Source organism: Camelina sativa, chromosome 17 (assembly GCF_030686135.1).
Source record: "Camelina sativa cultivar CO46 ecotype springtype chromosome 17, ASM3068613v1".
NCBI classification, from domain to species: Eukaryota; Viridiplantae; Streptophyta; class Magnoliopsida; order Brassicales; family Brassicaceae; genus Camelina; species Camelina sativa.
The window spans coordinates 32,457,946-32,530,034 of NC_141896.1; the positions used below are offsets into that span (position 1 = coordinate 32,457,946).

At 38.9% G+C, this 72,089-nt stretch overlaps 2 protein-coding genes, 1 long non-coding RNA gene, 1 other non-coding gene and 2 pseudogenes across 7 annotated transcripts; 3 read left to right on the top strand and 3 right to left on the bottom strand.

The window, feature by feature from the left end:
* The first annotated feature begins 11,811 nt into the window (after nucleotides 1-11,811).
* On the top strand, nucleotides 11,812-12,315 carry LOC147924610 (uncharacterized). Its single transcript, XM_087496855.1, has one exon. It carries the CDS (start codon nucleotides 11,812-11,814, stop codon nucleotides 12,313-12,315), a length of 504 nt encoding a protein of 167 aa, XP_087352981.1.
* A 1,094-nt stretch (nucleotides 12,316-13,409) lies between these two features.
* Nucleotides 13,410-18,599, top strand: LOC147924611 (putative F-box protein At1g47765 pseudogene; annotated as a pseudogene).
* LOC104758070 (uncharacterized) lies at nucleotides 14,293-16,027 on the bottom strand. Of its 4 annotated transcripts, none has more exons than XM_087493864.1 (5): nucleotides 15,808-16,027; nucleotides 15,473-15,688; nucleotides 15,246-15,369; nucleotides 14,973-15,059; nucleotides 14,293-14,720 (listed from the first exon to the last, which is right to left on the bottom strand). In XM_087493864.1, the coding sequence occupies exons 1-4, from the start codon at nucleotides 15,880-15,882 to the stop codon at nucleotides 15,049-15,051; spliced, it is 426 nt and encodes a 141-aa protein (XP_087349990.1). In that variant the 5' UTR covers nucleotides 15,883-16,027; the 3' UTR covers nucleotides 14,293-14,720; nucleotides 14,973-15,048. The 4 variants fall into 4 exon arrangements, with proteins under 4 accessions (XP_087349990.1, XP_087349991.1, XP_087349988.1 ...); XM_087493865.1 differs by having other exon boundaries at nucleotides 14,973-15,086; nucleotides 15,808-15,982; XM_087493862.1 differs by having other exon boundaries at nucleotides 15,473-16,009.
* Nucleotides 18,600-26,602: 8,003 nt separating the features above from the next.
* Nucleotides 26,603-26,708, bottom strand: LOC147924612 (small nucleolar RNA R71). The gene has a single exon (XR_015587916.1). It is a non-coding gene; the product is annotated as a small nucleolar RNA R71 (small nucleolar RNA).
* A 9,733-nt stretch (nucleotides 26,709-36,441) lies between these two features.
* LOC147924613 (uncharacterized) lies at nucleotides 36,442-36,949 on the top strand. Its single transcript, XR_015586291.1, has 2 exons — nucleotides 36,442-36,658; nucleotides 36,728-36,949. It is a non-coding gene; the product is annotated as an uncharacterized LOC147924613 (long non-coding RNA).
* A 698-nt stretch (nucleotides 36,950-37,647) lies between these two features.
* On the bottom strand, nucleotides 37,648-38,794 carry LOC104759812 (putative F-box protein At1g47790 pseudogene; annotated as a pseudogene).
* Between the last annotated feature and the right edge of the window lie 33,295 nt (nucleotides 38,795-72,089).

The window sequence follows — 72,089 nt, forward strand, 5'->3', positions numbered from 1 at the left end:
TTGTGGTTGGACGCTAAATCAAATCAAGCAAAGCAACAAAGGGTTGAAACACACACACGAAACAACCTAAAATTTGCAAACACAGAAACGAAACACACACATGCCTCAGACTTCGATTTTCAAATTCAATCAATCAAAAGCTACAATGATAACATCACACACATTCCTCAGACTTAGATTTAGAATTCAATCAATCAAAAGCTATAATGACTTCTGATATACACATGAAATACAAAACCCACAAAGCCAAATGAATCATAAACACAGAACAAGACAGAGAAACAAAAGATGGATTTTCAAATAGAATTGAGGGATAAGAGAGACCTCGGGATTAGAACGTGACGGTGGAGATGATTCGCCGGAATCAAAGAGCAAAAATTGATTTGTTGTGACGGGGGGGAGGATTCGCCAGAATCAAAGAGCAAAAATTGAATCGTTTCGGATAAAATAAATTATTGGGCCTGTGAAAACAATTTAAACAGATAAATAAAAGGGCATGTTAATCTCAATGTAAAAGTAAGTTAATAAACAATTTTAAAAACATAGAAATTAGTCTTTTGACTTTCCTAATCAATATCATCAAACGCTACCTTCTCACTTTTACCTTCTCTCCAGTTCTCACTTTTACCAACTCCATTTCAGAAGAAAAACGAAGCTTTTACCTTCTACCTCGACCACATGGATGAATATCACTTCTTATTTGGAATAAGCTTTTACCTTTGTTTTACATAGTCTTATTTCCATTCTACTAGTTTTACTAATTCCGCCTTCCCTTATTGGTTTTACTTCAGTTTACCTAGTTTTACCTAGTTTTACCTAGTTTTACTTCCGTTTTACCTAGTTTTACTTCCATTTTACCTAGTTTTCCTTCCGTTTTACTAATTCCACCTAGTTATATTACATTTAATTTACTGCTACGAATTTTACTTGAATCCCAAAACAGCAATTTAATTCCAAAGCATTGATGTCGTTTTCTCAACTGTAGACGAGATATTAAGAAACAATAGAATCATGGAAAATAATTCAAGCAATTTTTTACGAGACTAATATTTGTGCAATATTTTTACTTCAGTTTTATCAGTTTTACCGAGTTATACTAAGTTTTATATTCTATTACTAGTATTACGTTGTTTTACCTTGTTTTACTTCCTTTACCTAGTTATGTTTCCGTTTTACTAGTTTCACCTAGTTCTACTGCATTTGATTTAGTAGATGAGATATTGCAAACAATAGTTTTACTAGTTTTACAAAAGATAGAATCATGGAAAATAATCCGAGCAAATTTCTCACAAGACTGATAGTTGTATCTAGTTTTACTTCAGTTCTACCTTTTCTTACTAGTTTTACTTTTGTTATACTAGGTTTTCCAAATTTTACGTCCGTTATACTAGCTTTACTTAGTTTTACCTAGTTTTACTTCCGTTCTAGTAGCTTTACCTAGTTTTACTTTCGTTCTACTAGCTTTACTAATTCTACCTTCTTTTACTAGTTTTACTTCAGTTTATAGTTTTACCGAGTTTTACTTAAGTTTACCTAGTTTTACCTAGTTTTACTTAGTTTTACCAAGTTTTACTTCCGTTTTAGTAATTTTACTAATCCCACCTAGCTTATTACATTTAATTTAGTGCTATGAATTTTACTTAATTCCCAAAACAGCAATTTAATTCCAAAGCATTTTTGTCGTTTTCTAAACTGTAGATGAGATATTAACAAACAATAGAATCGTGGAAAATAATCCAAACAATTTGTCAAGAGACTAATATTTGTACATAGTTTTACTTCAGTTTTACCGAGTTAAACTTAGTTTTATCTTCTCTTACTAGTATTATCTTGTTTTACCTTATTTTACTTCCTTTACCTAGTTATATTTTCGTTTTACTAGTTTCACCTAGTTCTACTGCATTTGATTTAGTAAATGAGATATTGCAAACCATAGTTAGTTTTACAAAAGATAGAATCATGGAAAATAATCCGAGCAAATTTCTCACAAGACTGATAATTGTACTTTTTTGTATCTAGTTTTTCTTCAGTTCTACCTTTTCATACTAGTTTTACTTTCGTTATACTAGTTTTTCCAAGTTTACTTCCGTTATACTAGTTTTACCTAGTTTTACCTAGTTTTACTTCCGTTCTAGTAGCTTTACCTAGTTTTACTTCCGTTCTACTAGCTTTACTAATTCCACCTTCCCTTACTAGTTTTACCGAGTTTTACTTAAGTTTACCTAATTTTACCTAGTTTTACCTCCGTTCTACTAGCTTTACTAATTTCACCTTCCCTTACTAGTTTTACTTCAGTTTATAATTTTACCGGGTTTTACTTAGTTTTAACTAGTTTTACTTCCGTTTTACGTCCGTGTCACTAGTTTTACTTGTTTCACCTAGTTCTGTTTTAATTCCGGTTTACTAGTTTTACTTGTTTCACCTAGTTCTACTGCATTTGATTTAGTAGATGAGATATTGCAAACGATAGTTTTACTAGTTTCACCTAGTTTTACGAAAGATAAAATCATGAAAATAATCCTAGCAAATTTCTGACAAGGTTGATAGTTGTACCTTGTTTTTACTAGTTTTACTTCAGTTCTACCTTCCCTTACTAGTTTTACTTCAGTTCTACTAATTTTACTTCTGTTCTACTAGCGTTATGTAGTTTTCCTTCCGTTGGATCACAATGGGGAACACACTAAGATAGGAAAATAAGGGACTCAATAACACAGTGGCGTAGAGTATTTAGTAGATCGATATATATATATAATCAACTACTTACATAGGAGTAGATAATGAGATCTTGCAGTTTAGGAGAATCTCCAAGCAACCGGTAAATTAATTTCGGCCATTGATAACCGTCTATACGCAGCTTCAGATGTTCAAGCTGGTTGAAAACAATCCCAGCAGCATATGAATGCTGCAACCATAACAAAAAATGACAAATAATTTATTCTCAGAGAAAAACAAAAAACTATTGTACGATTAAGAACTTGAAGTTAAGAAAACGGATAGGAAGCAAGTTACCTCTTCTCTACTGTTGAACCATGCGGATAAAGAAAGACGGTTGACAGAAGAAATAGTTTCGAAAAGCTTCTCGACAGTTTGCCTAACTTTGATATCTGCCTCTTCAAGATTTGACATATGCTCGATCAAATAGGATAATCGATATCTGCTATCGTGGACTTTGAAATACTTTAAAGAAGGTGCATCTATCTATTACCCACCAGGAGAGCATCACCCACTTATATCGAAGGTTAAACGCTGCAATGATAGCAGCTATCATTTGTATGACCTCAGGTACTCCCAATGAATCAGATATCATTGTCGCATTGCTCCAATTAACCTCACACAAGACGGTAGAAACACATAGATTGCATTGATCAGCCCAACAAACTGATTGATGCTTTAAAAGAACAGAACACAAGCATTGATCAATAACAGAACATAAACAAAAGCACATAACACAAGCCAATTCAAGCTTTAAAAGAACTGAACACAAACATTGATCAATAACATAAGACAAACCAGTTTTTATTATTTTCTCAAGCATTATTCATTTCTTGTAATTCTTTCTCAATTTTATTATTTTCAGTTGTACCAGTTTTGCCACTTTTTCCAGTTTTATCTCTGTTATTCCAGTTTTACTCTCTTCTATACGCATCTGTGAGCAATGTTACCATTAGTTAAAACTCCAAATAAAAAAGCTAATTTTGGCTACACGTTGGGCTCACCTTAGCTGCGGTAGCTTCTTATTTTGTGGTTGGACGCTAAATCAAATCAAGCAAAGCAACAAAGGGTTGAAACACACACACGAAACAACCTAAAATTTGCAAACACAGAAACGAAACACAAACATGCCTCAGACTTCGATTTTCAAATTCAATCAATCAAAAGCTACAATGATAACATCACACACATGCCTCAGACTTAGATTTAGAATTAAATCAATCAAAAGCTATAATGACTTCTGATATACACATGAAATACAAAACCCACAAAGCCAAATGAATCATAAACACAGAACAAGACAGAGAAACAAAAGATGGGTTTTCAAATAGAATTGAGGGATAAGAGAGACCTCGGGATTAGAACGCGACGGTGGAGATGATTCGCCGGAATCAAAGAGCAAAAATTGATTTGTTGTGACGGTGGGGAGGATTCGCCGGAATCAAAGAGCAAAAATTGAATCGTTTCGGATAAAATAAATTATTGGGCCTGTGAAAACAATTTAAACAGATAAATAAAAGGGCATGTTAATCTCAATGTAAAAGTAAGTTAATAAACAATTTTAAAAACATAGAAATTAGTCTTTTGACTTTCCTAATCAATATCATCAAACGCTACCTTCTCACTTTTACCTTCTCTCCAGTTCTCACTTTTACCAACTCCATTTCAGAAGAAAAACGAAGCTTTTACCTTCTACCTCGACCACATGGATGAATATCACTTCTTATTTGGAATAAGCTTTTACCTTTGTTTTACATAGTCTTATTTCCATTCTACTAGTTTTAATAATTCCACCTTCCCTTATTGGTTTTACTTCAGTTTACCTAGTTTTACCTAGTTTTACTTCCGTTTTACCTAGTTTTACTTCCATTTTACCTAGTTTTCCTTCCGTTTTACTAATTCCACCTAGTTATATTACATTTAATTTAGTGCTACGAATTTTACTTGAATCCCAAAACAGCAATTTAATTCCAAAGCATTGATGTCGTTTTCTCAACTGTAGACGAGATATTAAGAAACAATAGAATCATGGAAAATAATTCAAGCAATTTTTTACGAGACTAATATTTGTGCAATATTTTTACTTCAGTTTTATCAGTTTTACCGAGTTATACTAAGTTTTATATTCTATTACTAGTATTACGTTGTTTTACCTTGTTTTACTTCCTTTACCTAGTTATGTTTCCGTTTTACTAGTTTCACCTAGTTCTACTACATTTGATTTAGTAGATGAGATATTGAAAACCATAGTTTTACTAGTTTTACAAAAGATAGAATCATGGAAAATAATCCGAGCAAATTTCTCACAAGACTGATAGTTGTATCTAGTTTTACTTCAGTTCTACCTTTTCTTACTAGTTTTACTTTTGTTATACTAGTTTTTCCAAATTTTACGTCCGTTATACTAGCTTTACCTAGTTTTACCTAGTTTTACTTCCGTTCTAGTAGCTTTACCTAGTTTTACTTCCGTTCTACTAGCTTTACTAATTCTACCTTCTTTTACTAGTTTTACTTCAGTTTATAGTTTTACCGAGTTTTACTTAAGTTTACCTAGTTTTACCTAGTTTTACTTAGTTTTACCAAGTTTTACTTCCGTTTTACTAATTTTACTAATCCCACCTAGCTTATTACATTTAATTTAGTGCTATGAATTTTACTTAATTTTCAAAACAGCAATTTAATTCCAAAGCATTTTTGTCGTTTTCTCAACTGTAGATGAGATATTAGCAAACAATAGAATCGTGGAAAATAATCCAAGCAATTTGTCAAGAGATTAATATTTGTACATAGTTTTATTTCAGTTTTACCGATACTTAGTTTTATCTTCTCTTACTAGTATTACCTTGTTTTACCTTATTTTACTTCCTTTACCTAGTTATATTTTTGTTTTACTAGTTTCACCTAGTTCTACTGCATTTGATTTAGTAGATGAGATATTGCAAACCATAGTTAGTTTTACAAAAGATAGAACCATGGAAAATAATCCGAGCAAATTTCTCACAAGAATGATAGTTGTGCTTTTTTGTATGTATTTTACTTCAGTTCTTCCTTTTCTTATAGTTTTACTTTCGTTATACTAGTTTTTCCAAGTTTACTTCCGTTATACTAGTTTTACCTAGTTTTACCTAGTTTTACTTCCGTTCTAGTAGATTTACCTAGTTTTACTTTCGTTCTACTAGCTTTACTAATTCCACCTTCCCTTACTAGTTTTACTTCAGTTTATAGTTTTACTGAGTTTTACTTAAGTTTACCTAATTTTACCTAGTTTTACCTCCGTTCTACTAGCTTTACTAATTCCACATTCCCTTACTAGTTTTACTTCAGTTTATAATTTTACCGAGTTTTACTTAGTTTTACCTAGTTTTACTTCCGTTTTACGTCCGTGTCACTAGTTTTACTTGTTTCACCTAGTTCTGTTTTACTTCCGGTTTACTAGTTTTACTTGTTTCACCTAGTTCTACTGCATTTGATTTAGTAGATGAGATATTGCAAACGATAGTTTTACTAGTTTCACCTAGTTTTACGAAAGATAGAATCATGAAAATAATCCTAGCAAATTTCTCACAAGGCTGATAGTTGTACCTTGTTTTTACTAGTTTTACTTCAGTTCTACCTTCCCTTACTAGTTTTACTTCAGTTCTACTAGTTTTACTTCTGTTCTACTAGCGTTGTGTATTTTACCTTCCGATGGATCGCAATGGGGAACACACTGAGATAGGAAAATAAGGGACTCAATAACACTGTGGCGTAGAGTATTTGGTAGATCAAAATATATATAATCAACTACTTACATAGGAGTAGATAATGAGATCTTGCAGTTTAGGAAAATCTCCAAGCAACCAGTAATTTAATTTTGGCCATTGATAACCGTCTATACGCAGCTTCAGATGTTTAAGCTGGTTGAAAACAATCCCAGCAGCATATGAATGCTGCAAGCATAACAAAAAATGACAAATAATTTATTCTCAGAAAAAAACAAAAAACTATTGTACGATTAAGAACTTGAAGTTAAGAAAACGGATAGGAAGCAAGTTACCTCTTCTCCACTTTTGAACCATGCGGATAAAGAAAGACGTTTGACAGAAGAAATAGTTTCGAAAAGCTTTTCGACAGTTTGCCTAACTTTGATATCTGCCTCTTCAAGATTTGGCATATGCTCGATCAAATAGGAAAATCGATATCTGCTATCGTGGACTTTGAAATACTTTAAAGAAGGTCCATCTATCTAGTACCCACCAGGGGAGCATCACCCACTTATATCGAAGGTTAAACGCTGCAATGATAGCAGCTATCATTTGTATGACCTCAGGTACTCCCAATGAATCAGATATCATTGTCGTCATTGCTCCAATTAACCTCACACAAGAAGGTAGAAACACATAGATTGCATTGATCAGCCCAACAAACTGTTTCATGCTTTAATTGAACAGAACACAAGCATTGATCAATAACATAACACAAACAAAAGCACATAACACAAGCCAATTCAAGCTTTAAAAGAACCGAACACAAGCATTGATCAATAACATAAGACAAACCAGTTTTTATTATGTTTCTCAAGCATTATTCATTTCTTGTAATTCTTTCTCAATTTTATTATTTTCAGTTGTACCAGTTTTATCTTTGTTGTGCCAGTTTTACTCTCTTCTATACACATCTGTGAGCAATGTTACCTTTAGTTAAAACTCCAAATAAAAAAGCTAATTTTGGCTACACGTTGGGCTCACCTTAACTGCGGTAGCTTCTTATTTTGTGGTTGGACGCTGAATCAAATCAAGCAAAGCAACAAATGGTTGAAACACACACACGAAACAACCTAAAATTTGCAAACACAGAAACGAAACACACACATGCCTCAAACTTCGATTTTCAAATTCAATCAATCAAAAGCTACAATGATAACATCACACACATGCCTCAGACTTAGATTTAGAATTCAATCAATCAAAAGCTATAATGACTTCCGATATACACATGAAATACAAAACCCACAAAGCCAAATGAATCATAAACACTGAACAAGACAAAGAAACAAAAGATGGGTTTTCAAATAGAATTGAGGGATAAGAGAGACCTCAGGATTAGAACATGACGGTGGAGATGATTCGCCGGAATCAAAGAGCAAAAATTGATTCGTCGTGACAGTGGGGAGGATTCGTTGGAATCAAAGAGCAAAAATTGAGTCGTTTTAGAAAAAATAAATTATAGGGCCTGTGAAAACAATTTTAACAGATAAATAAAAGGGCCTGTTAATCACAATGTAAAAGTAAGTTAATAAACAATTTAAAAAACATAGAAATTAGTCTTTTGACTTTCCTAATCAATATCATCAAAACGCTACCTTCTCACTTTTACCTTCTCTCCAGTTCTCACTTTCACCATCTCCATTTCAGAAGAAAAAAGAAGCTTTTACCTTCTAGCTCGACCACACGGATGAATATCACGTCTTATTTGGAATAACCTTTTACCTTTTTTTTACATAGTCTTACTTCCGTTCTACTAGTTTTACTAATTCCACCTTCCCTTATTGGTTTTACTTCAGTTTACCTAGTTTTACCTAGTTTTACTTCCGTTTTACCTAGTTTTACTTGCATTTTACTTAGTTTTACTTCCGTTTTACTAATTCCACCTAGTTATATTACATTTAATTTAGTGCTACGAATTTTACTTGAATCCCAAAACAGCAATTTAATTCCAAAGCATTGATGTCGTTTTCTCAACTGTAGACGAGATATTAAAAAACAATAGAATCAGGGAAAATAATTCAAGCAATTTGTCACGAGACTAATATTTGTGGGATAGTTACTTCAGTTTTATCAGTTTTACCGAGTTATACTTAGTTTTATATTCTATTACTAGTATTACGTTGTTTTACCTTGTTTTACTTCCTTTACCTAGTTATGTTTTCGTTTTACTAGTTTCACCTAGTTCTACTGCATTTGATTTAGTAGATGATATATTGCAAACCATAATTTTACTAGTTTTACAAAAGATAGAATCATGGAAAATAATCCGAGCAAATTTCTCACAAGACTGATACAGTAAAACCTCTATAAATTAATAATGTTGGGACCAAGACATTTTATTAATTTATAGTGATATTAATTTATCTATAAATTAATAATTATTAATTTACACTATAAAATAATAATTATTAATTTATAGATATATTTTTAATTATTTAAAATTTTAAAAATTATGAATTGATACAATTTTAGCAAAAGAAGATTAGATTTTTGAATGTTGTAAATTTTATGGTTTAGGAATTGAACTTGTAATATTTAGAAAACATTATTGACAATTAATTACAAATATTATAGACAAATTGACGTATACATATGATATATATAAATTTAAATTAATGAATAGTATCAATTTTCCTATTTTAATAGTCTGTCAAATTATCAAATTGTAAATGATGCATATATAAAAATTGAAAAATTTTAAAAGTTTAACTATTTTTATGAAATGTTATAAAATATTTTAGAGATATAGTTATAGTTTGAAAATACAACATTACAATTTTTCTATAGAAATGACCTTTAGGAGAAAGATATGTTATTATATTACTATATATATATATATATATATATGTAAATTTAGATGATTATAAATTTATAATATTATTGGGACCATATTTTACATGGGGATTTCAAAAAAATTATTATCTTATTATCTTATCGAATTTTGTTACTTTTTACACTGGCCCGACTTGGGACCAGCAAAATTTATTAATTTATAGTGTTTATTAATTTATAGAGTATTAATTAATAGAGGTTTTACTGTAGTTGTATCTAGTTTTACTTCAGTTCTACCTTTTCTTACTAGTTTTACTTTCGTTATACTAGTTTTTCCAAGTTTTACGTCTGTTATACTAGTTTTACCTAGTTTTACCTACTTTTACTTCCGTTCTATTAGCTTTACCTAGTTTTACTTCCGTTCTACTAGCTTTATTAATTCCACCTTCCTTTACTAGTTTTACTTCAGTTTATAGTTTTACCGAGTTTTACTTAAGTTTACCTAGTTTTACCTAGTTTTACTTAGTTTTACCTAGTTTTACTTCCGTTTTACTAGTTTTACTAATCCCACCTAGTTTTATTACATTTAATTTAGTGCTATGAATTTTACTTAATTTCCAAAACAGCAATTTAATTCCAAAGCATTTCTGTCGTTTTCTCAATTGTAGATGAGATATTAACAAACAATAGAATCATGGAAAATAATCCAAGCAATTTGTCAAGAGACTAATATTTGTACATAGTTTTATTTCAGTTTTACCGAGTTATACTTAGTTTTATCTTCTCTTACTAGTATTACCTTGTTTTACCTGATTTTACTTCCTTTACCTAGTTATATTTCCGGTTTACTTGTTTCACCTAGTTCTACTGCATTTGATTTAGTAGATGAGATATTGCAAACCATAGTTAGTTTTACAAAAGATAGAATCATGGAAATAATCCGAGCAAATTTCTCACAAGACTGATAGTTGTATCTAGTTTCAGTTCTACCTTTTCTTATAGTTTTACTTTCGTTATACTAGTTTTCCAAGTTTTACGTCCGTTATACTAGTTTTACCTAGTTGTACTTCTGTTCTAGTAGGTTTACCTAGATTTACTTGCGTTCTACTAGCTTTACTAATTCCACCTTCCTTTACTAGTTTTACTTCAGTTTATAGTTTTACCGAGTTTTACTTAGGTTTACCTAGTTTACTTAGTTTTACCTAGTTTTACTTCCGTTTTACTAGTTTTACTAATTCCACCTAGTTTTATTACATTTAATTTAGTGCTATGAATTTTACTTAATTCCCAAAACAGCAATTTAATTCCAAAGCATTGCTGTCGTTTTCTCAACTGTAGATGAGATATTAACAAACAATAGAATCATAGAAAAAATTTTAAGCAATTTGTTACGAGACTAATATTTGTACAATAGTTTTACTTCAGTTTTACCAGTTTTACCGAGTTATACTTAGTTTTATCTACTCTTACTAGTATATTACGTTGTTTTACCTTGGTTTACTTACTTTACCTAGTTCTATTTCCGTTTTATTAGTTTCACCTAGTTCTACTGCATTTGATTTAGTAGATGAGATATTGCAAATGATAGTTTTACTAGTTTTACCAAAGTTGGAATCATGGAAAATAATCCGAGCAAATTTCTCACAAGACTGATAGTTGTACCTTGTTTTATCTAGTTTTACTTAAGTTCTACCTTTTCTTACTAGTTTTACTTTCGTTATACTAGTTTTTCAAAGTTTTGCTTCAGTTCTACCTTCCCTTACTAGTTTTACCTCAGTTCTACTAGCTTTACATAGTTTTTCTTACGTTCTACTAGCTTTACTAATTCCACCTTCCCTACTGGTTTTACTTCAGTTTACCTAGTTTTACCTAGTTTTACTTCCATTTTACCTAGTTTTCTTTCCGTTCTATTAGTTTTACTAATTCCACCTAGTTTTATTACATTTAATTTAATGATACGAATTTTACAGAAATCCCAAAACAGCTATTTAATTTCAAAGCATTGCTGTCATTTTCTCAAAGCATTGTTGTCGTTTTCTCAAAGCATTGCTATTGAATCTTAGGCAAAAATAATGATATAATTAGAATAACATATGTAAATACATAACCTTTTCCCACTATTACGAAACCATTCTCACAGGAAAACATAATAAATAAGTTACTAGATTAAGACCCGTGATAGAGCATGGTTTGAAATTCATTTGATTTATAATGTAATTTTTCTATAAAATATAATTTATGTGATTGTTTTTAAAAGTTTTTTAAGATAAAATATTATGCAATAAAACCATATGCTAAATATGATGACTTGAAAAAGACACTTATTTTGTAAGTTTTATATTGTTAATGATTCTAGATAAGTAGCCGTGCTATAGCACTGGTTAAATTTTATTTTATATAGAATCATGAAAAATAATCCAAGCAATTAAGTCGCCGGGGTATATCTTGTGATTTGGAGTGTGCTCGGTGTGGTTTTCCTCTTGAAACTGTCAACCACGCCCTTTTTAAGTTCCCACCTGCACGTAAGGTTTGGGCTCGGTCCAATGTTCCGACGGGCACACTTGGTTTTCCCACAGATTCCATGTTTGCAAATGTGGATCATTTTCTTGGGACACAAAACCCCGGGTCTCAGGCTGTAGATTTTCCTTGGCTACTATGGTACATTTGGAAAGCTAGGAATGCGAAGTTTTTCAAAAATGTAGTGGAAAGGTCGGACGAGATAGTATGGTTAGCGGCCAGTGAGGCGGCGGCATGGTTTGCGGCACAGGCTGAGGAGGAGGAGGGTTTTACGGCCCCAGCGCGTTTCGAACCTCGGTTGTTCCAGGAAGGGGTCCCTCTTTCTATTGCGTTTACTGGAATCCGTTGTTTTGTTGATTGTTCTTGGAAAGACACAGACAAGTTTGCAGGTGCAGGCTGGGTTTGTAGGTCGTCCCAAGATTCTTCTCCGCTCATGGGTGCCTCAAACTTTCAGCGAAGTCTCTCACCGCTTCACGCTGAGGTTGAAGCCTTTGTGTGGGCTATGCGATGTATGATCGGCCATGATTTCCGAGATGTAGTTTTCTCACTGACTGCTCGGATTTGGTGAAGATGGTGTCTTCACTGTCAGACTGGCCGGCTTTCTCTGCCTATCTAGATGACATCAGGGTGTATATGGAGGAATTCTCACGTTTCTCGACCTTGATCTCCAGGAATGCAAATGTACTTGCGGATCGCCTAGCACGACAAGTTCGTACTCAACTGCATGCTATCACTTATGTTAACTCTTCTTTTTCCTATTGGCTTGTTTGAGTAAATCTTTTATTGTTAAAGAAAAATATATATATATATAATATGTTGTATTAGTTTATGTACGTGAAGTTATTTCAACAATGTATATTCTACATCATGACTTGAACGTCATTATAAAACATAATTTTGCGAATTTGGTTTTTAAAAAGCGAGTTATTATATTATGAGTAATTTAATATATTGTTATACTTTTTGTTTTAAATCAGTGTTCAAGAAAACGGTCTAGGCGCCGTCTAGGCGCTCAGTAGAGGTTTAGACAACCGTTTAGACTGCTTAAAATCACATAATATTATTTTAATATATATTTTAAATTTTTAACTACATATATTTGAAATTTTAAGTTTCATATTCATATACATATTTACAAATGTTCATATGTTATTCATCTAAATTAAATAAATGCATTTTTTTAATTTTAGTTTATTATTTTTTATGTTTTATATTTTTAACATATATTTTTACATAAATTTATATATAATATCATCTATATAATGTCTTATATTGTAAATGCCTAAACCACCTAGCGTTGGGTCATCGTCCAGATACCGCATAGCACTTTCTTGAACACTGGTTTTAATATACTTGGTTTTTGAAATTCTTTCGTATTATAGTGACATATTATTGACATTGCTATAACAAACCAATTTACAAAAATGACATTGTCTTTGTTGTTGATAACATTGATTGTCCTAAACTGAGACCTATCAATCAATGTTATCAGGAACAAAGACAAGAACACTTTGGTTTTTAAAGACTTTAGAACAAGTTACTGCAATTTTTTCTTCATGTCCGAGTACATAATAGAGAATGCTTAAATACACTAAAAAATTACCAACTAGTTAAGAACGTGAAAACATGGGCAAGAAAACATATTCCCACTAATTAATATAAATGAAACCATGGCTACATCATCTTCTTCCTCAAGTAGTATCTCATCAGATACTCTTAAGGCTGCCTGAGAAATCTGTTGCAAGGCTTCGTTGCGTGTCGAAGCTTTGGTTATCAATCACCATCGATCATCAACATACCCACGGCCGACTCTTTTAATATGCTTCCAAAAAACTGACAAGTTACGTTGTTTGTTTCCTCGATTCCGCAACATCAGCATTCACTTCAGAATTCTAAAAGGTCTTACTTTTGTTCTCAGCCTATATGAAATTCCCAGAAGGAAATAGTAACTTCTCCCCTACGGAATCTGTCCAGGGTTTGATCTGCTTAAGATATCAGCAACGCCGATAGTTTGGAACCCTAGCACGAGACAGATCTCAACTTTAACCAAACCGAGGTTGAGCTGGAATGACATAACAATCGTTTTAGGATACGATCCGGTTGAAGGTAAACACAAAGTAATGTGCATACACTACAAATATTGGTTTGTATAGCTACCGATAATATTGTAGCTATGTACATATCTTTGTCACAAAATTTGGCTTGCTACAAATTTGCTTCAAAAATTTATTTGCGCCTATAGGTTAGTTCCAAAATACCCGATTGTGAGAAATCGTAGCAAATTAGCTACAAATTTGCTACAATTATTATTGTATCAATTTGCTTCAATTTTGTCTCAGATATATTGTAACTAGTTGTTACAAATTTCCACAAAATAAGTTGTCACTAAAAGTTACAAAAGACTATATTTAATATGTAACAAATTTGCTACAAAATTGCTATCAATAAAACAGTGTCAATTTGCTTTAATTTTGGTTTCAGTATAATTGTTATAAAATTGTAAAAATCAGAAATGTGAAATGAAATTCCAAATTTAAAACCAATAAATCCCAATACCAATATTTTCAATTACCACAAGCATTCTTATCTTACATTTCCAAAAGACTCACATAGTCATACAAAATATCTTAACTAGATACCCAAATGTTTCACAAACAAACTTGAAAGTAAAAATACAAAAACTATGCACACCATGTCTGTGTAGCCTAAACTGGCAAGTAATGTAAACACAAAATTAAATTATCACACATATATTTTCAAAGAATCAGTGTCACCTCTTCGACGTTTCGAGCTGTTCTTGCAGGTGCTTCTAAGAATAGCAGGTCATGTTCCTTGACAAACTGTTCTCCTTCCTCCTTGCTAACAGCTCTCTTGTGAGCAAGATCGCATTTGTTCCCAATTAGCATAATACTCATATTAGGATTTGCATGTTGCTGTGCATCCTCCAAAGCATTATGGTTAAATGTCTCTCCCCTGCAACCAAAAAGAACCAGAATTTTGAGCTTTGAGGGCAGAAAGATCAACACATGATAAAACTCTCGCAAACCTTCTTATATGTCTTTCATACTTGGTAAAAATTTCCACAAAAAAACAAAACAAAAAACAATGAAGATTAAGTCAAACAAATATAAATGAAACTAAGATTAAATCAAAGGAAAAAAACAGCAACAAGAACAAATCGAACCCTAACCGCAACAGCCAAAAGAGACAAAGAGAGAAACTAACCATGCCCTTCATCTTAGAAGTAACGTGTCCACTACATTGTTGCTTGAGCTTAGTAAGGATGCATCTCTCGTGATTATCAGAGGATCCCTATGCATTGGAACATAAGTCACAAATCTACATCATGATTAAAGCAAAGAAAACGCAGTTTTTAAATACTAAAAGAGATTTATGCAAGACAGTCTAGTGCCAAGATTCCAAACAGTTGACATACCAAATCGTAAAAACTATCAATCCAAAGATAATTCCATCAAAAAACAAAACCTAATAGCTCACCTTCTTCGATGAAGACAGACAACCCGAAATCAGTAGCTTTAAGCATAGCATTCTCCTCTTTACTAGAAAGCAATAAATTCTCAGGCTTGAGATCTCGATGAACCACACCCATAAAATGACAAATCTGAACAACATTGACAATAGACCTAATTTGATACTTTCTGATCCCTAGAACAGGGTAACGAATCGGAAATAGAAAAGATTAAGGAACAAGGGGCGAGACTTACCTTTGCCGATGTTTGCGGCGGCGATATGACGTGATGCGAGAAAGAGGGATCCTCTGTTTGCTTTGGATTCCATGAATTCTCGTCTGACAGAGGGATCGCTGTGATGCGAGAAAGAGAGAGAGAGAGATACATGGGCTCGCTATCGTTGGCTCTAGATCTAAGCAATCTCTCTCTCTTTCTTTCTTTCTTTCTTGCTTTCTCTCTCTCTTCTCTGGGCTGAAACAAGATGAATGTTAGATGTCGGGTCAAATGGAAGATAGGAATTGTGAAGGCTTCGCAGCAAATGGGACAATCGAGAATCTCAAGATCCATTAGCATCGTCGAGCGTTTCTTACCCTCTCTGTTCGTTCTGTCACTGGGAGATAAAGAAGAAAGCTGTCTCTTTTGCGGGAGAATGGTGTGAGATCCATTTCCTTGGCCGGAAGCTTTTGAAATCGACGCTCCAACCATGTCAGAGAGAAAATTAGGTCTGATTTTTTCAAAGTGTGGAAGGTGAAAAGGAAAGAGTATTATTCAACAAAATTTATATTTAGAAATGATGTAAATAATAAAGTTAGCATCATTTTGATAATTGATGTTAACTAAATATTTAACAACGTTTTTGAGAATTGATGTTAACTAAATAATTAACATCATTTCTATTTTCTGATACTAATAAAATATTTGGCATTATTTATTAAGTGATGCTAAAATTAATATAGATTAATATAAGGGAAAATTATAAATAAAGGATCTTTTTCCAAAAATTTGGCCATCTATACTTTTTTTTGAAAAGTTTGGTTATATAGGGTTTTGGATATAAAAATAGCCAATTATACCCTTAGTTCTATTTTCAGATAAAATTTGTTGTTTTTTTGTCGCCTGAAATTTTAAAATCAGTAAAAATCGAAATAAGGAAAATTGAGAAAATAAGTCTAGTGAGCCTAATTTTTCGTAATGGGTCTTGAGAAAATAATGAAATTGTGACTTTGTCTCGACAAATTAAGAAAACAGAAGGGATCGAGAAATTGAGAAAAAACTCTTCGAAATATTCACCTTTTTTTACCATTGAATCTTCTAACTTTAAACAGCAGCATCACCAAGATTAGCATCAGTACGCTTTTCTAATACATCATTAGTCAGCTTAGGTGAATTCCTTGAAATAATACCTACTTATTTTCCCACATCAACTTCCACATTACAACCATTGCTACTATCAGCTGGGAACTTATTCAGATCGAACTGGATTTTACTCCTATCACCATCAACTACTCTTTTGTATGTAACACACGACCGAATCATGTTTATCTTTTTCAGATATGCAAGAAAATTTTTCATACCTCTATCATTTGTCAATACAACAGGAGGACAATCAACTTTAACCTCTATGGGTAGATAACTGAATTCCACATCAAACATATTTTGCTCTATTTCATAGTCTTCTGAAACCATAACCTTCAACTCTTCAAGAGATTTAGTGGGTTGCAAAGTCAATAATCTAGCACGTTTTTCTTCAGCATCAATAAATCTCCACTCCTTCTTGGCATCCAGTGTCCATACACCACAAGTAACATAGATTTGCATCATAAACAGGTAAGTGAAAGCTTTTGTGGAAGGTGGAAGAGATGGTGACCGATCACGTTAAGGTATAATGTCGATTTTTCTTAATTTATTTATCTTCTAAATAATTTAGAATACGCATTTTAAAATGTATTAGAACAAATCTAAATAATAATTACGAAATCTTAACCATAAATTAAGAATATTTAGAAAATATTTAAAAATATTCACTTTCCTTATTTAATTTATTTTCTTTCTATTTTTAGGGTATTCTAAGGTTTACAGATTACAAAATCTAAAAATTTCTATGATATATCTTCTACTTGTTTTAGTATATAGGGTAAAACGTAGAAAACGAATTCTGAATTGATGTAGAATGAAGAAAAACGTAGAATACATATTCTTAATTTTGTAGAACATACAAAATTCAAGTTCTGAAATTTTTAGAACAAATTTTCCGTCTAAACTTCGTAGAACATTTACAAACTGTGGAATGAACAATCTAAATGTTTCAGAAAGAGAAAAAATCGTAGAAAGTCTATTCTAAACAATTTAGACCAGAAATCAGCAATTTACAAACTGATTTTTAACACCCAAAACATTTTTTTTTCAAATTTTTTTTTTCACAGTTGTATACTAACATGGGTTTTCTGTTTGTTTATTGGTTCAAACTCCTAAAAATTTCACTATTTCTGTTAGTAGGGGTATTTTCGTCACAATTGACAATTTTCAAAAAAAGTGTAAATGGCCAAATTTTTGGAAAAAATCATTTATTTATAATTTTCCCTTAATATAAATGATACTAACTAAAAAAAATGATGCTAAAAATGAATTATCATATCATTTAATAAATAAAGTGATGTTAATTTTTTTAGGTTTACTGGATTTGAAATTAAAATTATGTCTACATTATAATTTGTAAGAATAATTAGTAACTAATTATTACAAATTTTGTTATGATACACAATATTGATTATATTTGTCACACATATATTGTTACTTATTTATAGCTAATTTACCACAAAAAAATAATTAGTAACTAATTATTACAAATTTAGTCACGTTCCTAAATAGTGAGTATATTTGTTACAAAAATATAGTTACTTATTAGTAGCAAATTACCACAAACTTTATTAGTATCTACGGTTGTCACTATTATTTACAAATGGTTACAATTTTGCTACAAATTTTTTTTATTTTAATTTTGTCACTAATTAGTAATAAATAGTCGCAAATATTTGCTACAAATTTTATTTGTGACATTTGCCGAAGCTATGTCATCCAATATTTGTAGTGATACCTCTTAAAAGAAGTTCTGATGTGTGTCGGGTGCTAACATTGGGATCAGCTCAAGAACAAGAACCATATAAGGAGAACGGTATTCTAAGTATTATACTTCTGGTCGATGCATGAAGGGGCCGGGGTTGTATATTATATAGCCCATGTTTATCATTAGCATGTTTAGGTTATAATGAGCTTTGATGTCAGATATGAAAAAATCGATATGATGCAATTACCATCAGAGAATATTACTAAAGATGTGTTCATGACTTATGAGGGGAGGTTAGCTTGTGTTGAAACTCGATGATTAGTCTCTACGGTCAGCTCAAGAAAAAAGATATGGTCAAGAAGCTAGAACGTGAAATGGTGGAGAACGATGTGAAGATGGACAGTCAAAAGGACAACAATGTTTTGAATTTATGCAGAGTTATAGAAGAGATGTACTGTAATCTTCATGAAATCATGTTAAAAAGAGAGGAAAGATGATGGAGTGATGAATATCGAAGTAGGATTAGCTATTTGTTGAAGCTGGAGTGGACACCGGTAGGACCGAAGCTGGATATGAGCATACCGAGTTTGTTGATTTTCTTGGCTTTGTGCGGAAGGGAATGAATCCAAGGTTGAGGATCGGAATTGGTTGATTCGGTAAGAAAGAAGAAAATTGGGATGCATTTATTGACGCTAAAAGTATGGTCGGTTTTTTTGGGGGTGACTGGTGGCCTTCTAGCAATTGTGGGTGCCATTGTTGGTTGCGATGCGTGGCTCCTTTAAGAGTACCCTATTTTATGTGTGTGTATCTCGTTCTAAAGCACCCCCATTATGTTTGGTTCGCTTTGCTATTATATAGTCACTAGATGAAGTCCCACGGCTGTTACACTTGCTTTTCTCATTTGATTTCTGTGGAAATTTATTACATTGATTATATCTGTTTAAAGATATTTATATATACTAGGTGAATACCCGCACTAAGAGCGGGTTGTTGTTTTAAAATTTGTTTTTAAAAAAATTATCTTTCTTTTTATTGAAAATTGTTTCAAAAATAATTATGTTGTCTATTCATGTTGTTAATTTTTGTTATTTTGTGTATTTTTATGTAGTTAATAAATTAAGATATATTTAGTTACAACTTGTATGGTAAAATTCATCTTTGACTCAAAATATCAATTATACCTTTTCATATATACATCTGATTATTTCTATACCTACAAAAATAATATAGGATATACTGATACAATTCTATTCAAGTATGTTACTTATATGGTTAATGCTTCAAATTTGCTTAGCTTGATTCTTAAGAAACAATTTCTTATTTCATATAGGCATATACTCTTTCATGTTCTAGTACTCGAACTACATGCATTATGGTAGACTCTTGATTAAAACCTGGATTGACATAATTTAAACAACTTATGTATAACTATAATTACTCATTTGCTTCATGAGTTTTCATATGAAAGAGAAAAAAAAAGCTAAAACTATTAAGTCATTTCTGTAAACACTCTTAGATCTTTCACTTTGTATATATGAGAGTGTCATGTCTTGAATTTGTTGGTACGTCTAACGTCTCCATGTCAATGTTAGTAACTTACCATAATGTATTAAATTGAATAGAGAGAAAGCCATATACATATGATAATTAGTTGTGGATCCCAAAATGAAATTAGTTATAAATAATCAGTTAAGAGTGTCTTTTGATTTTCCGTCAATTAATTTGATTAATTTTTAAAAAATGTAGGAAGACACAGGTCATTTTTTGGTGTGATGGTGTGACATTCATATGGAGAAAGTTGGCCAACTTTCATATATATGATTCATGTTGGTTGCGTATAACAAAGTATAATTGATGTAATGTTGCTCAGCGATCGTAGAGACCAAAAACCTGTATCAGTTATTATGAACTCTCTTTACATATAAGAAAAAGAAAAAGGAAAAATGTATGTCCATTTCAATTTTTAATAGACTAGACGTCATTGAAATTGAACATCACATATAGCTTACAATCTTTGCGCTAGATTTTGTATTGTAATTTAGTATATAGGCAAAGTAGAACAAAAAATTTACAAATCTTTTTTGTTTTGGGTATAATGACGAAAAAAAGGTATCCGATTTCGGTTCAAATGATCTTGAGCATGGTCTTTTTTCCTCTATCGGCATTTTCTTTTAAATCTGACAATATTGTTACAATTATGCATGCTTGTATGTATTTTTTTTTTTTTAAATATTGGTCGCTTTTTACTATTTGCTATTTTATAAAAGCTCCTTTTTGGATCATATGCATCATCTTGTTAAAAGACCTTTTTGTATTATATTGAGTAAACAACATTGATCTTTATTTACAAATAACTACGGATTCTATAAAATGAGATACAACGCAGAAGATGCGTGAAATAACACAAAAATTAATATGTGAAGCAACTAATTAATGATCATCAAATCGTTGATGATTACGTAGCCAGAGCTATTTTTGTTTTTGCACATGAGCAAAGAGCGTTATTTTTAAATTTGTGGCGAAGTGATCATAGGGTTGGGTATTGCATCTTAAATTTTTAATGGCTTTTGTGTCGTGTTGATCACTAAGGTATATGCGTAATCTTGGAGCAGGTCATGTTTTTTTATAATTTCTTTCAACTTTTATATTATAAAATGTTGTTAAAGTGATTTGAAATCTCTGAAGACGTCTATAAAAATATACAAGACTGTGTAAGGCATACAAGGTTTTTACTAAGTTTTTACTGGGCTTTTATAGAGACCGACTCAAGGTAACTTAGGGTTAGGTTTTGGGGGTGTAGGCAGCTGTACGGTGTAATAGATTCTAGAAAATTTACAAGTTCTTATATTTCCTATTGTATCGGATTTTTTGAGGCTTATATAAAGAGATTAGGGGTTTGTAAGGTTGGTTATCAAATTAATAATATAAAACCTAGACAAAGGGTATTCGCCTCAAGAACACTCTGTTTTTCTCTTTACTGCTTTCTTATTCTGTTTTGTTCATCTGAATTCACAACAACTGGTATCAGAGCACCAAGTTCAACGACGAGTTCCATAAATTTTGAGGTTCCACGTTTCAATGGAACAGGAAAATTTTGTCTCTAGCAGACCCGGGTGAAGGACATGCTGAATCACGAAGGGATGAAGAAAGCTTTGTTAAACACAAAGTCAGAAGCGATCTCATAGGATGACTGGGATGAGATGACGGAGAAGGCGGGTTCAATGATACGAACATGTCTCGGAGATGAAGTTGTGCATCAAGTTCTAGAGCTCAGATCTTCAAAATACATCTGGGATAAGCTAGAAAAGATGTACATGTCGAAGTCCCCATCTAGCAAGTTGTACATGAAACAGAGGCTGTATTGGTTTAAGATGGCTGAAGGAGCAAATCTGGTCCAGCATATTAACCAATTCAACCAGATCACTGGAGATCTAGGGCGTGTGGGTGTTACAGTTGAGGACGAGGATAAGGCAATGTTATTGTTGTGTTCTTTGACTCCTGTATATGAGACGTTGGTGATTGCACTATTGGCTGACAAAGAGACGATAAGTCTGCAGTCGGCTACAGACTCGCTGCTTGGGCATCATAACCGACGCCAACAGCATGGTGGTGGTAGCAGTGACAACCCTCAAGGTGATGGACTATATGTGAGTATAAGTCAGGGTAGCGGAGTACAGAAGAACAAGGGAAAGCAGGGAGGTGGCAAGATGAAGAAGATAATCTGTTATAATTGTCAGAAACCATGATACTATAAGAGGGACTGTCCTCTGAACAAGGAGCAGAACAAGACGGAAGGTTCATCTAATTCTGCGAACGTGGTTTAGGCAGAAGATGCAGTGAAGGTCGAGTTCGATTTACTTGCAGTGACTACAAGCAATCACACAGATTCTTGGATACTGAATACAGGCTGTTCATTCCACATGACTTCAAACAAGCATTGGTTTGACACGTATCAGGCTGGAAATTTTGGTACTGTTCGAATGGCTGACAATAGAAGCTGCAGCGTTGTTGGTATTGGACAGATCAAAATTCGGATGCATGATGGCACTTTCAGGATTTTGACTGAAGTGAGGCATCTTCCAGCAGTGAAGAAGAATCTGATATCTCTTGGTACACTTCACAGGGACGGATTCAGGTTTGAAACTGATGATGATAACTGTGTGAACGTACACAAAGGAGATATGGTGTTGATGAAGGGTCAGCTCACAGTAGGGAGTGTTTATCATTTACTTGGAAACATGGTTGTAGGTGGAGCTGCAGCCGTGGTAACTGAATCAGATAATACAGCTCTATGGCATATGCGGTTGGGGCATATTGGAGAGCATGGTTTGTCTGAACTTCACAAGAGGGGTCTTCTGGATGGTTTGAAGAATTGTAAGATGGAGTTGTGTAGGTTCTGCGTGATGGGGAAGCAGTCCAAGGCATCTTTCAAGACATGTCTACACACCACAAAGAGTCTTTTAGACTATGTGCATTCTGATGTGTGGGAACATTCCTTAGGAGGAAGCAGATAGTATGTCATCTTTATAGATGATTTTTCTAAGAAGCTTTGGGTTTACTTCATGAGGCTGAAATCTGAAGTTTTTGAAAAATTTAAGATTTGGAAGGCTGAAGTGGAAAACCAAACAGGGAGGAAGATGAAGCATCTGAGGTCTGATAATGGTACAGAGTATATTAATGGAGAGTTTCAGAAGCTGTGTGAGGAGCAGGGTATTCAGAGGCACTTTACAGTGCGGTAAACACCACAACAGAACGGTATAAGTGAAAGGATGAACCGTTCTATTGCAGAGAAAGCAAGTTGTTTGCGGTTGAATGCAGGACTCCCGAAGATCTTCTGGGCTGAAGCCGTATACATGTCGGTCTACCTCATCAATAGATCGCCAAAGGTTTCTTTAGAAGGAAAGGTTGCTGAAGAGGTATGGACTGGGGTTGACATTGATCTATCAAACTTGAGAATCTTTGGATGTCCAGCTTATATGTTAGTTCCCAACGATGAAAGATCAAAGCTGGATTCTAAGTCCAAGAAGTGCATTTTTCTGGGTTTTGAGAAAGGCGTGAAAGGTTTCAAGTTATGGGATTCTAAGGCTAAGAAAAGAGTGATGAGCCGAGATGTGGTGTTTGATGAGCAGTACATGCTGCTGCAGGTGAGTTCAGAATGAGTTCCTGTAACCATTGAGGCTGATACTGGTTCAGAGATAGCAGAGGATGAAGAGGAGTCTAGTGAAGCTAGACTAGCAGCGGAAGCAGATTGGTATTAACAGTCCTGAAAAGGAAGAATGGATTGATACAGATGATCCATCAAGTTTTCGTGAAGCTATTAACAGTCCTGAAAAGGAAGAATGGATTGATGCTATGACAGAGGAGACAGTTAATCTGAACAAGAATCAGACATGCGAGCTTACAACACTTCCAAAGGGGAAGAAAGCAATTGGTTGTAAGTGGGTCTTCAAGAGGAAAACAAGAGTATCTGAGAAGGAAGTTGTAACTTTCAAGGCGAGATTAGTAGCAAAAGGGTACTCACAGAGGGCATGGGTTGATTATGACGAGATTTTCTCCCCTGTAGTTCAACACACGTCCATCCGTGTTGTGTTGGGACTGGTAGCTTGTTGGGATTTTTACTTTGAGCAGATGGATGTGAAGACAGTGTTTCTCCATGGGAATTTAGAGGAAGAGATCTATATGGAGCAACCTGAAGGGTTTGTCAAGTCTGGAGAGGAGGCTCTTGTATGCAGACTGAAAAGATCTTTATACGAGCTGAAGCAGGCTCTTAGACAGTAGTACAAACGTTTTGATACTTACATTTTGCAGATAGAGTACCAGAGATGTGAGTATGACTGCTGTGTTTATGTGAGGAACGTTGGTAATAATTTTTTCTCCCATATTTTTGCTGTTGTATGTTGATGATATGCTCATTGTTGGAAGCAATATGGAATCCATGGATGATATTGTTGAGTTGAAAGGGCTACTGGGAGAAGAGTTTGAGATGAAGGATCTTGGTGCTGCAAAGAAGATTCTTGGGATGGAGATTCATAGGGATAGGAGTTCTCAGAGATTGTGGTTATCTCAAAGAAGCTACATAGAGAGGATACTTGAAAGGTTTGACATGAAGAATGCAAAACCTGTGTCTACTCCTCTGGCGAATCACTTTAAGCTCTCACCACGTTAGTGCCCTATTTCTGATTAGGAGATCAGAAACATGGCACAAGTTCCTTATGCTAGTGCAGTTGGTTGTCTGATGTATGTGATGGTTTGCACAAGACCAGATTTGGCTCAAGTTGTTAGTCAAATCAGTAAGTACATGTCTAAACATGGGAGGGAGCACTGGAATACAGTGAAATAGATTCTCAGGTATTTGAAGGGTACCACAGATCGTGGTCTCATGTTTGGAAGACATGAGTGCAAAGTAGAAGTCGTGGGTTTCGTTGATTCAGATTATGCAGGTGATCTTGATAACAATAGGTCTACAACAGGGTATGTATTTACTATTGCTGAAACACCTATAAGGATGAGTTATGTGTTGTAGTATGCTGTTGCAATGTCAACCACTGAAGCCGAGTACATGTGATGTTCATATATTTTACCTTGTTTTCCCTTAGTATTTTCACCTCTTTTGCATCATTTGCTATCTAGTTTGGCCTTTATTGTATAGCTTTAGGACTGTTTATGCATTAGGGTAGAGTTGCATTGCATTTACATAGTTTCTTGCATGAACAGGTGATTTTGGAGCCTAAGAAGCATGGAAGGAATGCTGAAGAAGATTGAAGCTATCAAGAGAAGAAAACAAGGGAGTTAGAGCTGAAGAATCAAGGTCCGGAGTTCCACTCGACCGTCCACTCGACCAGACACTCGACCGTGTACGGAGATGGACTCGACTGGATGGAAAAAGCAGAAGAAGAGGTCACTCGACCAGGCACTCGACCGAGCACCAGGTCGAGTTGACCAAGCCGCCCTTCTATTTTATATTTTAGCATTTTTAGGGCTTCCCTCCTTTTTCTATATAAAGCTTTGTACCTTGCAGCCACTAAAGAGAGGAACCTTTTAGAAAATCATTAAACCTAGTATTTACCTTTTGGGAATTATTGATTTTTGTCTTCCTTTGTTTTAGATTTCTTAGCCACTTTAGGAGAAAACAAGAGAAATCTTTGATACTTGCTGGTTGAATAACTTTCAAAGTATTAAGCTTTTGAGTTTGATTCCTTCTTCAATATTGTAGATCTTTATCTCATGTATCTAATCATGCAAGTTTCATTGATTTCTGGGTTTATGATTTTGTTCATCATGTTTTGTGATTGTGAGTAGTGTGTTTAGATCTTAAGGATGGGTTAGGCTGGATAATGGTTGTGGTTGTTTGGATTGGTCAAGCTTGTTTGTTATAGATATCTTCTAGGCTATATATGCTCTATGCTATCCTTATATCTGAGAGGGTAAGGGTAGATCTTAAGCTTCTTAGTATCACACCAATGTCTAAGTTGCTAGATAAGGCTAAATCTAGAGATTATCATTAAGCATGCTAAGAGATTAGATGTTTTGTTTGTGACATTTAGGATCTACATAAGTCTAAGATTAAGTTCTATATCCCCTTTGATCACTACTGATCAAGATTCTTCCTCTGCTTGGTTGTTTTGAGTCTCAGGTACCAACTCGACATACAACTCGAACAACCACTCGACCGTCTGCACGATCGAGTACCTGATCGAGCCACACCGCGGATACAATTAGACCTCTCATCTCAGTCAACTCGACCATCCACTCGAGCCTGTGCTCGACCGAGTGCCTGTCTTAGTCAGCGATCGAGTCAGTTGATGCAAACAAGATTCAAGGGTAGTCAGAATCTTCAAAGGCTCCTTGATCACATCAACCGACCACCAAGAGATTTGAGACAACAGAGAACAATAATCCTCCAAGAACAAGAACAACAGTTGCTAATGGAGCAACAAGCTAATGAAGTTCAAAGGGCAAGGAACATTAGTGTTGGGGATGCACCAAACACACATAACAAAAGAGCTGGTATTGTTCCTCCTACAGTTGCCAACAACAACTATGAGATCAAGAGTGGTTTGATTTCTATGATTCAAGGAAACAAGTTCCATGGTTTGCCAATGGAAGATCCCCTAGACCACCTTGATGAGTTTGACAGAATTTGTGGTCTCACCAAGATCAATGGTGTAAGTGAAGATGGCTTCAAGCTTAGGCTGATTCCTTTCTCACTTGGAGGCAAAGCTCATCTATGGGAGAAGACACTTCCAACTGGAGCAATCACCACATGGGATGCTTGTAAGAAGGCCTTCCTAGCTAAGTTCTTCTCCAATGCTAGAACTGCAAGGTTGAGGAATGAGAATTCTGGTTTTGCACAAAGGAATAATGAGAGTTTTGTGAAGCATGGAAAAGATTAAAAGGCTTCCAAACTCAGTGTCCTCACCATGGCTTCAGTAATGAGTCTTTGCTCAGCACCTTGTATAGAGGAATTCTACCTAAGATAAGGATGCTTTTGGACATAGCCTCCAATGGCAACTTCCTTAACAAGAATGTAGAAGAAGGCTGGGAGTTGGTAGAGAATCTAGCTCAATCAGATGGCAACTACAATGAAGACTATGACAGAACAGTAAGGTTTGTCTCCAATGATCAAGATGAGAAGTATAAGAAGGACTTGAAGGTTGTTCATGAGAAGTTGGACAAGATTCTCCTTAGCCAACAAAGGACCATTAATTTCATTGGTGAAGAAGACTCTCAAGTTCAAGATGGAGAGAGAGAGTTTGCTGAGCTGTGCTACATGCAAAACCAAGGAGGCTTCAAGGGTTACAATCAAGGAGGAGGATTCAAGAACAACAACCTCTCCTATAGAAGCACCAATGTAGCCAATCCTCAAGATCAAGTCTATCCAACTCAACAGCCTCAACAGCCCCAACATCAAAACAACTATGCACCCAAGCAACAACACCAAGGGTTCCAGCCTCAATTGTGTCCCCCTCCAGGGTTTCAGACCTACCAAGGCCAAGAACCAGATTTGAGAGCTATGATGCAACAAATGTTGTTTGGGCAAGCCAATGGGCAGATTGAGGATGCAAAGAAGTTTGCTGAGCTGAACCAAAAGCTGACTTCTCAGTATAATGATCTCAGCTTGAAGTTTGAAGGTCTTAACTCTAGAGTGAAGTACATGGAGAGCAACATTGCTTCTACTTCAGCTCCAAAGCCTAATCAACTCCCTGGAAAAGCTGTTCAAAACCCAAGGGAGTTCACTGCTAAAGCCATTCATGTCTATGAGGAAGATGTCACTGAGGACAGTGAGGTTCAAGCTGGGGAGGATTTGTCACTTATTGAAGCCCATAGTAAAGATTCTTCAAAGCAGACTGAAGCCGTCAAAGCACTCGACCATGTGCTCGAGCCAGTGCTCGACCAAGTGCCTGATCGAGTGGTCGATCGAGTTGAAGGCACTAAAGCTGTTAAGCCTGTTAAGTACATCCCTCCTGCTTACAAACTACCTCTACCATTCCCAGGACGTTTTAAATCACAAAAGCTGAAGGAACTAAGGGAAATCATTGAGAAAAAAAAAAAGAAATGATGGCCATACAACAAGAGGTTGTCTTTGATAAGAAAGAGGAAGTGATGGCTTTGAAGGAAGAGGTTGTCATTGCATTTAAGGAAGAAGAGAGAGGACCTGCCTTGGAACAGTATGTTCCATATCCTCTCTATCAGAATATGCTACTTGAGATGTCAAAGCAGAAAGCTCAAAATCAAGACAAGAAGGATCTTGAAGAGATTGAGGGAGTTATGATCCCAACTAAACTTGAAGATCCAGGTCCATTCTATCTACCTTGCTCATTTAGCTATCTTCACTTCAACCAGTGCTTATGTGACTTGGGAGCATCTATCAGTGTAATGCCTTACTCTGTAGCACAAAAACTTGGGCACACTGAATTCAAGTCCACCAACCTTCACATAAGTCTTGATGATGGATCAAACAAGGATGTGGTTGGTAAGTTGGAAAGCCTTCCAGTCAAGATAGGCAAGGCCAGAATTCTCACTGACTTTGTGGTTATATAGATGGATAAGGAGCTTGAAGACCCTATCATTCTAGGGAGACCATTCGTAGCCACTGCTGGAGCTGTTATAGATGTCAAGGAAGGTCTTGTAACCTTGAACATAGCTGAGGGTTTAAACATGAAATTTGACATCTATAACCCAACCAACTTGCCTACCATTGATGATCAACCTTTTACTATCAAGGATAAAGGTGGTTATGAGGTCTCAAGTGAAGTGGAAACTTAAAGGGCTAAGCTCTCATCTTAGAGGAATCAGTGGAAAAGCTCAAGGGCTCAGTTCAAGAGTTGACTGATCTAGTGAAGGATCTTCAAGTTCAGCTCAACAAGAGGTCTTTGAAGAAGGCAAGACCAAGGCTCAAGAATAAAAAGAAACAAGGTTCATGTGTTAAGGAGGTAGTGATCAAGAAGGAACACCAAAGTGATCAAGAGGTGCCAGGGAGGATTTCATCACCTCCTTGGTCTCTAAAACAAGCCTGAAAAGGCATCAAAGTCAAGCTTAGTGACTTTAAACAAGCTCACTAGGCAGGAAGTCCCTAAGGTATCATTGTACATATGCTTAATTTTCCTTGTAGTTTTGATTTCTTTTCTTTTATGTTTGTGTTAGGCAGGCTATTTAATGAGAGTGTAGATGGGTTTGGAAAGATTTGGACTTGTAGAAGTGGACTCGCAGGCCCACTCGACCGGCCCACCAGAGGTACTCGATCGAGTTGTATGGAAACCAAAGCCCACTCGATTCCCATTTCTCTTGCATGATCGAGTGGGGGAAGAAAAAAGTTCAAATTTCAAATTTTGGTCAAGGAACTCGACCACGTGCAGTCGAGTGGTGGGGTCGAGTGGCAGCAAAAAGTGAGTCAAAGATTCCCAATTCAAATTTGAATGGTATGAACGCTCCACCCTTGTCTCCTTGTCCCCTTAGCTTCTTTATATAGAGCTAAAACTGATCCTATTCTTCTCACACTCTCTCATTTTGCTTAAAACAATCAAATTCTTGCTTAAAATCTCTCTCAAGTTCATCTTCTTGCTCAAAGCTTTGTTCTTTTGGTTTTTAGGTCACTAACCTATTAACATTAAGCTTTGAGTTTATTCCTTTCAGTTCTATTTGAAAATGTCTTCAAGGTCTTCAAGAGCATCTCACCCAGCTGCTGATCGCTCCTTAGATCAACGTGATGCAAAGCTTGCATCAAGAAAAGAAGCTGGTGGAAGTACTCGACCAACTACTCGAGCAGTCACTCGACCAAGTGCTGGTCCGAGTAGGCGGTCAAGTGGATTGCCGAGTAAGAGACATCAGCCAGTTGAGGAGGATCCTGAGCGAAATGAAAGTGAAGAAGAGATGGAATTCACTCTTAGAGAGCACATGAGGAGAAGCAAGGCAAAGGAGAAGAGGCCAGCAGCTGAGGTTCAACAAGAAGAAGTTGAAAATGAGAATGAGGAAGAAGAAGAAGAAGAAGAAGAAGAAGGAGAAGAAGAGGAGGAAGAAGAAGAATCTTGTGGTTTAACTCTAAGACAGCTCTATGAAGCTTTCATGAGAATGAGCTTTCAAGGGACAAGATACCCTCACAAGGAGACCATGGAGAAGCTGGAGATTGCTGAAGATGTAGAATCTCTCTTTGAGAAGTGCAACCTAAGCAAGTTCATGGGATTGTGCATGGAAGGGTATAGATAAGAGAGCTGTGAGTTATTGGCCACTGTCAAGATGCACTTCTACTCAAGAAAGGATAAAGAATTTGGAGCTGGTTGTTGTGACTTCACCATCAAGGGGAAGAAATATGAGCTTTCATTCAAGAAGATAGCCAAGATCTTTGGTTTTGAAGTTGGTAGTGAGAGGAGCATGGTTATACCAAGAGAAGAGCTCTCTGCTGTTTGGGAGACCATTGGAGATAGCAACATTTACCCATCCTCCAAGTCGGATAAGGAGCCCAGTCCTAAGGTACTTCCACAAGGCCTTAACAAACACCTTCTTTGCTAGGAAGGAGACTGGAAATGTGAATGAGGGTGAGCTCAAGATGATTGATGCGGCACTCAATGGCATCATCCTTCAAGCAAGGAATGGAACCATTATCCTTGGGAGCAGTGTGGAGACTAATCTTGCTAAGGTCCTCATGGACCAATTGATCTATTATAGAAGCTGGGTGAGCAAGCTGCACAAGAGAGGCTCAATGGGAACTCTAACCATTGGAGGCATCATCACTCCAATGCTACTAGCTGCCAAGGTACCACTTAAAGGAGAGAAGGTCATGCAAAGATGGATTGACTCCAACTATCTCACCTCCACTCTCATACTAGCCAAGGAGATGCACCAAGGGAAGCACCTCTTCAACTTTGAGCTTCCAACACTTAGGAAAGCTCAACTTGTCCTACCCAACAAAGCTCTTACCACCATAAGTGAGGCAAAACATTGATTTTTGGCCAGCTGCTGAGTTTCTGTTTGATGGGGCAGCTCAAGTGAGAGTTGATGAAGCTGGAGATGTGGAAATGGCTAATGGGGAAGAGCAATTCTATTTTAAAGAGTATGAGCCAAGCCCTAGAGATAGTAGAGGAGTGAGGAAGACTAACAAGAGGCTAACACTTCTACAAATGTGGAGCAAGTGGCATGAGAATAAATTTGACAAGCTGAAAAAGAAGGTGGGAAGAATGACTAAGTCCATCAAGGGCTTAAAAAGGGAGATTGTTGAACTGAAGAGTGGAAACTCATCACCAAGCCATTCTAGCCCTTTGAGGAGGAGTAGCTCAACAAGAGCACTGTCTAAAGCTGGAAACCCAGTGGAACCAGCTAGAGCTTCTATGCATGAGCCAATTCAGAGGAGGAGAGAGGTTCAAGTCGCCGAGAACAACATTTTCCAAGGCACTCGACCGGCTCACTCGAGCAGCCACTCGACCGAGTACCCCCAATGCACTCGGCCGAGTACTTGCCCAGACCTCCTTATGGTTTCCCAGCTCCAGCAGGCTATCCAGGCTATCCAGGTTACCCTCCCTTCCCACCCCAATACTTTATGGATCTAGCCCTCTTGCAGCAATTCTACCAGAAGCAAGGTCAGCAATATTTCCTTCCTGCACCAACTCGACCGACCCACTTGACCGTGCACTCGACCGAACCAGTCGATGGATATAGTCGAGTTGCCCCAATCTCCTTCTCCAATTCAACCACAAGACCCCCACTACACTTATGAAAGCATGAATGAGGATGTGGACAGCTTCTTCCACAATCCATGAGGTAACACTATCACCTTCCCTTGTAATTACCATTGCATATCTAGTTTCATTTTGTTTTTAGTCTTGAATCCTCTTGCAAATTTCTCTTACACAGTGGACTGTGTAATTTAAGTTTGGGGGAGGATTTGAGATAGTATTTGATGTTGTATTTTGTTTTCTTACTCATGTTTATATTTTCATTTCATCGAAAAACAAACAAAAAAATTTGAAATTTTTTGCAAAAATCTTCATAAAAAAAAAAAAGTGTTCATGTAATTTGCATTGCATATTAGGATCTTGTTTAGCATGTTATCATATAGGACTGTTTAATATTTGCATTAGGGATCTATGATGAGTTTTGCCTTGTTAGGTTTAAATGCACTAAACTAGGATCAATGCCCAAGTTAATAGTACTTTGATGCTAGTTGAGTGGTTAGAAGCATAAGATTGAACCAAGCCTTGAATTCCTGCATTGCATTTGGTCTAAATTGAAGCATGTTGTGATTTGATGTCATTTCCTATTTATAAGAACCTAATATTGACTTTTAATTATCAGTTTGTGCATTGCTTTAAACTCATGGATACCATATACATATTTGGATCATCTTTCTCCTTTTTACCACTCTTGTTGATCCAAGTAGCTGATTGCACCATTAAAATCAGTTTCCCCTACCCTTAACCAACCCTTCTTTCAAGCCATTTTGATTCTTGTGTGTGTGAGGCCTATTTTGGGGTTAAGCTTGGTAGAAAGTGTTAGGTTTGAGCTGACAAGAGTAAAGCCTTGTGTAGTTCTAGTTTGCAATTTTCAAACTAGATAGGACTAGGTGGTTTACTTGTTGGATTTGGGACTTGGTTGCTTTGAAAAAGAAAAGAAAAGAGGAAAAAGAGAAAGAAAAGGTTAGAGTCTTTAGGAGAGGAATGTGTTTAAGTAAAATCAAGGTCTAGTGAAAGAATGGGAAGTATGAAATTGTTGAAGATGGTTCTAGTCAAAGAAAAGAAAGAAAGAAAATAAGAGTCTAGCAAAATGCTTTTATGTCTTAAGAATAAGAAGAAAAGAGAACCATAACATTAAGAAAGAAACCCCCATTCCACAAGAAAGATCAAATAAGAAACCTCTCATAAGGCTTAAAAACAAAAGAGAAAAGGGTATTTGAGAAAAGATGAAGATAAAGGGTAGAACTAGGACCATTTGGGATTAGAATGTTAGGATCAAACACTTTGGGTACCTTTGGGTAGACAAGGTTTTGTTCTTGTATGTGTCTAAGTGTTCTTACCTTTAGCCTTCTTCTAAAGCTCAATCCATTTTTTATGAGAGAACCTTGATACTGATAAGCTCCACTCTAAAAAGAGACCATCATTGTCTCTAAACCTTTATCTCCAAGCCAAATGAGTTTAAACATTGCATAAAATTGATTCATGTTCTTGATTAATGAATGTTAAAGGAAATGCTTGATTTGAATGCATGTGGATATCTAAGGCTCAATTCAGTAAAGGTTGTGATAGACTTGTCTAAAATTTTTAAGTACAGCTCATTCAACTTGCATCATAGTACTAGTAACTTGGACATTGATTATAGCTGGTTTATTAGCAAGCTTTAGGAGCTGAGATCCCACTTTCAAATCTCACCTACCTTCTTATGTCTTGTTTATTTGCTTGAGGGCAAACAAAGACTAAGTTTGGGGGTGTTGATGTTCATATATTTTACCTTGTTTTTCCTTAGTATTTTCACCTCTTTTGCATCATTTGCTATTTAGTTTGGCCTTTATTGTATAGCTTTAGGATTGTTTATGCATTAGGGTAGAGTTGCATTGCATTTGCATAGTTTCTTGCATGAACAGGTGATTTTGGAGCCTAAGAAGCATGGAAGGAATGCTGAAGAAGATTGAAGCTATCGAGAGAAGAAAACAAGGGAGTTAGAGCTAAAGAATCAAGGTTCGGAGTTCCACTCGACCAGACACTCAACCGTGTGCGGAGATTCGACCGGATGGAAGAAGCAGAAGAAGAGGTCACTCGACCAGGCACTCGACCGAGCACCATGTCGAGTTGACCGAGCCGCCTTTCTATTTTGTCTTTTAGCATTTTTAGGGCTTCCCATCCTTTTTCTATATAAAGCCTTGTACCCTGTAGCCACCAAAGAGAGGAACCTTTTAGAAAATCTGTAAACCTAGTATTTACCCTTTTTGGGAATTATTGCTTTTTGTCTTCCTTTGTTTTAGATTTCTTAGCCACTTTAGGAGAAAACAAGAGAAATCTTTGATACTTTCTGGTTGAATAACTTTCAAAGTATTAAGATTTTGAGTTTGATTCCTTCTTCAATATTGTAGATCTTTATCTCATCTATCTAATCATGCAAGTTTCATTGATTTCTGGGTTTATGATTTTGTTCATCATGTTTTGTGATTGTGAGTAGTGTGTTTAGATCTTAAGGATGGGTTAGGCTGGATAATGGTTGTGGTTGTTTGGATTGGTCAAGCTTGTTTGTTATAGATATCTTCTAGGATATATATGCTCTATGCTATCCTTATATCTGAGAGGGTAAGGGTAGATCTTAAGCTTCTTAGCATCACACCAATGTCTAAGTTGCTAGATAAGGCTAGATCTAGAGATTATCATTAAGCATGCTAAGAGATTAGATGTTTTGTTTGATTTTTGACATAAATGATCTGTTGTTTAATGCCTGCTTTTATATGTTCTTTGCTAAGTGAGAACTAGCCTAGAAATATCTTAGCTTGATTGTTATTGCCAAGAGATTGGATTAACTTGTATTAGAAGATCATTGTCTAGAGATAGCTCATGTTTGATTGAGGTTTGTTGACCAGTTTAGATGACCATAATCCAAAGTCCAGCCCATGAATCCATTCTTAGGACCTTTCTTGTCTATTGATTTCCCTGCTTTAATCTTGTTCAATCGCTTGTTGTTTGATTTACTTTCGTTCTGCTCTGTTTTTGGTTGTTGCTCTATTTCTCGAATTTGCCCACTCGACCTAGTACTCGATCGAGCATCCGATCGAGTGCTTGCTCGAGCTCGTTCAAGAGCTTCCTGTTTATGTCCTGCAACTTTCTTGTTTCATCATTCCTGTTTCATTACTGTTGCATTCATTTAGTTTCCTGTTGCATTTACTTAGTTTTCTGTTTGATCATGTCCATTACTTGTCTTGCATTAGTTCATTTCCTGTTTTTGTTTAGTTTCATCACAGCTTTGATCATTCTGTTCTCTTAGCATTTAGCATCTTGTCTTATTAGCTTTTACATTCTGCAATTCATATTTGTCATTAGGTTGTTAGTTCCAAATCATCATCATAATTGGCTTGACTTAGATAAGTGTTTATATCCTGATTGCTTGCATCTCACTCAAATTTGGTTTGACATCCTTTATGCTACAACTACATAAGGGTAATTGAAACACCTTGCATCCACCTGATCATTCATCATCTCTATCATCATTCATCATACCACACACACCTACAAAGATCTTGTTTCAACATGGCAATGGGAGAGGCAGCTAAGAAGGCATTATGGGTTAGAGGACTTGCAATGGAATTGGGTGTTGAGCAAGGTGTAGTTCAGCTACACTTTCATAGTCAGAGTGCTTTATATCTGGCTAAGAATCAAGTGTATCATGGTAAGACAAAGCAGATTGAGGTAAGATATCACAAGATCAGAGAGTTATCAGTTTCTGGTGTGATTATACTGCAGAAGATGCACACGTCTGAGAATGCAGTTGATATGTTGACCAAGCCAGTCACCATGGAGAAGTTAAAGCACTGCTTGGATTTGCTCCAGGTCTTTCATTGCTAGATGAAGACAAAAGGTTCCCCCAAAAGCTAACAAGGAGTTGAAGTTGAAGTCAATGAGATTTTGTCGTCAAGGTGGAGTTTGTTGTTAAAGTGACTTGAAATCTCTGAAGACGTCTACAAAGATGTACAAGACTGTGTAAGGCGTACAAGGCTTTTACGGGGCTTTTACTGGACTTTTGTAGAGACCGACTCAAGGCAACTTAGGGTTAGGTTTTGGGGGTGTAGGCGGTGCAGCCGCCTGTGCAGTGTAATAGATTCTAGAAGATTCACAAGATCTTTTATTTCCTATTGTATCGGGTTTTTTTAGGCTTATATAAAGAGACTAGGGGTTTGTAAGGTTGGTTATCATATTAATAATATAAACCCTAGACAAAAGGTATTCGCCTCAAGAACACACTATTTTCTCTTTAACGCTTTCTTATTTCTGTTTCTGTTGATCCGAATTCACAACATAAAGAACTTGGACCAACTGGTTATGAATAAGGTTATATTACATAGTATTAGTAGGCGATTCTATTCATTGGCTGAGTCTTCTTAAAAGCGAGATTATCGTAATTGGGCAGTTAAAGAGCTGAGCAACCTGAATCAAACCAAGTTGTCTTTGAATTGTCCGCGGCACATTCCTTTGATTTGAGCAACCTCAAGTGGTTCAGGGGATCTCTCACCCATGGCACTTTCATTTTTTTTCGATATCCAAAGGATCTTGGAGATGTATCATTAGTAAAAACTGGTCATATAGTTACGAAAAATTGCTACGAAATCATTTATAACAAATATTACCTACACGAAGTTACAAAATAGTCACAAATTTTTAGATAGGTTATTTTGTGGCAAATTTGTAAGTTTCTGTCATAAAACAATTACAAAAAGATACAGTTTAGATTTGTAGCTAATTTACTACAAACTTAGAGACTAAATATTTTGTAGCACTTGACTAATCGTAACAAATTGTAGTTTAATATTTTTTAAATAATAGAAATTGTTTATCTACAAACAGGTTGTTGTAACTTGAATCACAAAATTCGTCGGTTTGGTTCGTAGCAGAAAATTTTGACCCCAAAATATTTTGTTTCAGTATAGTTTAACTTATTAAAAGATATATATTTGACAAAAAAAAGAATAAAACAAGAAAACCCTCACACTCAAAATCTCTCGACTTAACACTTGGCTCCTCGATCTGAATCTCTTCCTCTTCATGCCTTCATCATGCCTTACATCTCTGTTTCAGATCTAACTATTTTTCGTTTCAGATTTGACCTTTATATCTAAGCATTTTTCTCAGATCTGACCTTTATATCTGACCATTTCTTTTCAGATCTCGTCGCCGTCAACACTCTTCGATGTTTAAAAGGTAAATCTCTCGTTTTTACTTCTCAAATCAACAAAAAAAAAAACAATTGGATTTTCTTTTATTTCTTAGGATCCAAAGAAGGGAATGCATATAGAGAAGAATCTATCCAGCGAAAGAAAGAGAGCAGCGGAGAGGTGGCGGAGGAGAGCGGCGGAGAGCAAAAACCTTTCTCCGTTGAAGCATTTTTTATTTTCTATTTCAATTTTATTTTGTAAAATTAAAATTATTTTCGCAATTTAATAAACAAATTGTTTTGATATTTTAATTTAATCTATAATCGCCAATTTTTTATTTATTAAAACTATATGAGGAGGCCACAGATTAGTTATTGATTACTTTGTGGCTACTAATCCACGGACATTTACCTGGTAAATTCGTGGCTATATGAAGCTAATAGTTACGCAGCTTTTAGTCGTTTTGTGTATCAACATACACAATAAATCGTAGCAAATGGTAGCATTTGCCCACAAATTGTGTAGTCTCTAATTTGTAGCACTTTGCGACACTTAGTGACGATGGAGGAATTTGCTACGACCAAATAGTTATTAATATTTTTTGTCGCAAATCTGTAACAAATCTTTTTTTGCTACAATCATCATGAGATATCTACAGAATTATTCGTAACTATATGACAAGTTTTTACTAGTGCGTATATGAGGAATGGAGGTTAGAACATACAACCGTGGCTGGAAATCGCAAAGGCAACCTCATAGATGATAGTGCCACCAAGGATCAATCGTTCATAGCAAGAAATGGTTCATCCTGGACTATGGTGCTCATTAGTTCTACAGCAGTCAATTTTATTACCTATTGGTAAATGGTAATTGGTCTTTTTCTTGGTTTTGTACTATGCTTCCTTTCATCGTTATATGAAAGAATTATAACGATGTTAAAATAATCATAAAGTTGCATAAATTAATGTCACTGTTCAAAGGAAAAACAAAACAAACCAAAAATCAGCAAACTATTACCAAGAGATGATGATACTCTCAAAGGTGATTTGGGAAATAATGGAGCACATATTCGTTTCCAACTCCATTACTGGATTCGTCATCTGCGATATATTCCTTTGAATTGGAATCTTCTAAAGCTTTCTCTCATCGGATCACAAAATAAAATGTAATCTGATTTGTGAAACGTGCGTGTGACATAAATAAGCTCACCAGCATGAGTAAAACCTTTTAGTTTTAGTTCGACACCCTTTTGATGGTGATGGTAAGGTACAAGAAACTCTTTTCTTGACCATTTCTGTTTCCCTGCATCCTCCAAAATCCACAATTTGCCCTTCCAGTCGATACCGTTATCATCAACAACAGCTAACTGCCCCTCGTAACTTATCAGCATGTCCCTACAAATATCCGTTGGTAAATCTATCATACCAAATCTTTCGAATCTGACATCAAAGCTTATTATAACCCAAACACCCTTATGATATATATCCGCTATGTAATATATAACCCCCTTGATGCATCGTCCAAAAGTATTGTAGTCCGAATAATGATTATGGTTGGTTTTGACCGTTCTCCATGATTCTTGAGCTGATCCCAATGTTAACACCCGACACACTTCAGAACTTCTTGAATAAGGTATGCACATTACTTTGTGTTTACCTTCGACTGGATCATATCCTAAGAACATTGTTATATTAGATCAGTTCTCATCGGGTTTTGGAAAGGTTAGTAACTGTCTCTTGCTAGGGTTCCAAATTACAGGCGTTGCTGATACTTGAAAACAGATCAAGCCATGTACAGATTCCGTAGGGGGTAAGTCACAACGTCCTTGTGGGAATTTCATATGGTAACGATAAATAGGCTGAGAACAAGAGTAAGAAGACTCTTTGGAATTCTGATTATCTTGAGGAATTGAGGAAACAAACAGCTTGCCATTTGCTATGAAGCAGACAAGAAGACTCGGCCGCAGTGTTGAGAAGCGAGTTTCGTAGGAGTTGATGAAATATGAATCGGTGGTGATTGATGACCAAAGCTTCGACACGCAACGGAATCTCAAAACAGATCTCGCAGGCAGCCTTAAGAGTATTTCTGAGGTTAGATCAACAGGAAAGGGCGACGTCGGTTTCAATTGCGTTCTTCTTTTTCGGTAGCCGCCTTTTCTCCTCTTCTCTTTTGGTTGCTCCATTTTTGTATGTGTCGAAACCCTAATTTGTTAAGCTGTGTTCCTTACTTCCTTAGACCATTTCTTGTCATTATATATTCTGCTAATTTTTTCGGCAGTACTTAGGGCTGACTGGTTCAAAGTTGCGGTTGCGGTTGCGGTTGTGGGAGATTGCGGTAGCGGGCGTTTGCGGTTTCAAGCGTTATTAAACGTTTTGAACGATTGGTTTAGCAGTTTAAAATTGGTACGTTTGCAGGAGGTTTACGACTGGTTGACCAACGGGTGCAATAGCGGTTGGAACATAATAAATGTGATATATAATATAAATGTTTTAAAATAGAAAAAAAATAAACTTGATTAATAATTAAAAATCATAAAAAAAAAGTACAATAATTATTTAGAAAAACAAATAAATTTCATAGTGAAATGTTTATTACTTTATGCATTTGGTTTATCACCAAAAATTGCATCAAGTAATGTGACAAATGGCAAAACAAGTGACAAATGGCAAAACAAGTGCTTGATACCGTGAATCTTCTGGATTATTTTTGAAAGGACCGACCTTTTTTTAAAAAAATAATAAATAATAAATATATTAATATAATAAATAAACTACAGCTAGTGGTCCCATACCCTCTAGCCAACTAACCACATTCACAATCAACAGCGGAATAACCATACCAATATCCAATAATACTCCAATAATAATCCAATATTATAGCATAAGCAATATTCCAATACATAACAACAAGAAACATGAAACCAGCAACCTAGCAATGTTTCTAATGACTCAACTCTAGCAACCTAGCAATGTTTCTAATGACTCAACTCTAGCAACCTAGCAATGCCAGACAACATCCAATCGAGTCCCTAGAACATCCTCCTCTTCATTGCCTTGATTCCACGATCACACTTTGCCTTTACCTGCACCACAAACACAAATTGAGATGCATGAGTATTTGATAAACACTCACTGAGGCAATCCTCCCATCTAATAGGCTATACACACAAGCAATAAGATCTCTACATGCCACAATCAACAATCAATAAAACAAACTAGGCAATACAAAAAGCATGCAACATCCGTCGTAGCTGAAAGAAGGGTGTCGATCGACACTGACTGATGTGACCGCCGGACGCGGTCGTCTACCGAGTCGCACGGACGGACGGTCGCTGCGGACAGAAACGAACGAGCGGAAGCGAGAGATGAGCTGAAACGAACGAGCGGATCGAGAGATCCGGCCTTTGGTCTCGGCTTCGGTCGAGCAGTCTCGGTCGCGGTACGGACGATGCGGAAATCGGTTCCCGGAGTTTGAAGGTAAACTGCGGAAACGGCTCTCGGCAACGCGGAAGTGGTTCTCGGTGAGGCGGTAAGAATCCTCGGTGATGCGGTAAGGATTCTTGGTGATGCGATAAGGAAGGTGGAGTCGAAGCGGAAGTACAACGAGCGGTAGGAACCGGACGTGATACGGTAGGGATGGACGCGAAGGTGGTTTGATGCGACGACACACAGGAGATGGCTCGGCCCGTGATACGGTCAACCAGTCGATGTCGAACCTGGTTCGAGATCGGCTAGGGTTTCTCGGTAGTCAAGTCCCGGACTTGGACTAAGGAGAGAGGTGAGACAAGAACATGATTCTCTCTTGTGAATTTTAATTCAATACTTCAAGTCTGCCTTTTACAAAGAGGGTTGATGCCTTTATATAGTGAGGCTTACATAAGGAGACTCTAAAACCCTAGAGACGTGGCCTTGATCTAAACCACACACTTGTCCTAAAGCAAAAGCAAAAGTAAAGCAAGGGCAATGACCAAACAACGGTCATAGAAAGATCTAGACAAAATTCAAAAGGAAGGGGATAGGGTCGCCACGTCATTGGCTGGGACGTGGTGAAATAATCTTCACTTCCTTGGCTCCTAAGTCTCTCTTTAAGTGTTTCAAGATCACAAGCCAAGTGGGAACGAAGTGGAGATGCACTAGAGTCGCTGCCTCGTTAAAACCTCTTTGGTAAACCCATTGGGACAAACCCAAAGTAGGAAAAAGAGTACAGCTCCTTCTAATGGCTTAGGGGTGTCTTCACACTAGTGTGATGGTGAAGACACGCGAATCAAGCTTCCCAAGGCTGGTCAAGACTCAAGGCTCTTCATTGGTGATGCTAGCCATGAGCCATGGGGGGGGGTGAGCTTAGGTTTAAATGTCCATTGGTGGCTTGTCTTGCTCCGCCTTGATGATCCTGGGGGGGGGGGGGGGTTGAATGATGCCTCGTTGGTCGCCTACGCTAGCTCCTGGTCGCCAGTACAGGTTGTCCGAGAGTTTGAGAGGCGTCCGAGTGGTGGCCGGGTAGTGTCCGAGGGCTGCGAGTGTTCTTCGCCGAAGGACCAATCCCGTGATCACATCATTCCCTCCCTCTTATAGAAGTTTTGTCCTCAAAACTGTGCTCATTACCTGGATCAAAAAGGAAAAACCCAAAAATCCGCAGCATCAAAGGTTCAACAGCGGTTTACTTTACCGGGATCAACAGTAAGGCCTTAAGAGAAAAGGATAAGACTTCCCCGGTAAGACCAGTGGCATTGAGCGCTGCGATCCCTTCATGAACCATGGTTGCTTGCTGAGACTCTCCTGGATGCCAAACAAAGGTTTGATCCGCACCAAAGTTGAATGAACACGTCGCCATAGGACCATGTGCGGTAACGGCCTTGGCGCTAACAGTGGAGAAGGATGGCTCGGTATAGGCGACTCCCAGCTGGAGCTTACTACTTGAAGTAGTCATGAACAATACCGAGTGAAAAGATCCATCAATGGCCATCTCCGGTGGCCTAGCTTGCTTGAAACTCCCCATTACCGAGAAAACTGGGGATAAGAAGTTGGTTGCATGGGAAAACTCTTCATTGACTTCGCCTAATGCCTTGGTACGCGTATCGGGTGAGGACTCGCGCACAGTGCGATGATCCGAGCATTGCGTCTGAGTGTCGGCTCGGTTTTGATCAGGAACGGTAAGGAATTGGTCGTGAACCGCCTGAGACGTCGAACTTGTACCTCCGAGTGTATGAACTTGTTGGTCTGGAGGCTCGGCTGGCTTCTCTATGATTCCTCCTGGGCCAATGACTTCCTTAGAACCGATTTGATGATCGAATTCTAGTCCTGAATTCAGCTCCCGGTGAGCTTGCGCCGTTGGTGCAGCATCCTCGGTCAAGTCGGTGTTCAGCCTGCTCCGCGTCAAAGCATCTGGTTCTGGCCGGTATGGAACTCATGGGTCCGGCGTTGGTGAAGGCACAAGGGACGAGTGTTGGTGCCGCAGTGACTCTCCTTGCGTGTAAGATGACTCGACTTGGTCCAACAATTCTCCAAGGTGTCGGAGTTGAGCTTGAATACCGGTCAACTCGTCCGTGAAACTTGGTGCTCCGGAAGATTGCTTCGGCTTCCTTAAGGCTTGCTCCCTCAACTTAGTCCGTGATTCCACATTGCTCGCCTTGGCTTTGTCTTGACCGCGGCTTGACTTGTGGCTCGGTGTTGCGCGTGGTGACCAGCTCGGAAGACTTTGGTTCCGAGTGCGGTAGGCGCTTGTCTTGCTTGTCGATGCGTACGGTGACCAGGTCGGAAATCCATGGGTGCGACTCGGGTATTTCTCCGGCTGCTCTCGGTGATGCTGGGGTGGTGCGGAGTAACGTCCCAAGTCATCACTGTTGGAATCATCGTAGCGGTTCGACCTTGGCTCGCTATGGCGCACAGCTCGGGACATTGATGGCCAATAGTAGTCCGATGATCCTCGATCATGTTCCATTTGGTCAGGCCCTTCTTCATAGTCCTCTGCGTACCATGATGCGTTCTCGGTAGCCGCTGGCTCTGGATCGGCTCCATAATGTTCGTCGTACCACGGCTCGTCCTCGGTGGCCTTTTGCTCCGGGTTGCTGCCTTGGTAATCTTCGTACCACAGTTCATCATCGGAGTAAGGATCCGCATACTCCATACTTGATCAATGTCAGATCAAGCATTCAGCTATCGATCGCGGACTTGGAACTCGGTACAGTCGACGGTACGGACGGCCGATGTTGGTCGGACGACGGTACGGACGGCGGATTCGGACGATGATACGCGGTATGGTCGGCCGATGCGATGGCTGGTACGGACGGCCAGTGATGGTCGGACGCCGGTATGGATAGCCGGCGCGATCAGCTGATACGGATGGCCGATGATATACAGTCGGCCGATGGGGGTCGGTCGATGATACAGTCGGCTGGTGCGGCAATGGTACGGACGGCCAACGGTTATCGGACGTCGGTACGGATAGCCGGTGTGATCGGCTGATACGGACAGCTGGGTCGATGACTTGTCCGGTGGCTGATAGTGATCAGACGATGATACACAATACGCGATAAGGGCTTGGACGATGATACGCGGGTGAGGATACGTGCGCTGGATGGTGATACGCGGATTGCTCTATCGGCGGCTCGGTCGTGATGTGGCGATGGTACCTCGTCAAAGCAAAACAAATATTCGTAAGCAAAAGCGTCCAAAAGATGATGAATAAGATATTTATCTAGGCAGTCAATGATTGAGGACAGCAACACAAGATGACAAACTATGACTAAGCAAAAAGAAACCTACACGCGCCTAAAAGCAAACTCACGCACAAAAAGCAAAACTTTTTGGGACCACAACACAAACCCAAAAGCAAACGCGCTACTTTATCAATCTAACAAGTCCTAGGCATGAAATATGAAGAACAACACTCAGAAATAAACAAAACGACGACTCAACAAACAATCTATCAACGAAACTAAGCATATCACAAAAACTATCGGACCTAATGAAACTAATGAACCGCAAAGACACAAAAACGAAAATTTAACAAAGGAAGGAGTTTCTGGGTTAGAAAGACACAACCTTTGAGTCAGGAGCTTTTAGAGCTCTGATACCAAGCTGATGTGACCGCCGGACGCGGTCGTCTAACGAGTCGCACGGACGGACGGTCGCTGCGGACGGAACAAAACTCTCTCGGGCCGAGGAAACTAGATGAGGCTTTCCTCGGACAAGGCTCGGAGATTCGAATCCAGAGAGGAAACAAACAGTGGAAGCGAGAGATGAGCTGAAACGAACGAGCGGATCGAGAGATCCGGCCTTTGGTCTCGGCTTCGGTCCAGCAGTCTCGGTCGCGGTACGGACGATGCGGAAATCGGTTCCCGGAGTTTGAAGGTAAACTGTAGAAACGGCTCTCGGCAACGCGGAAGTGGTTCTCGGTGAGGCGGTAAGAATCCTCGGTGATGCGGTAAGGATTCTTGGTGATGCGATAAGGAAGGTGGAGTCGAAGCGGAAGTACAACGAGCGGTAGGAACCGGACGTGATACGGTAGGGATGGACGCGAAGGTGGTTTGATGCAACGACACACGGGAGATGGCTCGGCCCGTGATACGGTCAACCAGTCGATGTCGAACCCGGTTCTAGATCGGCTAGGGTTTCTCGGTAGTCAAGTCCCGGACTTGGACTAAGGAGAGAGGTGAGACAAGAACAAGATTCTCTCTTGTGAATTTTAATTCAATACTTCAAGTCTGCCTTTTACAAAGAGGGTTGATGCCTTTATATAGTGAGGCTTACATAAGGAGACTCTAAAACCCTAGAGACGTGGCCTTGATCTAAACCACACACTTGTCCTAAAGCAAAAGCAAAAGTAAAGCAAGGGCAATGACCAAACAACGGTCATAGAAAGATCTAGACAAAATTCAAAAGGAAGGGGATAGGGTCGCCACGTCATTGGCTGGGACGTGGTGAAATAATCTTCACTTCCTTGGCTCCTAAGTTTCTCTTTAAGTGTTTCAAGATCACGAGCCAAGTGGGAACGAAGTGGAGATGCACTAGAGTCGCTGCCTCGTTAAAACCTCTTTGGTAAACCCATTGGGACAAACCCAAAGTAGGAAAAAGAGTACAGCTCCTTCTAATGGCTTAGGGGTGTCTTCACACTAGTGTGATGGTGAAGACACGCGAATCAAGCTTCCCAAAGCTGGTCAAGACTCAAGGCTCTTCATTGGTCATGCTAGCCATGAGCCATGGGGGGGGGGGGGTGAGCTTAGGTTTAAATGTCCATTGGTGGCTTGTCTTGCTCCGCCTTGATGATCCTGGGGGGGGGGGGTTGAATGATGCCTCGTTGGTCGCCTACGCTAGCTCCTGGTCGCCAGTACAGGTTGTCCGAGAGTTTGAGAGGCATCCGAGTGGTGGCCGGGTAGTGTCCGAGGGCTGCGAGTGTTCTTCGCCGAAGGACCGATCCCGTGATCACATCATTCTCTCCCTCTTATAGAAGTTTTGTCCTCAAAACTGTGCTCATTACCTGGATCAAAAAGGAAAAACCCAAAAATCAGCAGCATCAAAGGTTCAACCGCGGTTTACTTTACCGGGATCAAAAGGAAACAGTAAGGCCTTAAGAGAAAAGGATAAGACTTCCCCGGTAAGGCCAGTGGCATTGAGCGCTGCGATCCCTTCATGAACCATGGTTGCTTGCTGAGACTCTCCTGGATGCCAAACAAAGGTTTGATCCGCACCAAAGTTGAATGAACACGTCGCCATAGGACCATGTGCGGTAACGGCCTTGGCGCTAAGAGTGGAGAAGGATGGCTCGGTATAGGCGACTCCCAGCTGGAGCTTACTACTTGAAGTAGTCATGAACAATACCGAGTGAAAAGATCCATCAATGGCCATCTCCGGTGGCCTAGCTTGCTTGAAACTCCCCATTACCGAGAAAACTCGGGATAAGAAGTTGGTCGCGTGGGAAGACTCTTCATTGACTTCGCCTAATGCCTTGGTACGCGTATCGGGTGAGGACTCGCGCACAGTGCGATGATCCGAGCATTGCGTCTGAGTGTCGGCTCAGTTTTGATCAGGAACGGTAAGGAATTGGTCGTGAACCGCCTGACACGTCGAACTTGTACCTCCGAGTGTATGAACTTGGTTGTGTTGAGGCTCGGCTGGCTTCTCTATGATTCCTCCTGGGCCAATGACTTCCTTAGAACCGATTTGATGATCGAATTCTAGTCCTGAATTCAGCTCCCGGTGAGCTTGCGCCGTTGGTGCAGCGTCCTTGGTCAAGTCGGTGTTCAGCCTACTCCGCGTCAAAGCATCTGGTTCTGGCCGGTATGGAACTCGTGGGTCCGGCGTTGGTGAAGGCACAAGGGCCGAGTGTTGGTGCCGCAATGACTCTCCTTGCGTGTAAGATGACTCGACTTGGTCCAACAATTCTCCAAGGTGTCGGAGTTGAGCTTGAATACCGGTCAACTCGTCCGTGAAACTTGGTGCTCCGGAAGATTGCTTCGGCTTCCTTGAGGCTTGCTCCCTCAACTTAGTCCGTGATTCCACATTGCTCGCCTTGGCTTTGTCTTGACCGCGGCTTGACTTGTGGCTTGGTGTTGCGCGAGGTGACCAGCTCGGAAGACTTTGGTTCTGAGTGCGATAGGCGCTTGTCTTGCTCGTCGATGCGTAAGGTGACCAGGTCGGAAATCCATGGGTGCGACTCGGGTATTTCTCCGGCTGCTCTCGGTGATGCCGGGGTGGTGCGGAGTAACGTCCCAAGTCATCATTGTCGGAATCATCGTAGCGGTTCGACCTTGGCTCGCTATGGCGCACAGCTCGGGACATTGATGGCCAATAGTAGTCCGATGATCCTCGATCATGTTCCATTTGGTCAGGCCCTTCTTCATAGTCCTCTGCGTACCATGATGCGTTCTCGGTAGCCGCTGGCTCCAGATCGGCTCCATAATGTTTGTCGTACCACGGCTCGTCCTCGGTGGCCTTTTGCTCCGGGTTGCTGCCTTGGTAATCTTCGCACCACAGTTCATCATCGGAGTAAGGATCCGCATACTCCATACTTGATCAATGTCAGATCAAGCATTCAGCTATCGATCGCGGACTTGGAACTCGGTACATTCGACGGTACGGACGGCCGATGTTGGTCGGACGACGGTACGGACGGCGGATTCGGACGATGATACGCGGTATGGTCGGCCGATGCGATGGCTGGTACGGACGGCCAGCGATGGTCGGACGCCGGTACGGATAGCCGGCGCGATCGGCTGATACGGATGGCCGATGATGTACGGTCGGCCGATGGGGGTCGGTCGATGATACAGTCGGCTGGTGCGGCAATGGTACGGACTGCCAACGGTTATCGGACGTCGGTACGGATAGCCGGTGTGATCGGCTGATACGGACAGCTGGGTCGATGACTCGTCCGGTGGCTCGATAGTGATCAGACGATGATACACAATACGCGATAAGGGCTTGGACGATGATACGCGGGTGATGATACGTGCGCTGGACGGTGATACGCGGATTGCTCGATCGGCGGCTCGGTCGTGACGTGGCGATGGTACCTCGTCAAAGCAAAACGAATATTCGTAAGCAAAAACGCGTCCAAAAGATGATGGATAAGATATTTATCTAGGCAGTCAATGATTGAGGACAGCAACACAAGATGACAAACTATGACTAAGCAAAAAGAAACCTACACGCGCCTAAAAGCAAACTCACGCACAAAAAGCAAAACTTTTTGGGACCACAACACAAACCCAAAAGCAAACGCGCTACTTTATCGATCTAACAAGTCCTAGGCATGAACTATGAAGAACAACACTCAGAAATAAACAAAGCGACGACTCAACAAACAATCTATCAAGGAAACTAAGCATAAAACAAAAACTATCGGACCTAATGAAACTAATGAACCGCAAAGACACAAAAACGAAAATTTAACAAAGGAAGGAGTTTCTGGGTTAGAAAGACACAACCTTTGAGTCAGGAGCTTTTAGAGCTCTGATACCAAGCTGATGTGACCGCCGGACGCGGTCGTCTAACGAGTCGCACGGACGGACGGTCGCTGCGGACGGAACGAAACTCTCTCGGGCCGAGGAAACTAGATGAGGCTTTCCTCGGACAAGGCTCGGAGATTTGAATCCAGAGAGGAAACAAACAGTGGAAGCGAGAGATGAGCTGAAACGAACGAGCGGATCGAGAGATCCGGCCTTTGGTCTCGGCTTCGGTCGAGCAGTCTCGGTCGCGGTACGGACGATGCGGAAATCGGTTCCCGGAGTTTGAAGGTAAACTGTAGAAACGGCTCTCGGCAATGCGGAAGTGGTTCTCGGTGAGGCGGTAAGAATCCTCGGTGATGCGGTAAGGATTCTTGGTGATGCGATAAGGAAGGTGGAGTCGAAGCGGAAGTATAACGAGCGGTAGGAACCAGACGTGATACGGTAGGGATGGACGCGAAGGTGGTTTGATGCAACGACACACGGGAGATGGCTCGACCCGTGATACGGTCAACCAGTCGATGTCGAACCCGGTTCTAGATTGGCTAGGGTTTCTCGGTAGTCAAGTCCCGGACTTGGACTAAGGAGAGAGGTGAGACAAGAACAAGATTCTCTCTTGTGAATTTTAATTCAAAATACTTCAAGTCTGCCTTTTACAAAGAGGGTTGATGCCTTTATATAGTGAGGCTTACATAAGGAGACTCTAAAACCCTAGAGACGTGGCCTTGATCTAAACCACACACTTGTCCTAAAGCAAAAGCAAAAGTTAAGCAAGGGCAATGACCAAACAACGGTCATAGAAAGATCTAGACAAAATTCAAAAGGAAGGGGATAAGGTTGCCAGGTCATTGGCTGGGACGTGGTGAAATAATCTTCACTTCCTTGGCTCCTAAGTCTCTCTTTAAGTGTTTCAAGATCACGAGCCAAGTGGGAACGAAGTGGAGATGCACTAGAGTCGCTGCCTCGTTAAAACCTCTTTGGTAAACCCATTGGGACAAACCCAAAGTAGGAAAAAGAGTACAGCTCCTTCTAATGGCTTAGGGGTGTCTTCACACTAGTGTGATGGTGAAGACACGCGAATCAAGCTTCCCAAAGCTGGTCAAGACTCCAGGCTCTTCATTGGTGATGCTAGCCATGAGCCATGGGGGGGGGGGGTGAGCTTGGGTTTAAATGTCTATTGGTGGCTTGTCTTGCTCCGCCTTGATGATCCTGGGGGGGGGGGGGTTGAATGATGCCTCGTTGGTCGCCTACGCTAGCTCCTGGTCGCCAGTACAGGTTGTCCGAGAGTTTGAGAGGCGTCCGAGTGGTGGCCGGGTAGTGTCCGAGGGCTGCGAGTGTTCTTGGCCGAAGGACCGATCCCGTGATCACATCACTGACAATCTGGTTTGTGTCCACCGACACCTCCACATGGTGTCGATCGACACTCGCCAAAGTCTCGAGCCGTCCTCGCGTTGGTGTCGACCGACACCCCAACTAGTGTCGACCGACACCGTTGCCGAGTAGCGATTTCCTTCGATCAAAAACTCCGAATCTTGCCTCCAATCTTCTCCAATCCGCTCCATGCATTCCCAGAAGCCAAACCCAGCCAAAGCAGCAACGAAATACCATAGAGAACTCAAAGAAACAACCACATAAGCACCAAATCACAGAAAAACTAGAGATCTTAGCTTAGATAAGCCATGGTCATGCACTCACCTCTTTGCAGGAAGATTCAGACCAATAGCAACGAATCCAACCTTCCTAGCAAGCTTCTAGATCCTTCCTAGCTTCCAATCTCTCAAGAACAGCCAAGAATCTCACCAAAAATCACCAAAATGCTCAAGAACACACTTTTTCCTCTTTTTCTCTCAAAAGCGTTAAACGGCGACAAGAGAACTTCCCAAAACCCTTATGGTCGACAAAACACTTAAATATCTCAGTTTCGTGGTTTTCCCTAAACCAAACCGGTCCAAATCAATAATAAAATCGAACTGGTCAAACCATAAAAACAATGGTGTCGACTGACACCCCCTTGGTGTCGATCGACACCCTCACCCAAAACGCACAATTCGGTTCGCGGGTGTTACAATTCTCCCCCACCAATCTAGATTCATCCTCGAATCTCGAACAACATCAGCCAAGGACTCCCATGCAACCGTCTCCACGGCCCACACTCCTCCGACCGATCTACAGAAGGTCACCTCTAGGCGATAGACTCACGCTCCATGCGTCATTTGCTCTTGACTTTTGGACTTTCCTTTACCCATAGGCCTAAACATTGAGTTTTTGTTGGCTCCTCATCAGACCTAAGTCTGCATGCCATAATATTGGCTCCTCATCGGGCCTAAACCCGCATGCCATAATGTATAAGGAAAAATCCAACTCGTCTCTCGGGTTGCCACCCTACAGCGCGCCCCCGGATCGTCATCCGAAGTCGATATACCAACCATATTCCCAAGCCACAAAATCTCAGAATATGACAGTACTAGGAGAACCTAAGTCCTTCAAGAGTCACGAGCAAACAATTCTGAACATGTCTGAGTCCTATCCCTATCCAGGTTTCCTTCCCGTGGCTCGCGTAAAACATCTCAATATCCTACCAACCACATATCTCCTCACTGAAATACCTCATGACCACACAAGGATCATATACATGCCACAAGGGCCGCCACAAAGGCCAAACAAATGTCCTAAAGAGGACCGCCACCAAAGCCAAACAAATGTCCTAAACAGGACCGCCACCAAGGCCAAACAAATGTCCTAAACAGGACAGCCACCAAGGCCAAACAAATGTCCTAAACAGGACCGCCACCAAGGCCAAAAAAATGTCCTAAACAGGACCGCCACCAAGGCCACTCGTCCCAAAGGACCGTCACAAAGACCATTTGTCCCGAAGGACCACCTAAACAGGCACTCTGGCTAAACAGCCCACCACAAAGGCCACACAATTGGCTAAACAGCCCGCCACAAAGACCACACAATGGCTAAACAGCCCGCCACAAAGGCCACACACGGCTAAACAGCCCGCCACAAAGGCCACACAATGTCTAAAAAGACCACCACACACAGGCACACTGACTCGAAAGTCCGCCACTAAGGCCACACAAGCCCCTCCAAGGCTCTTCACCGCTAAAATGGACAAATTCTAACTCCCGTAAAACTTTCCATATTTAGCACTTTCCATTTTTGGAAACTTTCCACTTTTGGAAACATCTATTTCAGGAAACTTTCCTCTAAAACCCTGCCTCACGGAAACTTTGTACCCCGAGCACCACCTCATCTTGTTACTGAGTCGCACAACCAACCACCCCAGGCGACTGAGTAACAAGAGAGATAGGCTGGAATACTCCATTCCCGCTCCAGCCACGGATTACAGATGGGACCAGGCTAGACAAGTTCAAGTTGCAGCTTGCTTCTCATACCACTTCTTAAACCTTGCCTTCATCTTCACCTCAGGCTCCCAAGTCTGCTCCTCAACACCATCACAGTCCCACAGGACTCTCATCAAAGGAATCTTCTTCTTCTGAAGTTCCTTGATCCTCCTCCCGAGAACTCTCGCTGGTCTCGCCTTCAATGTCATGTTAGGCTGAAGATCCTCAGGAATCTTAGCCAACACCCGCTCTCCCTCACGGAGACACTTCCGCAACATAGACACATGGAAAACCTTATGGAACGCACGCATAACCTCAGGTAACTCCAATCTATATGCCACTGGTCCAACTCACTCAATCACTCTGAATGGACCCATATACCTTGGACTCAACTTAGTCTCAGCCAATGACCTGTTCAGACCCTGCAACATGGCCATCTTGAGGTACACTCTGTCTCCTACCTGAAACTCAAGATCTCTCCTCCTCCTATCAGCATAACTCCTCTGGATATCCTGAGCCTCCTTCATGTTCAGCCTGAGAACCCGAATCTTCTCTGAGGTCTCCTGAACAAAATCTGCCCCGAACATGCTCCTTTCCCCCACCTGAGTCCAGCATAACGGTTTACGACATTGTCTCCCATACAAAGCCTCATAAGGAGCCATCTTAATACTCGCCTGATAACTGTTGTTTTAAGCAAACTCTACCAGGTTCAGGTGATCTGCCCAATGGCCACCCCAATCCAACACACACATCCTCAGCAAATCCTCCAGCGTTTGGATCGTCCTCTCTGACTGACCATCTGTCTGGAGATGATAAGCTGTACTCATATGCACCTTAGTGCCCATCTCTGCCTGAAATGCCTTCCAGAACACCGAAGTGAACTTAAAATCCCTATCAGACACAATACTCGCTGGCACCCCATGCAACCTGACTATCTCCCTCACATACTTCTTAGCCAAGACCGCTGCTCCATCAGTCTTCTTAATAGCCAGAAAATGTGTGGACTTAGTCAACTGGTCCACAATGACCCAAATAGCATCAAAAGTCCGTTACACTGGCAATCCTACCACGAAATCCATTGTGATCATATCCCACTTCCACTCAGGAATGGATAGATTCTTCAGTAACCCGCCAGGAACCTGATGCTCAGCCTTCACTAGCTGACACACATTGCACCTCGCGACCCAACTAGCTACATCCCTCTCCATCCCGATCCAGTGATAGTACCTCTTAAGATCACGGTACATCTTAGTCGCTCCTGGATGAATAGAAAACTTGCTCGCATGAGCCTCTCTCAGGATCTCCTGCCTCAACTCCTCATCCTTGGGCACACAACCCCGACCGTGCACCAAGATAGTTCCATTATCTGATACCTGATACTCTGAATCCACATCCTTTGAGGCATTCTCCAGCCCCAAATCCTTCTCCTGAGCCAACAGCACCCTGCTCAAAAGATCCGCTCTATCAGCCGCCTCCAAACCCAACGGTTCTCAAGAAACGGCACACAAGCTCAACGCACTGATCTCTCCTACCAGAGACTTCATCTCCTGCTCCTGTAGTAACCTGCCAAACCAAGGAAACTCCTGATCTCCATGGCAATCTGCAGTCTAGACCAATCCCTGATATCCTGAATCTTCTCCGGATCTACAGAAACTCTCTCTGCAGAAACAATGTGACCCAGAAAACCCATCTCACGCTGCCAAAAACTGCACTTGCTCAACTTAGCAAACAACTTCTGCTCCCGCAGCTTCTCCAGAACTGCCTTCAAATGCACTGCATGCTCTTCAGGACTCTTAGAAAATACCAGAATATCGTCGATGAGAATGATGACAGCCACATCCAGAAACTCCTGAAACACGCTGTTCATCAACCTCATAAACGCTGCTGGCGCATTAGTTAACCCGAAAGGCATCACCACAAACTCATAATGCCAATACCTCCTCCTGAAAGTCGTCTTCATCACATCTGCTTCATCTATCGGTATCTGATGATAACCCGACGCCAGATCTACCTTGGAGAACCAAGTAGCACCTCTCAGCTGATCCAACAACTCATCAATCCTGGGAAGAGGGTGCTTGTTCTTGACAGTGACCTGGTTCACGCCCCGTTAGTCAATACGCAAGCGGTAACTCCCATCCTCCTTCTTAACAAATAACACTGGTGCTCTCCACGGTGATACACTAGAACGTATGAATCCCTTGCTCCATAAATCCTCTAGCTGCTTCCTCAGCTCAACTAAACAAATACTCAAGTATGCCGACATCAACTCGCCGCCACCTGAATATCAACCCTCTTGTTCGTCCAAGAAACTCTAGTAACTTGCCACTTAGGGAAACTTCCACAAGATAACTTATTCCAGAAATAGTTTTTCCACTTGGCAATTCTCCACAGTAAATCATCAATACAAGCGTAATAAAACAAACAAGTACCATATGTTTGCATATTCTGATTCACCGCATTAAATGCTTTGCAGGCCGCTAACTCAAACCACTTGACTTATTCCCTCCAACAAGCTTACCAAAACCTTGAATCTAGCAACCCTGTCCATCTCCGATGAACTTCATCCAGCATCGTCGCAACGATTAGTTTATCTTGCCATGAAGGCTTCTCGTGAACTTATGTATGTGGCAAACATGCCTTTCCCGGCTCAAACCTGCTGTAACTCCCCTTCCCGGGACTCCAGCACCACCGGCCTCACAATCCTGGCGCACAGCCAAACATTCATAACCGCTCTGGTCATAAAACCCTGTCCCAATGGTCAACACATCCAAAACCCAAGATTAAACCACCGTCAATCTCTCGAGGTCTACATTCAATCGTTATGTTTATACTCACGTCCTAGGCATTGCTTGCTCCCAACTCCTCCACCCTTAGGTCGCAACCTTCGAGCCATACCGATCTCACTCTCAGACCAGCGTCTTCGAGTTATACCGTCTCACTCTTGGACCACAATCCTCAAGATCTCGGTATCAGGGGAACTACTCATCCCCTCAGGGGAACACCATCCCCTCTGCCACTCTCGGAGCCCTCAGGCCCTCGAGCTATCGGTATACAAGGGAATCACCATCCCCTCAGGAGCAACAATCTTTAACGACTATAAACATCTCTCGACACAAAGTACCTCCTGTGGTCCGAGTATAACATTGCAATGTTACACCTACCCACTCAACTTCCAATATCCAACTGGATTAACCCCAAACAGAGAAATATCTGCTCCAACTGCATATGTCCACATATCCGCCTCTCTAGGCCCGATACCCCTTGAGAATAATCTCATACCGGTAATCTACAACCGCTCCATCCTCCTAACATAAGAAGAAAAGTCCTCAACATCCACAGCCCTTGGCTGCACCCCGCCACATGCGGTACAACTGGAGCCTGCACTGGTACCCCTCACGGTCACTGCTCCAACAACACGTCAACAGATCCTCCAAGCGATCATCTCGACCCTGGGCTTCACCCGCTGCAACCCCACACCTGGGTTCCCAGCAGATCCGGCACGCTCACCGGCTGAAACCCTCTCTGGTCCCTCCTGATACGCTTGCGATCCTCTGACATACCTCTTCGTGGAACTCTGGACCACACACTCGCTCGCCTCGGGAACTCGCCCGACCACGGCCACGACAACACCCACGTCCACGACCAGCAACTCAAACACCTTTAACCACTGCACTTCCAAGAACAGAGACTAACATGCAATCTTAACATAACCCAAAAACACAAAAACACAAACTCACCGTGGAACCACACTGTAGGCTCGAAGAGGATGTTCTAGGACTTCATGCCACACACAATTGACTAACTCACATAATCAATCAAGACATGCAATCCCAAACATCACAACAGAAACCTAGTGAACCCAAACCTAGAACCGTAAGGGCTCTGATACCAAAACTGAAAGGACCGACTTTTTTTTAAAATAATAAATAATAAATATATTAATATAATAAATAAACTACAGCTAGTGGTCACATACCCACTAGCCACCTAACCACATTCACAATCAACAGCGGAATAACCATACCAATATCCAATAATACTCCAATAATAATCCAATATTATAGCATAAGCAATATTCCAATATCAAACAACAAGAAACATGAAACCAGCAACCTAGCAATGTTTCTAATGACTCAACTCTAGCAACCTAGCAATGCCATACAACATCTAATCGAGTCCCTAGAACATCCTCCTCTTCATTGCCTTGATTCCACGATCACACTTTGCCTTTACCTGCACCACAAACACAAATTGAGATGCATGAGTATTTGATAAACACTCAGTGAGGCAATCCTCCCATCTACTGGGCTATACACACAAGCAATAAAATCTCTACATGCCACAATCAACAATCATTAAAACAAACCAGATAATACACAAAGCATGTTTGGTGAATAAAATCGGTCCAAATCGATAATAAAATCGAACTGGTCGAACCAGAAAAACAATGGTGTCGACAGACACCCTCGCCCAAAACGCACAATTCGGTTCGCGGATGTTACAATTTTTATAACTACAATAATGTTTCTTCGATGAATCCAATCGATTTTTGACTTGGCTCCAAGTCAAATCAACTCCAAATTGCTCGTTAATATTCTTAAGAATATTTTCCTTTTGAATACCACTTAGAAATATTTTTGTGGGATTTTTTCTTCTTGTTTCTCCAGGATTACCCGTTGAAGTAGAGCACACGTTGCCTCATTCGACCACATAAATCTCTGAGTTGAAGCCAACCGATCATCTTGCGAAGCCATGATTATCACTTAGATATATATAAAAACATAGTCAAAGCTAAATGGAAATGATCAATAGAAAAAGAATTAGGGTTGATTAGGGTTGATTAGGGTTGAGAAGGTGATAAACATATATAGAATATAGAAAAAAATCTATCCTTGGTGTTTTTTTTTTTCTTTTTTTTTTTAAATTCCAATCGCAATCGCCCGCAACCGCAAACGCTTACGGGAACCAGCTTTTAGAATTCAACAGTTGGGAGCGACTGGAAACGATTGGGAGTGTTTTGTATGAATGGCCCCAACCGCTAGCAACCGCCCGCAAACGCAAACGCAGCGTTTGCGGGAGCCAGCGGGAGAACCAGTCAAGCTCTAAAAGAGACTAGATTTTAACTCGCTATATACCGTGGGATTATGTTTTTTTGTATATTTTATAAAAATTACTAAAAAAACATTATTTGGATCAAATATATATTTTTAAAGTTTTTTATAATAATATTGAGATATTTGTAATTTTATTTGCTTTATTTATTTAATAATTATTATATTCATTTGGAATTTAATTAATTAAAATTCTTTTATTTTAGAATGTAATCGATTTGTGAAAGTAAACATTTGTTAATATGTATAATACTTTGTAGTTTATATAATATTATTTAAATTTTATCCACCAATTTGAAATTAGTCAGTTTTGCCCAGAACCTCTTAGCTATTAAAAAAAAGTAAAAAAAAAAATAAAAAAATAGTTAGTTTTGTATATGAGTGTGAGGGTTAGTGTTGGTTTTAACTCTTTTTATATAAAATTAAGTTTTAAGATATTTGTTTGTGTTTTTAAACCAACCCGCAAAAATATATAAGTATACTAATATTAACCATAATTCTTATCACATACTTGTGATTTTTTTCAGTCTAGGTTTAGAACTGTGGATAGATAAAATTTTCCATAAAGTATTGTTACTTATTTAGTATTGTGCGTATGTTAAATTGCTAAAATTGGTATTTACACAGATTTTAGTTTATTATCACAAAGTTAGTAACATTGTTGATATTATTCATATATGACTAAATTTGATGTACTCAGTATTTAAATTGTATAACAGGACAACGCGGGATTTTGTTTTTTGCATATTTTATATAAATTACTAAAAACATTCTGTTGGATCAAATATTGATTTTTAAAGTTTTTTATAATAATATTGAGATATTTGTAATTTTGTTTGCTTTATTTATTTAAAAATTATTATATTCAGTTGGAATTTAATTACTCAAAATTCTTTTATTTTAGAATTTAATCAATCAAAATTAGTTGTTGTGAAAGTAAACATTTGTTAATATGTATAATACTTTGTAGTTTGTATAATATTATTTAAATTTTATCCACCAATTTGAAATTAGTTAGTTTTGCCCAAAACCTCTTAGCTATTAGAAAAACAAAAAAAAAATAGTTAGTTTAGTATATGAGTGTGAGGGTTAGTATTGATTTTAACTCTTTTTATATAAAATTAAGTTTTAAGATATTTTGTTTGTGTTTCTAGACCACTCCGCAAAAATATATAAGTGTATTAATATTAACCCTAATTCTCATATCATACTTGTGATTTTTTTCAGTCTAGGTTTAGACCCGTGGATAAATAAAATTTTGCATAAAGTATTGTTGCTTATTTAGTTTTGTGCGTATGTTTTTTTTGTCAACCATTAGGCCACAACTGGCCGGCCCATTAGCCAAATTCCTACATTCGTAGGAAGCAGGACTCGATCCTTGGTGTGATAGTGTCTTCTACAAAACTTACCTCCTGCTACTGCATTAAGGTCACTTCACGTTTTGTGCGTATGTTAAATTGCTAAAATCGGTATTTACACAGATTTTAGTTTATTATCACAAAGTTAGTAACATTGTTGATATTACTCATATATGACTAAATTTAATGTACTCAGTATTTAAATTGTGTAACAGGACATATATTTGTATTTGACATCATAACTCTATAAATAACACATCTTTTTTAGTCAAAAAAAAACATATGTCATTTGTGGAGGTTAAAACAAAATACATATAAAATCATACATTGTTAGTTTATTTTTCTGGTTTTTATCCATGACATCAATGGCTCAATCCATTTTAAACAACTTATAAAACAAAACATGTATGATGGAAAATCATTTAGTATTTTGCAAGATCTTTGGAAATAAATTTGCCAAAGAAATTATGGAAAATCGACATTGAAAAAGGTAAGAAATTATAGTTTATTTTTTTCATTAGAACATTTAAAACTTGTAATTAAAAAGGAAAATAGAAATTGATTTTGTTCAGATATTTTAGGAAAACATGTATGTAACATCCGTGAACTGGAATCCCGGTTTGGGAGTTGCATCGGTCGATGCATAGGGTGCATCGGTCGATGCATGTTCAATTCTCTGCGTTTTGACTTAAGTCAAACGCTGCGTTTTGGGGTAAAGAGAAAGGGAAAACCCTTAACTCGATTCTTTTTGGTCTCATTCATGTTTTAGCCGTTTTTGGAGAGAAACGAAAAGAGAGAGAAGTTCTTGAGAGTTCTTGGTGATTTCTTGAAGATTTGGGGCGTCATGTAGAGATCTGTAGCTGGGGTCGTTGTAGGAGCTTCCTAGAGGCTTGTTCTTGAGAGTTTGAGGTTTAGTTCTTCTGTGGCAAAGGTAAGTGCATGACCATGGCTTATCTAAGCTAGAGGATTCTTTAATCTGCTTGTTGTGTGATGTTAGGCTTGTTAGATCGTTGCTAGGGACGTTAGGAAGCTTTCATGTGGCTTGGGAATGAGTTTCTGTGGTTGTAGGAACGAAATCCGGCGAGAAGCTTCGGGGAAATCACGGTGCTCGACGTTGCGTCAATCGATGCATATCTTGCATCGGTCGATGCAAGTGCGAGGACGGCGCGTAAAACTCTAGGGTTTTCGTGTTACGTCGAGCATGCGTCGGTCGATGCAGACTGGGTATCGGTCGATGCAAGTTACACTTGCATCGGTCGATGCAGCTTCTGTGTCGATCGATGCTTCCATATTTGGCATCGGTCGATGCATGTGTGGCGTCGGTCGATGCTAAGTCCTGGTTTGTTATTCGTTGTTGTTGATGTTGTGTGATGATTATTGATACTCTATTGCTTGTGTGTATAGCCCAGTAGATGGGAGGATTGCCTTACTGAGTGTTTATAAAATACTCATGCATTGCAATATGTGTTTGTGGTGCATGTAAAGGCAAAGTGTGATCGTGGAATCCAGGCAATGAAGAGGAGTATGTTCTAGGGACTCGGTTTTATGTTTTCTGGCTTTGCTAGGTTGCTAGAGTTGAGTCATTAGAACATTGCTAGGTTGCTGGTTTAATGATTTCTGTTATTTGATTATTGGATATTGTGGATGTTCTGGATATTGGTTATTTATATTTATTGGATTATTATTTATTGGATGTTGGTATTGTTATTCCGCTGATGGTTGTGTTTGTGGTTAGGTGGCTAGTGGATATGGGACCACTAGTTGTAGTTTATTTTATTATATTATATTTATTATTTATTTATTAAAAAATAAAAAGGGTCGGTCGTTTCATTTTGGTATCAGAGCCCTTACGGTTCTAGGTTTGGGTTCGCTAGGTTTCTGTTGTAATGTTTGGGATTGCATGTCTTGATTGATTATGTGAGTTAGTCAATTGTGTGTGGCATGGAGTCCTAGAACATCCTCTTCGAGCCTTCAATGAGATTCCACGGTGAGTTATTGTTATGTTTCTTTGTGTGGTATTGTTTTGTTTTACGCTTGTTAGCCTCTGTTCTTGGAAGATCAGTGGTTAAGGTGTTTGAGTTGTTGGTCGTGGACGGGGACGTGATCGTGGTCATGGTTGGGTGAGTCCCGAGGCCAGTGAGTGTGTGGTCCAGAGTTCCACGGGGAGGTACGTCAGAGGGTCGCAAGCGTATCAGGAAGGACCAGAGTGTTAGCCGGTGAGTGTGCCGGGGGTGCTGGGAACCCATTTTTGGGGTTGCAGCGGGTGGAGCCCAAGGTCGAGATAATCGCTTGGCGGATCTGTTGGCTTGCGGTGGGAGCGGTTACCGAGAGGGGTACCAGTGTAGGCTCTAGTTGTGCCGCATGTGGTGGGGTGCAGTCGAGGGCTGCGGATGTTGAGGACTTTCCACCTTACGTTAAGAGGATGAAGCGGTTGTAGATGACCGGTATGAGATTATTCTCAAGGGGTATCGGGCCTAGAGAGGCGGATATGTGGACATATGCAGTTGGAGCAGATATTTCTCTGCTTGGTGGTTAATCTAGTTGGATATTAGAAGTTTAGTGGGCAGGTGTAACATTGCAATGTTATACTCGGACCACAGGAGGTACTTGTGTCGAGAGATGTTTATAGTTGTTAAGGATTGTTGCTCCTGAGGGGATGGTGATTCCCCTGAATACCGATAGCTCGAGGGGTTGAGGGCTCCGAGAGTGGCAGAGGGGATGTTGTTCTCCTGAGGGGATTAGTAGTTCCCCTGATATCGAGATCTTGAGGATTGTGGTCCAAGAGTGAGACGGTATAACTCGAAGACGCTGATCTGAGAGTGAGATCGGTATAACTCGAAGGTTGCGACCTAAGAGTGGAAGAGTTGGGAGTAGCCCTGGGCATTCGGGTACTCGGGTCGGGTTCGGGTAGGAACCGATCGGGTTCGGGTTTCTCGGGTAGAGGAGTTTAGGACCCAATAGGGTAAACAGAAAATATCGGTTCGGGTTCGGTTCGGGTCTTACCAGGTTCGGGTTGGTTCGGGTCTAATCTTTCAGAACCTATAAATACCCGAAAAAATCGGATATCATTCGGGTTCGGGTATTTTGTACCCGATTACCCGAAATTTAACCCGAAAATCTGAATTTTACCCGATTATTCAGAAATTTTAATGTTAAATATTAAAATAAAATTTTAAAAATAAATATTTTTAAAAATATAGCTAAACATTTCAATATAATTTTGGTTATTTTGAGTATTTTCATTATTTTGATCTAAGAAAAAATAATATTTTTGAATTTTAAGTTGTAACTTTGAATAACTATGTTATATAAAAAATATATATAACTAATATTCTCTATATATGATTTTATTACGGGTATGTCGGGTACCCATTCGGTTTTCGGTTCGGTTCCGGGTTCGGTTCCGGTTCTTCGGGTTTAGGAGATTAGGATCCAATAGGGTATTTTACCGGTTCCGGGTTCGGATTCGGGTCCATATTTTTGGGTCGGTTCCGATTCGGGTTTTCGGGTCCGGTTTTTTTGCCCAGGCCTAGTTGGGAGCAAGCAATGTATAGAACGTGAGTGTAAACATAACGACAGAATGTAGGCCTCGAGAGTGATGGTGGTTTAATCTTGGATTTTAGGATTATGTTGGCCTGTGGGACAGGGTTTTATGACCAGAGCGGTTATAAATGTTTGGCTGTGCGCCAGGATTGTGAGGCCGGTGGTGCTGGAGTCCCGAGAAGGGGAGTTACAGCAGGTTTGAGCCGGGAAAGGCATGTTTGCCAGATACATAAGTTCACGAGAAGCCTTCATGGCAGGATAAACTAATCGTTGCGACGATACTGGATGAAGTTCATTGGAGATGGACAGGGTTGCTAGATTCAAGGTTTTGGTAAGCTTGTTGGTGGGCGGGTTTAAGTCCCACGTTATGTTTGATTCTGGAGCTTCGCATAGCTTCATTACTCCAGAGTGTGCAGAGAGTGCGGGGATCAGTGGGGATCCTGGAGAGCGTACAGGAGTTGTTAGAGTTGCGGGAGGCAAGTTCCTGAGAGCTATTGGACGGGCTAGAGGAATTGATATTCAGATCGCAGGAGAGTCATGGCCAGCAGATTTGCTTATCAGTCCAGTGGAGCTGTATGACGTTATTCTCGGGATGGATTGGTTGCATCGGCATAGGGTGCATTTGGATTGCCATCGGGGTAGAGTGGAGTTTGAGCGTTCAGGAGGGAAGTTGGTATTCCAGGGTATTAGACCGACTTCGGGGAGTCTCGTGATCTCAGCCATTCAGGCTGGGAAGATGATCGAGAAGGGCCGTGAGGCTTATTTGGTTACTATATCTATGCCAGAGTCAGTGGGGAAGTCTACGGTTGGCGGTATTCCGGTAGTGGAGGAATTTGAGGATGTGTTTCAGTCTTTGCAGGGATTACCACCATCTCGGTCGGATCCTTTCACCATTGAACTGGAACCAGGGACGATGCCGTTATCCAAGGCTCCTTACAGAATGGCTCCAGCAGAGATGGCAGAGCTGAAGAAGCAGCTAGAGGATTTATTGAGTAAGGGATTCATCCGTCCTAGTGTATCACCGTGGGGAGCGCCGGTGTTGTTTGTGAAGAAGAAGGATGGGAGTTTCAGGTTGTGTATCGATTATCGGGGTTTGAACAAGTATCCTCTTCCTAGGATCGATGAGTTGTTTGATCAGTTGAGGGGTGCTACTTGGTTCTCCAAGGTAGATCTGGCATCGGGTTATCATCAGATACCGATAGATGAGGCAGATGTGAGGAAGACTGCTTTCAGGACTAGGTATGGGCACTATGAGTTTGTGGTGATGCCCTTCGGATTGACTAACGCGCCAGCAGCGTTTATGAGATTGATGAACAGTGTGTTTCAGGAGTTTCTGGATCTATCTGTCATCATTTTCATCGACGATATCCTGGTTTATTCTAAGAGTCCTGAGGAGCATGCAGTGCATTTGAGGGCACTTATGGAGAAGCTGCGGGAGCAGAAGTTGTTTGCCAAGTTGAGCAAGTGTAGTTTTTGGAAGCGTGAGATGGGTTTTCTGGGTCACATTGTTTCTGCAGAGGGGGTTTCTGTAGATCCAGAGAAGATTCAGGCTATTAGGGATTGGCCTAGACCGCAGAATGCCACAGAGATCAGGAGTTTCCTTGGTTTGGCAGGGTACTACAGGAGATTTGTGCAGGGGTTTGCAAGCAGAGCACGTCCTATGACTAAGTTGACAGGGAAGGATGTTCCTTTTGTCTAGTCAGAAGAGTGTGAGAAAGGCTTTGCAAGCCTGAAGGAGATGTTGACTACTGCGCCAGTGTTGGCTTTGCCTGAGCAGGGAGAACCCTATGTGGTTTATACAGATGCATATAGAGGTTGTTTGGGGTGTGTTCTGATGCAGCATGGGAAGGTGATTGCCTATGCTTCGCGGCAGTTGCGGGTGCATGAAGGCAACTATCCTACTCATGACTTGGAGATGGGTGCTGTAGTTTTTGCCCTGAAGATTTGGAGATCTTATCTTTATGGTGCAAAGGTACAGGTGTTTACAGATCATAAGAGCCTGAAGTATATATTCACTCAGCCTGAGCTGAATTTGAGACAGAGGCGGTGGATGGAGCTTGTGGCAGATTATGATTTGGAGATAGCCTATCATCCTGGTAAGGCTAACACAGTTGCAAATGCTCTGAGTCGGAAGAGGGTAGCTTCGGCTCAGGAGCAGGAGATGGAGTCTCTGGTAGGGGAGATCAGTGCGTTGAGCTTGTGTGCTGTTTCACAGGAACCATTGGGTTTGGAAGCAGTGGATAGAGCAGATCTTCTGAGTAGGGTGCGGTTGGCTCAGGAGAAGGATTTGGGGCTGGTGAATGCCTCTAAGGATGTGGATTCAGAGTATCAGGTCTCAGATAATGGTACTATCTTGGTGCACGGTCGGGTTTGTGTGCCCAAGGATGAGGAGTTGAGACAGGAGATTCTGAGAGAGGCTCATGCGAGCAAGTTGTCTATTCATCCAGGAGCGACTAAGATGTACCGTGATCTCAAGAGGTACTATCATTGGGTCGGGATGAAGAAGGATGTAGCTAGTTGGGTTTCGAGGTGTGATGTGTGTCAGCTAGTGAAGGCTGAGCATCAGGTTCCTGGTGGGTTACTGAAGAGTTTACCCATTCCTGAGTGGAAGTGGGATATGATCACCATGGATTTCGTGGTAGGATTGCCAGTGTCGCGGACTTTTGATGCTATTTGGGTCATAGTGGACCGGTTGACTAAGTCAGCACATTTTTTGGCCATTAAGAAGACTGATGGAGCAGCGGTCTTGGCTAAGAAGTATGTGAGAGAGATAGTCAGATTGCATGGGGTGCCAACGAGCATTGTGTCTGATAGAGATTCTAAGTTCACTTCGGTTTTCTGGAAGGCATTTCAGGCAGAGATGGGCACTAAGGTGCATATGAGTACGGCTTATCATCCCCAGACTGATGGACAGTCAGAGAGGACGATCCAGACGCTGGAGGATTTGCTGAGGATGTGCGTGTTGGACTAGGGTGGTCATTGGACAGATCATCTGAACCTGGTAGAGTTTGCTTACAACAACAGTTATTAGGCGAGTATTAAGATGGCTCCTTCTGAGGCTTTGTATAGGAGACCATGCCGTACACCATTATGCTGGACTCAGGGGGGGGAGAGGAGCATGTTTGGTGCTAGTTTTGTTCAGGAGACCTCAGAGAAGATTCGGGTTCTCAAGCTGAACATGAAGGACGCTCAGGATAAGCAGAGGAGTTATGCTGATAAGAGGAGGAGAGATCTTGAGTTTCAGGTAGGAGACAGAGTGTACCTCAAGATGGCCATGTTGCGGGGTTTGAACAGGTCATTGTCAGAGACTAAGTTGAGTCCGAGGTATATGGGTCCATTCAGAGTGATTGAGCGGGTTGGACCAGTGGCATATAGATTGGAGTTACCTGAGGTTATGCGTGCATTCCATAAGGTTTTCCATGTGTCTATGTTGCGGAAGTGTCTTCGTGAGGGTGAGCAGGTGTTGGCTAAGATTCCTGAGGATCTTCAGCCTAACATGACTGTGGAGGCGAGACCAGTGAGGGTTCTCGAGAGGAGGATCAAGGAACTTCGGAAGAAGAAGATTCCTTTGATGAGAGTCCTGTGGGACTGTGATGGTGTTGAGGAGCAGACTTGGGAGCCTGAGGCAAAGATGAAGGCAAGGTTCAAGAAGTGGTATGAGAAGCAAGCCGCGACTTGAGCTTGTTTAGCCTGGTCCCATCTGTAATCCGTGGCTGGAGCGGGAATGGAGTATTCCAGCCCATCTCTCTTGTTAATCGGTCGCTTGGGGTGGTTGGTTGTGTGACTCAGTGACAAGATGAGGTGGTGTTGGGGTACAAAGTTTCCGTGAGGCGGGGTTGTGAAGGAAAGTTCCTGGAGGAGAAGTTTCCAAAAGTGGAAAGTTTCCAAAAATGGAAAGTGCTAAATATGGAAAGTTTTATGGGAGTTAGAATTTGTCCAGTTTAGCGGAGGAGAGCCGTAACGGGGGCTTGTGTGTGGCCTTAGTGGTGGACTTTCGAGTCAGAGTGCCTGTGTGTGGCGGTCTTGTTAGACATTGTGTGGCCTTTGTGGCGGGCTTTTAGCCAATTGTGTGGCCTTTGTGGCGGGCTTTTAGCCATTTATTGGCCTTTGTGGCGGGCTTTTAGCCATTTGTTGGCATTTGTGGCGGGCTGTTTAGCTAGAGTGTCTTTGTGACGGTCCTTCGGGAAATATGGTCTTTGTGATGGTCCTTCCGGACAGATGGTCTTTGTGACGGTCCTTCGGGACAGATGGTCTTTGTGACGGTCTTTCGGGACAGATGGTCTTTGTGACGGTCCTTCGGGACAGATGGTCTTTGTGACGGTCCTTCGGGACAGATGGTCTTTGTGACGGTCCTTCGGGACAGATGGTCTTTGTGACGGTCTTTCGGGACAGATGGTCTTTGTGACGGTCCTTCGGGACAGATGGTCTTTGTGATGGTCTTTTGGGACAGATGGTCTTTGTGACGGTCCTTTGGGACGAGTGGCCTTGGTGGCGGTCCTTTTTAGGACATTTGTTTGGCCTTGGTAGCGGTCCTCGTGAGGACATTTTGTTGGCCTTTGTGGCGGCCCTTGTGGCGAGTATATGATCCTTTTGTGGTCATGGGGTATCCCGGTGAGGGGATATGTGGTTGGTAGGACATTGAGATGTTTTTTACGCGAGCCACGGGAAGGAAACCTGGATAGGGATAGGACTCAGACGTGTTCAGAATTGTTTGCTCGCGACTCTTGGGGGAACTTAGGTTCTCCTAGTACTGCTATATTCAGAGACTTTGTGGCTCGGGAGTATGGTTGGTATATCGACTTTGGATGACGATCCGGGGGCGCACTGTAGGGTGGCAACCCGAGAGACGAGTTTGGACTTCTCCTTATATATTATGGCATGCGGGTCTTGGCCCGATGAGGAGCCAATAAAAACTCAAGGTTTAGGCCTATGAGTAAAGGAAAGTCCAAAAGTCGAGAGCAAATGACGCCTGGAGCGTGAGTCTATCGCCTAAAGGTGACCTTCTGTAGATCAGTCGGAGGAGTGCGGGCCGTGGAGACGGTTGCACGGGAGTCCTTGGCTGATGGTTGTTTGGGATTCGAGGACGAATCCAGTTTGGTGGGGGAGAATTGTAACATCCGTGAACCGGAATCTCGGTTTGGGAGTTGTATCGGTCGATGCATAGGGTGCATCGGTCGATGCATGTTCAATTCTCTGCGTTTTGACTTAAGTCAAACGCTGCGTTTTGGGGTAAAGAGAAAGGGAAAACCCTTAACTCGATTCTTTTTGGTCTCATTCGTGTTTTAGCCGTTTTTGGAGAGAAACGAAAAGAGAGAGAAGTTCTTGAGAGTTCTTGGTGATTTCTTGGAGATTTGGGGCGTTCCTGTAGAGATCTGTAGCTGGGGTCGTTGTAGGAGCTTCCTAGAGGCTTGTTCTTGAGAGTTTGAGGTTTAGTTCTTCTGTGGCAAAGGTAAGTGCATGACCATGGCTTATCTAAGCTAGAGGATTCTTTAATCTACTTGTTGTGTGATGTTAGGCTTGTTAGATCGTTGCTAGGGACGTTAGGAAGCTTTCTTATGGCTTGGGAATGAGTTTCTGTGGTTGTAGGAACGAAATCCGGCGAGAAGCTTCGGGGAAATCACGGTGCTCGACGTTGCGTCGATCGATGCATATCTTGCATCGGTCGATGCAAGTGCGAGGACGGCGCGTAAAACTCTAGGGTTTTCGTGTTACGTCGAGCATGCGTCGGTCGATGCAGACTGGGTATCGGTCGATGCAAGTTACACTTGCATCGGTCGATGCAGCTTCTGTGTCGATCGATGCAGCTTCTGTGTCGATCGATGCTTCCCCATTTGGCATCGGTCGATGCATGTGTGGCGTCGGTCGATGCTAAGTCCTGGTTTGTTATTCGTTGTTGTTGATTGTTGTGTGATGATTATTGATACTCTATTGCTTGTGTGTATAGCCCAGTAGATGGGAGGATTGCCTTACTGAGTGTTTATAAAATACTCATGCATTGCAATATGTGTTTTTGGTGCAGGTAAAGGCAAAGTGTGATCGTGGAATCCAGGCAATGAAGAGGAGGATGTTCTAGGGACTCGGTTTTATGTTGTCTGGCTTTGCTAGGTTGCTAGAGTTGAGTCATTAGAACATTGCTAGGTTGCTGGTTCTATGATTTCTGTTATTTGATTATTGGATATTGTGGATGTTCTGGATATTGGTTATTTATATTTATTGGATTATTATTTATTGGATGTTGGTATTGTTATTCCGCTGATGGTTGTGTTTGTGGTTAGGTGGCTAGTGGATATGGGACCACTAGTTGTAGTTTATTTTATTATATTATATTTATTATTTATTTATTAAAAAAAAAAGGGTCGGTTGTTTCAATGTATACCCGATTTTTGCTTATTTATTCTGATTTTTTTTAGTTCTTAATTACAATGACATAAGATGTAAATATTTCTCAACTCCAAGCCTTCTTTGCCAAAACTGCTTCAAAAATGTTAATATAAATTAGTGAAAAAAGTAAAAAAAAAAAAAACCTTTCCTTCTACTATAAGAATTTTTTTGGATCCAAACATCTCTCATTCACCCTTTCTTTGATAGCCATCAAAATCTGCCATGTAATATTATATTGAAAAAAACTAATAAAGAAAAAAGATCTGTAGACTTGTATTAATAAGTTTATATATTGGTTTAAGTTTCAAATAAAAGTTTGAGTTTAATTTTTACAATTAAACAAAAAAATATACATCAGTTTGGATTTTTTTTAAAGTAATTAGGTTTAGATTTTACAATTAAAAAAAAAATATGTCAGTTTAGGTTTATAAAAGAGTGGTTAGGGTTTATATTTTATAATAAAACAAAATTATATATTTGTTTAGGTTTTTAATAGAATGGTTAGGATTTATATTTTATAATTAAAAAGTATAAATAACGTTGAGAATTTGTTAGAAATGCCTTTTTTGAATACCCCTTTTTGAATATTTTCATTTTTACCCTCTTTTACATAATTACAATATGTTAAATTAATTTTTAGAATTTTTTTTTAGGTTTGGTTCTCTATATTATATTTAGGGTTTAGGAGGTATGATTTAGTATTCGGGGTTTAGGGTTTAGAATTTAATTATTTTATATATTAAAAAATAATATTTTTTGAAAATAGACACTATGAAATAGTCTTTTTGAAAAGTGACACAGAAAAATGGTATTTTTGAAAATCACCTTTGTCTCAATGATCGATCGCCTCTAAAATGGTGGTTTTATCCTAACCAAAAAAAAAACACTAACACAAATTAACAAATACTAGATTATGACCCGTGCTAAAATGGTAGTTTTATCCTAACCAAAAAAAAAACACTAACACAAATTAACAAATACTAGATTATGACCGGCGGTGTACTACGGAGCAAGTTATTTTTTATTTTTTTGTTAATGTACTATTTTAATACTAATTTTACTAATATACTATTTTGTTAATTTTAGTGATTTAGTATATAATTCATGGTATACCGCACAACAATTTTTGTTTAATACAATCTTAATTAAATCAGTCTGATTCGACATATTTTATATTGGTGTTGTTAAAATAGTAAAATAAGGATTTAACCTGTATTGAAGTATAATATTAATGATATTTTATTTTTTAGTATTATCAATTCAATCATGTAATGTCATATAACCCGTCATATATATAACTCGTTTGTGTTATTTTGAAAAATTAATAGGTTTAAATATTCATAATTTTAAAATTTTTTTATTAAGTTTAGATATATCAATTATAAATTATAAACTTCTTAAAATTCTATAATTTACTATATATGGTAAATTTACTATATATGTATGTCTAACACACACTTTTTATATTAATTGAGTAACATATGTTCATTTTAAAAAATTCAAATCACAATATATGCAGGAAAAATTACATATTTTTATTAACATTATGTATTATATGATGATTCACTATATTAAATTTTTAAAATAAAAAAAAAATGATAGGAGACTAATTTTTTTAATATGGAATAAATCTTCTAAATATATGTATTAATTATAGAATATTATATATATGGATATTTAAAATATTTTAATTCTGTTTGATTATAAGGATAACTAGATAAGGACCCGCCCTATGTGCAGGTTTAAAATTTTGTAAATAAAATTAAATTTAACAAAAATATATTAAAATTTGTATTATGTTATTTATAATTTTTTTTTTGCTATAATACACTGATTTATATCTATTTACAAATTTTTTATGTATGTTAACATTAAGAGTATATTTTCTTTACACCTAAATATATTGTATGTTACAAATACATTCGTTACCACCACCTAAAAAATGTCTATATGAAAACATTAAGCCAACTATTATATATATCTTTACTTTCACTTTTGCTTAGTTTTTTTAATTACAAAAATTGTTGGCTCAAACAATATTTCAAATAAAAAATATATTACATATTATACTAATCAATTATTGTTAAAAAAATATATTAATCAATGATGTATCATCACAATAGTGTATTACCAACCATAAAGAGAACTTCGGCTCCGCCTTTATGGAGAGAACCTTGTGTCCAACTTCATCTACCATGAAGAAAACCTTGGCTCCGCCTTCTTCCCTTAGAGAGATAACCATGCATCCAACATTTTTTACCTTCTTTTCTTGGGGAGATAACCTTGCGACCAACCTCCTCCACTTTAGAGAGAACCTCAGCTCTGCACTCCTCCTATGTGGAGAGAACAAGTTCACATTTTTTAGCTATCTCAAAATGGTTTGCTCCGTCACAAAATCTTTTGACAGTAAATAATGTTAAACTAGGTAACAATCCGTACTATGTGCGGGATAAATCGATTTAAAGAAAATTATTATAAGTCAAATTATTATCCTAGAATCAATATCTGTTTGTGTCAAACATAATATGTAACTAAAGTTTTTTATTTATTTATTCAAAGTTGCATTTTTTCGTGTTAAAAAAAGTTTCACCCCTGAAATTTTTTAATGTGTAAGAGGTTTTACTATTTATTGCAACCTGTCTTTTGTGTGATTTAAAAATCAAATTCATATCTCTTATGTTTTATTTTGTAATCATAACAATTTTGTATGTTTCTTATGTAACCATAACAACATATACTCAATTACTCGGTAGTTTAATAATTTAATTTTATTATATGTTAGTAACAATCGGATTCTAAACTAAATTTTCTGAAGATAATCTAATTTAATGATTTAAATTTTTGATTAGGCTATTTAAATCTTTTGAGTTAGTCAGTTTGTAAATAATTTCTATAAATGACGGATTATTAGCAAAAAAACATTATGAAAAAATTAATGAAATTCCAAAATCAACTTATTTGTGTAAGAATAAATTTCACCCTTGAAATATGTGAACGAGGTAAAGAAAATATTTATAAAATGTTACCATTTATGAAAAATATGCTTTTATGTGTTTTAAAAATTAAATTTATGTTTCTGGTTTATCGAGTAACTATAACAATTTTGCATAATCTAATATAATCATTCGTTTTAAATATATTATGATTTTTTTGGGTACTAAGTTTATTTATAATGACACATAGATGAATATAAAATTATAACGTATATTCCTATTCAGTTATCAATATTTCCATTCTTTTAATGAATAATCACACTAAATGTTGAGATTAATTAGTTTACATACTTAGATATATATATATATATAAATAATTACACATTATGATATCCCTTAATTTGTTGTCATTTTTATATTTATTTATTTATGAATATATATAAATCTATATTTATTGGGAATTGAGTTTCTTTTAATGAGTTAAAAATAATTCAGGGGAAATATACTTTTTATAATTAATTATAATAACCATTGAAAGCTTGTTATTTAAATTATTATGGTAATAATACTAACATTAAAAAATAACATTTTGTTTTTATATGATTTTGTTAATAAGTTATATGTTCTTTACTTTTATTAAGTTTATAATAATTGATATGTTTTTATAGTCTTTTTAGAATATTTACTTATATTGATTTTAAGAAATCAATATAACTTTGACTTGTATATTTGTAAGTAAATTTTAGTGAAATTTTGCCATAAAATAGTATGTAATTATTTAATTAATAATATATGATATTTAAATTTGTGTGAGAAATGATGACATATATAATTATTATTCAGTTAATTGTCTTTTTTTAAAAAAAATATAATGGCATGTCAATGTAATTAAGTAAAAAATTTAAGGATATTTTGCTAAAAGGTGCACAGAGCTCTCTCCCGGCGACACATCAGCTTTTTCAAGAATGTGTTTCTCTATTAATATATAGGAGATTTCTTAATGTATATGTGAAAGCTTCTTTGACATACAATGATGTAGCCTCTGTCTTTGTAACGCCCTGACAGCCACCTTTCTTTGTGGACCCCACGTCCACTCCTGACCCGTAGGCCCATCCATATTCGACGGCTGGTTTGTTACATCTGAGAGGCTTTAAATACATTACCGACCCTACAAATCACCACGTGATATTTCTCTGTGTTTTTTCCTCACTCGCGCAGTTCCTACAATCACTTCCCAGAAACTCACCCATCATGAAACTACTCCAACTCAACCACGCTTAACTATGGAGTTCTCTCAGGACCTTTGACCGAAAAGATAAGTGCACTTTGGTGATATAGATGGTCAAATCAAATCTTTTAAACCTTTCTGCAAACCAGGGTGTCACAGTCTCCAAACTCCTATGGATCTTTCAACAATGATTTATGTATTTCCAATCTATCTATCTATTTTTGTTGTAAGCTTGTATTTATTAGCCTATTTTATCCAACCATTAAGTTGATGAGTTTCTACTCATTATCTGCTTTTGGAATTTGAATGTCTATGACTAACCAATCAAGGTTTAGAAATTAGAAAAAAAATATTTGAAATAATTAAAGAAATAAGAAAACTATAAGCACGGTAATATATAAATTCCAAGTAATTCAAAGATGAAAATATAAATTAAATAAAATAATCTAAAAATACTATAATAAATTTTAAAATACATTATTAGAAAAAGACGCATATATTAATCTTTTTTTTGGGTCAATATATTAATATATGTTTATATAGGTATATTAGTCATTCAATTGTCTATGTGATTAGGTATATCATCGTGTATAAATACTCAGCCTCTTGGCTAATGATAAATAACAGAAAC

Bases quoted from the DNA above. Each gene is read 5' to 3' on its own strand.
- LOC147924610 (XM_087496855.1), top strand. From the start codon at position 11,812: ATGTTTGCAAATGTGGATCATTTTCTTGGGACACAAAACCCCGGGTCT.
- LOC104758070 (XM_087493862.1), bottom strand. From the start codon at position 15,922: ATGGTTGGAGCGTCGATTTCAAAAGCTTCCGGCCAAGGAAATGGATCT. The intron at 15,370-15,472 runs GTAAGTCTCGCC...AATGTTGTTCAG, and splicing joins CGCCGCAAACATCGGCAAAG to ATTTGTCATTTTATGGGTGT.